This window comes from Oryctolagus cuniculus, chromosome X (genome assembly GCF_051225735.1).
Source record: "Oryctolagus cuniculus isolate XC-2025 breed Fujian yellow rabbit chromosome X, ASM5122573v1, whole genome shotgun sequence".
Lineage (NCBI taxonomy): Eukaryota > Metazoa > Chordata > Mammalia > Lagomorpha > Leporidae > Oryctolagus > Oryctolagus cuniculus.
This window is the reverse complement of record NC_142888.1, coordinates 58,311,919-58,384,007: the sequence shown is the minus strand read 5'-3', so window position 1 is coordinate 58,384,007 and position 72,089 is coordinate 58,311,919. Positions and strand designations below refer to the sequence as shown.

Below are 72,089 nucleotides of genomic sequence, written 5' to 3'. Positions count from 1 at the left end.
TTTTTGCACCGAAATGAACATCTCTAATTCAAATTTTCTTGAACATTTTGAAGTGCTCTTGTGTGTGTTCGTTTATGTGTTACATATACACAAAGAAAAGATGTGGTGAGAGTCTATATGCAGTTATAGAAGATGTAATTTAAGCTAAGTTAGAAACAGCATGTTAAGACAACATGTTCACATTGTAAAAGCCCTCATATTGCATTTCCTTTCATTTCAAATAAAACTTGAAATTAGGAAAAGTATTATCATTTCAAAAATTGAAATATGATAATGTGAACATGCCTGAAGCACTAATTACTCAAGAGGTTTAGTTTTAGAAAAAGAAAACTACTAAACTGTCTCTTTATTAACTTAAACATAACACACAGAAATTCACCTATGGTAGCCAACTCCAGGCAATTTTTCTGGCCACAATAAAGTGACAGTGTTTTACTTCTGTCATCTCAGATCCAGACAGCTCTTTCCAATCATTTCAGGAAACTGAAGAACTGAGACTTTTGAAATTCCACGGATTTCATTTGATGAGGAGCTGAGGTTTCAAGTTGGTTCTAAACTCCAATCTATTATGCCCTTTTCACTCCTGATGACCCTTGAACATGATTTAACTTTAGTGCCTGATCTGGCACTAAAATTGGTTGGTAAAATTGTGTGGAGAAAAAGATAAATCTAATAAAACAGGATTAGCCACATTATCATTTATTTTTGTTATAAATAAGCACTTAAAGTTTTTCTTTATGTACCTTAAATAACTGATTTATTAGCAATTATCAAGCAAGCATTCGTAAATGGTATTTTGTGAGAGGTAATTACAGTGCAAATTAAGCAAATAATGCCTGCCCTCAAGGAATTTATATGCAATAGGCATTGTCATAGAAACACACATGCACATCATGTGACTATAATTCTGTTTATATTTTAAGTATTAAGGTTAATAATAACACAGCAAAAACACAAATCAAACACTTTTTAAAAACGTATAAGGTACTAATTTTAATTTGTATAGTACCCATTTTGAATTTTCAGACAGAATTGTCATATAGTACTCAAGTACCACAATATTAATCTGAGGATAGAACCATGTTTCATACATTATACCCATATCTTAAATGTGCCTACATTTTAGCAAGTGCTTATAGTCATTTAAAAATTCATCTTCTTTTTCCAAGAAAGTATTTTTTGTAAAGCTCATCTCATAAAATGCATGCAAGAAAAGACATTCAATTTTTATGTACTTTTAAACTAAAATCATGCATTATAATAATGTCAAGTTAGCTGCAAACTAAATGTACAAGCAGGAGCTGGTATTGTGGAGCAGAGGGTTAAGCCACTTCTTGCCATGCGGGCATCCCATATTGGCTGAGTTCCAGCTGCTCTGCTTCCAAACCGTTTACCTGCTAATGAGCCTAGAAAGGCAATGGATGATGGTTTATGTACTTGAACCCCTGCCACTCACGTGGGATATTATGTGGCTCCTGGCTTTGACCTGGCCCAGCCCTGGGCTTTGCAGACATTGGGTTTGGTGTGGAGGTGGATGAACCTGTAGATGGAAAATTACTCTCTCTCTTTCCATCTCTGTGTCTCTTTCTCTTTCTCTTTCTCTTTCTCTTTCTCTCTCTTTCTCTTTCAATCTCTGTCACTCTGGCTTTCAAATAAATTAATCTTAAAATAAAAATACAAACAATATTATAAACCATTTAAGAAAACAAAAATATAATTTTTTTTTAACTTTTATTTAATGAATATACGTTTCCAAAGTACGAATAATGGATTACTATGGCTTCCCCCCCATACCGTCCCTCCCACCCACAACCCTCCCCTTTCCCACTCCCTCTCCCCTTCCATTCACATCAAGATTCATTTTCGATTATCTTAACATACAGAAGATCAGCTTAGTATACATTAAGTAAGGATTTCAACAGTTTGCTCTCACACAGAAACATAAAGTGAAAAATAATAGATGATTTTTTTTAATGATGATGAAATCAGATCAGACCTATTGTCATGTTTAATCCCAGTGAGAGTCAAGTTGGGAGTTGATAGTTTCTTTTCTTTTCTTTTCTTTTCTTTTCTTTTCTTTTCTTTTTTTTTTTTTTTTTTTTTTTACAGAGGATCAGTTTAGTATGCATTAAGTAAAGATTTCAACAGTTTGCACCCCCATAGAAACACAAAGTGAAATATATTATTTGAGTACTCGTTATAGCATTAAATCTCAATGCACAGCACATTAAGGACAGAGATCCTACATGAGGAGTAAGTGCACAGTGACTCCTGTTGTTGACTTTACCAATTGACACTCCTGTCTATGGCATCAGTAATCTCCCTATGCTCCAGTCATGAGTTTCCCAAAAATATAATTTCAAAGTTTATGTTTTTATTATGGTATCTGTTAGCAGGCCTAACTTGAATGGAACCTAACCTGTGATCATTACAAAAACAATGTCAATGATGTGTTGTCTATGTCCAAACTCTTTTTATCATCATTAGAATAAACTTGATATGATTAAAAGATTTCTTGCAGCCTGTGTATTATGCCCATACAAATTTTATGAAAAAGAGGAAGATGAAGAGTAGAGAGGAGGAGAAAAAGAAAAGAAATAAAAGGCATTCACATTTACAAGGAAGGAGTAAGTTTATTTCTCTGATTATGGTATAATATTATATGTAGATAAATCTTAAGATATCACCCAAATTTTTGAAACTAATAATCACAGTAAATTCACAAGATAAAGCATTAACCCACAAAAATAAGTTGCTATTCTATACCTAAAAATGAACAAGTTGTAAAGGAAATCAAGATAACACTTCCATTTACTTTAAAATGTAAAAAAATAAAATACTTAGGAATAAACTTCTCAAGAAATGTAAATAACTTGTCCATTCAAAATAAAATATCATGTGGTAGGCATTGTGGCACAGAGGATTAAGCTGCCACTTGTAATGCCTGTATGCCTGGGATAGAATTCTGCCTCTGTTTCCAATCCAGCTTCTTGCCAATGTACCTAGAAGGCAACAAATAATGGGCCAAGATTTTGGTCCCTGCCACCTACATGGAAGACCTAGATGAATTTTATAGCTCCTGGCTTCAGCATGGCCTAGCATTGGCTGTTTCAGGCATTTGAGGAGTGAACCAGTAAATGGAAAATCTTTCCCTCTATACCTTGCCCTCTCCTTCCATCATTCTGCCTTTTAAATAAGGAAATACACTTCAAAAACCTTTAAAAGCACAGCTAAATGATATGGAAGAAGACACCAATAAATGGAAATATGTCTTGTGCCCATGGACTAGAAGACTTAATATTTTTAATATGTCACATTACCACCCAAAGTGATCTAAGACTCAATGCAATCCTCATCAAAATCCCAATGACTGTTTTTGCAGAGACAGAAAAAGTTCATTCTAACATTAGTGTGTAATTTTAGGGGCCAGAAATACTTATATTAAAAGGAATAAAAGTGTTAGTATCTCAAACTTCCTTTGATCAAAGGAAAGCTACAACAATGAAAACAATGTGGAGCCAGCATGAAGACAGACATATAGCGGCAGGCATTTTACATAGTAGTTTCAACCCTGTTTGGGATGCTGCCATCTGATAGCAGAGTACCTGGATTGAAGACCCACTGTTGCTCACAATTATAGCTTTCTTCTTCTTTTTTTCTTTACAATACAACATTTTCCCCAGAAATTTTCTATTTAAGATATATAAGTTTCATGTATTTCATAAATACAACTTGAAGAACATAGTGATTCTTCCCACCCAACCCTCCCTCCCACCTGCACTCCCACCCTTCTTCCTCCTCCCTCTCCTATTCCCATTCTTATTTTTCATTAAGATCTATTTTCAATTAACTCTGTACACATTAGATTATGCTGAATAAAGAGTTCAACAAATGTTATGAAAAAAGAAACTGTTTCTCAACAGTCGAGACAAGGGTTGTTCAAAGTCATCACATCTCAAAGTGTCCATTTCACTTCCATATATTATCTTTTAGGTGCCATATTAGTTACCACAGATCAGTGAGAACATGTGGTATTTGTCCTTTTGGAGACTGGCTTATTTCACTAAGTATAATGTTTTCCAGTTGCATCCATTTTGTTGTAAACGACAAGATTTCATTTTTTTTACCTCTGTGTAGTACTCTATGGTGTACGTATCCCATAATTTCTTTATCCAGTATTCAATTGATGGGTATTTGGGTTGATTCCATATCTTGGCTATTGTGAATTGAGCTGCAATAAACATGGAGGTACAGATAACTCTTTCGTATGCTGATTTATTTACCCTTGGGTAAATTCCCAGGAGTGGGATGGCTTGGTCATATGGTAGGTCTATATTCAGATTTCTGAGGTATCTCCATACTGTCTTCCACAGTGACTGTAACAGTTTACATTCCCACCAACATGCACTTTGTGTGGCAGCTGGTAATGACTCAACTTGCTGGGTCCTACCATCCATGTGAGAGACTTAGATTGGGACCCTACCTCCTGGCTTCAACCTGTCCCAGACTCAGCCATTGTAGGCATTTGGGCAGTCAACCAGCAGATAGGAGCTCTCTCTGTGTCTCTCAAATAAATAAAATATATTTTGAAAAATTAAAGACAGATGTATCGACAAATTTAGTGAAACAGAGAGCCTGGAACAAAACCATTACATACATGGATGAATCATTTCTGACAAGAGTGTCAAGACCATTCGGTCGGAAAAGACAAGGTTTTCAACACTTGTATTGAGAAAACTGTATGTTCACATACAAAAGAGTGAAGTTGGACTCACCTTACATAATATGCACAAATTATCAAAAACACAACAAAAGCCTAAATGTAAGTAATAGAATTACAAAATCCGTAAGTGTGGAGAATTTTTTTCTGCCGAGGGTCATTTGGATGTTTATAACATCATTTATGGGCCATAAAAAATTATCAACTGCTATAGATTTATTGAATTTATGAATTTTTATTTCTGCATGGCCAGATCAAATTATTTTTCCTGCCATATATGGACACAGGCCAGAAGTTCCTCACACCCTGATAGGACCAAGATTCATGACATTGGTTTTGGAAATGATTTCTTAGATGTAATACCAAAAGCATAGTTCAGAGAGAGAGAGAGAGAGAGAGAGAGAGAGAGAATCTAGTATGTGACATCAAAAATTTAAAATTTGTGCATCAAGGGATATCATCAACAAAGTGAAAAGTCATCACAAGAAATGGGAAGGAAATATTTTTAAATCATATATTTTACAAGAGGTTAAAACCCAGAATATATGAGAACTCCTATAACTCAACAATATAAAAACAACAACCCTATTGAAGTTTTCAGACAACCTGAAAATATTTCTCCCCAGAAATGATAACTAATAATCCATCAGCACATAGAAAATGCTCATTATCATTAATAATTAGGGAAATGCACATCAAAACCACAATAAGATAACATTTCACACCTATTAGAATGATTGTTATCCCATCTAAAATAAAATTTAACAAATCAAAAAATAAATCAATAAAACAGAGAAAAGAAGTTTTCATGAGCATGTGAAGAAATTGGAACATTTGTGCATTGCCAACAGTAATATAAAATGATCTATACAAATGCCTTAATATATCTGACAAAATTCAAAATCATTGTGAACATATTCTAAAAAATTCTCAATAAAATATTAATTGGTTGATAATTCTTTTTTGTCTTCTTACACTTGTTTTTGTATTTTTTAAATTTATGTAAGGTAAACAAAATATGTATTTCATATATACAGATTTAGGATCATAGTGATACTTACCACCCTACTGTCCCTCCCCCCCATCTCACACCTTCCCTCCTCCTTCCTTATTCTTTCATTTAACTTTCACAAAGACATACTTTCAGTTTATTTTATAATTATGAGATTAACGCTCCACTAAGTAAAGAATTCAACAAATAAAAATAAGAAAAAAAAAAAAACACTGTTCCTCAACAGTAGAGACAAGGGCTGTAAACGATAATCAATTCTCAAAATGTCAATTTCACTCACATACATTACATTATTTCACACTCTATTAGTTACCACAAATCAAGGAAAATAAATGGTATTTGTCTTTTGGGGACTGGCTTATTTCACTATGTATTATGGTTTCCAGTTGCATCAATTTTGTTGCAAAAGACAGGATTTCATTCTTTTTTACACCTGAGTAGTATTTCCTAATGTATATATAGCGCATTTTCTTTGTCCAATGAAAGGATGATAGGCCTCTGGTTGATTCCATATCTTTCCTATTGTGAATTGAGCTGCAGTAAACATGGGGGACAGATAACTCTTTCATAGGCTGATTTCATTTCCTTTGAGTAAATTCCTGGGTGTGGGATGGCTGGGTCATGTGGTAGGTCTATTTTCAGATTTCTGAAGAATCTCCATACTGTCTTCCTTTGATTGTACTAGTTTGCATTCACACTAACAGTGGATTAGGGAACCTTTTTCCCCACATCCTCGCCTGTATTTGTTGTTTGTTGAATTCTTTATGAAAGCCATTCTAACTAGGATGAGGTAAAAGCTCATTATGGTTTTGATTTGCATTTCTCTGATGGCTAGTGATCTTGATCATTTTTAATATTTGAATTTCATCTTTTGAAAAATGCCTATTCAAGCCCTTTGCCCATTTCTTAACTGGATTGTTTGTTCTGTTTTTGTTGAGTTTCTTGAGCTCTCTATAGATTCTGGATATTAATCCTTTCTCAGTTGCATAGTTTATAAATATATTCTCTTATTCTGTTGGTTGCCTCTTCACTTTGTTGCATGTTTCCTTTTCAGTACAGAGGCTTCTTAGTTTAATCTGGTCCCATTTGTCTATTTTTGCTTTGATCACCTGTGCTTCTGGAGTTTTTTCCAAGAAGTCTTTGCTTATGCCAAAATCTTGCAAAGTTTTCCCAGTATTCTCCTCTAGTTATTTTATGGTATCAGGTGGTATATTTAGATCATTGATCCATTTTTAGTTGATTTTTGTAAAAGGTATTAAGGTAGGGGTCTTTTTTCATACTTCTGCACACAGAGATTCAATTTTCCCAGCATCGTTTGTTGAAGAGACTATCCTTTCTCCAGTGATTGATTTTAGCTACGTTTTCAAAGATTAGTTTGTAATGGATGTGTGGATAGATTTCTGCGGTTTCCATTCTGTTGCACCAGTCTCCATGTTTATTTTTGTGCCAGTACCAGGCTTTTTTGATTATAACTTCCCTGTAGTATGACTTGAAATTTGGTATCATAGTGCCTCTGGATTTGCTTTTGTTGTTTAAGGTTGCTTTAGATATTCAGGATCTCTTGTGTTTTCATTTGAATTCTAGTGTCTTTTTATACATCTGAGAATAATGTCAGTATTTTTTTTGGGATTTCATCTAATCTGTAAATTGTTTTCAGTAGTATAGATATTTTGATGACTTAATACTTCTAAACCATGAACATGGAAGATTTTTCCATTTTTTGTGTCCTCTTTTATTTATTTCTTTTTTTGACAGGCAGAGTTAGACAGTGAGAGAGAGAGAGAGAGAGAGAGAGAGAGAAAGGTCTCACTTTTCCGTTGATTTACCCCCCAAATGGCCGCTACGGCTGGCATGCAGCAGCCTATGTGCTGCGCCGATCTGAAGCCAGAAGCCAGGTGCTTCCTCCTGGTCTCCCATGTGGGTGCAGGGCCCAAGCACTTGGGCCATCCTCCACTGCCTTCCTGGGCCACAGCAGAGAGCTGGACTGGAAGAGGAGCAACTGGGATAGAATCCGGCACCCCAAACAGGACTAGAACCCGGGGTGCCGGCGCCACAGGCGGAGGATTAGCCAAGTGAGCCGCAGCACTGTCCTATTTATTTCTTTAATGGTATTTCTTTAAGAACTCTAGATATTAGCATAGCTATCCAGGCAAATACCCATATATCTTAAAACAAAAAAAAAAGTGTTTTTTTTTTTTAAATCATGTCTTTATTTGACAGTATTACAGAGAGAGGAAGAGACAGAGAATGGGAGAGACAGAGTGAGAGAGAGATCTTCCATCTTCTGTTTCACTACCCAAATATCTGAGACAATTAGGACTTGATGAGGCAAAAGCCAGGAGCCCAGAACTCCGCCCTGGTCTCCCAACCAAGTGTCATGGACCCGTGCACTTAGGCCATCACCTGCTACATCCCAGGATGTGTTAGCAGTGAGATGAATCAAAATTCAATCAGTCTGGACTTGAACATGGACTGATAAGGCATGAAGGCAATGAAGTGATGGCTTAATCCACTGTAATTCAAGTAAAATAATACTTGCTTGGGGTCCTGAGAAATTAATATTTAAATATATGTATAAACTATACAGAACATCTCAACAAAATAAAAATAATAGCTAGTCATATAAGCCCCACTTCCAAATTTTAAAATAACTTCTGGTAATTAAAAAGAGTTTGACATTCTTTCTTATGTAAACTAAAAATGTAATGCAACATACATTTCAGAAATGCACTCAAATATAAGATTAATTCAAAAATGTCATGGGATATTGAATTAAAGGATATATTAATTTTTGTGAAAAAATTGAAATCTGTGCATACATTTTTCATAATACAAATTTCCAGGAAGTTGTTGAAGAATCATTATATATACCAAACTTTAAATATGAATGAGTCCAGTTGAACAAGCTTTCTTATATTTTCTAGGATGAGTTATTCTTGGGAAGATCCCAGACTTACAAGACTACAAGAATAATCCTTCCACATTTATATCTTTGTTCAAACTGCAAATTTATTTTAGTACCAGAAGTGCTAGATGGACGTGAACATATGGGATTGTCTAAATAGTACCAATGAGGTGAAATATATTTCATCTGTTGAAACAGAAATGTTTAAAAAGTTTGATAATATCCACTGTTTGGTAGATTGTGGGGGATTCATATGCTAATATGAAGGTATGTTAGAAAGCTCATTGAAAATGAAGCATAAAGATAAGTTTATTTGGGTACACAAAGTTTTTGAAATCCATGCATAGCTCTTTCATCATATGCATTTACCATGAACATTTTGAAGTATCCTCATATTTATAGGTGGTAATATAAATTGGTCCTTATTTAGGGAGAAAGGAGACATTTAGGAATTTATTTTGAAGATATACTTAGGGTCCAGTATTATGGCACAGTGGGTTATGGGTGACGTTTCAAGTTGCAGCTGTTCTGCTTCTGAACCAGCTCCATGCTAATGTGCTGGGGAAAAGCAGCAGAGAATGGCCCAGGTCCTTGGTCCCCTGCACGCACGTGGGATACCAGAAGGAGTTCCAGTCTCCTGGCATTGGACAGGAGTTGCAACCATTTGAGGAGTGACCCGCAGATGAGAAGATCTCTCTCTCTCTCTCTCTCTCTCTCTGCCTCTCTTTCTTTGTAACTCAGCCTGGGATATATATATATATATATATATATACACTCATATATAAGCTCACAGCCCTATACATCATTTGTTGTAATATATGTATGTTTCTGTTTCATATAGCTACCTATATATGTATCCATCTATTTTTCATCTTCTCTCTCTCTCGCCCTCTCTCTCTTACCACTTATTATCAGTATAGATTGATATATCTAAAATCCATTTCTTGAAGGATACACACACACAAAATCTGTCAGTATTTTTGTAGAGTGGAATTATGTTATTCGGGATATAAACTTTTTTCACTCTGGATTTTTATACTTTTGAAATTTTACCATGAGGATGTGCTTTTAATAGTAAAACCTTTAATTAAAAATAAGCCGTCTATGCAAAAACTGTCACATGCAATTAAAAAATATGATCCAGATTTGCTTTTTTTTTATAATTTATTGTTCAATAATGCATATAAAACGTAATAAACAGGTTCATAAATTTGTACAAAAGCCATTTTCATCAGGGAAATAGTGGATTTCAGTAACTTCTCTTTTGTGCATATACCAAATATTGTGTATATATCCTAAAAATATCCTTAGCATATCCCAGTTACCAAGTAAATTTTATTCGAAGAAAATCCTTTCATTTCAAGCATCTAAATATTAAATAGATGTTCTAAATTTCAGACCTTGAACTGTTCAGACATACAGATGATGAACATGAGAAAATTAAATGTATTTACATATATTTACAAATAAACATACATTGTATCATATACATATGCAACACAATTCTTTTAAAAATTTTAAAAATTTCTGTCAAAAGCCTAAAAATACATCTGACTTGTGCTTTAGAAACTACAAATCTTTTAGTCAACATTATTTTCATGATCTATTAGAAAAATTCATATAGGATTGAAATAAAACTGTTATCCAAACAGCACACACAAGGGCACATTATTTGATATATGAATTGGCCCTTTCTTTAGGAAAGTGAATACAACCCATACGTGTTCCCTTGTAGTTTACCAAACTTCCACAACTTGAAAAATACCCCTATTCAAATACTGCTACAGGGAGCTGTTAGGAACGTTGCATGCTTCAGTAATTCACAGTTTTTGAATTAAATCCCAGTAAATAACATGCAAATATGATTTTATCAATACTGACCTTTCATTTGCTTAATGATTTTGGAAGCTTTTAGTCTGTATCTAGAAATACCTCAGAAATAGGCAAGTGCTTTTAGGGAGCAATCATTTTCATTCACAGGGAACCCAAACATTTACATAACGAACTTTCCCATCTGGAGAAACGACAGCTCTCCAAAGCCTTTCAGTCTACGCCAGTGCATGCCATTTATGATACAACAGAAGAGCTAGAGACAGACCAAAATTGTCTTAAGTAAATATTGCTTCAGAGTAGCATGGTAATCGCCAGCATCGAAGATAATTTTGAAAAATGATTACTATTTTCCAAGATCTCTACCGCTTGGAGAATGGAGAGTTAAATTCAGAATATATCCTCATGGTATGTGTGTGAGCATTTTACAGTCACATTATTAAATGAGCTAATTTTTTCGTATTGGCACTCCATAAAAAATGTCAAAGAAGAAATAAAGGGCTATTTGCAATCCCCTGAAACACTAACATTCATTTTAAAAAGTGGTAGAGGTACCTGCACAAGGAAGAGTAAAATGAAACAAAAGCAATTTGAAGTAATTTATAAGACACAAAGGTATCACAAACTTGATTTTTATAAGTTTAAAAGTCATAGATATATATCTGTCAAAATGAGTCTCCATTGTATGAATAGTTTGTTTATTCTCATCCTCTGAAATAAAAAACAACAATCAGAATGGTTCAGAAGGCAAATGGATCTTTCTGACGGGTAAGTAGTTGAAGAATTTTGCAAATGGGACAACTGACAAATGGATTAGTAGAAACACATTTTATCAAGTGTACATATGCATGAACCATTAATATTTGTACATATATGATAACATGAAAATCACAACTTTACAAAATTCTCTAGCTTGAAACAGGAAATCAGTCAATTAGATATGAGGGGAGGAGATAAGATTGCTGTGTGTTCATTTTTAAACTAGTGCTACAACAGATTGGAGAAAAGAATAGTCATATGATACATGCTTTAGAAAGAATAGTAGAGGGGCCGGTGCTGTGGCGTAGCAGGTAAAGCTGCTGCCTGCAATGCTGGCATCCCATATGGACACCGGTTTGAGACCCAGCTACTCTACTTCTGATCCAGCTCTCTGCTATGGCCTGGGAAAGCAGAAGATGGCCTAAGTCCTTGGGCCCCTGTACCCACATCAGAAGACCCAGAGGAAGCTCCTGGCTCCTGGCTCCAGATCGGCACAGCTCCGGCCATTTCGGCCAACTGGGGAGTGAATCAGTGGATGGAAGACCTCTCTCTCTTTCTCTCTCTCTCGCTCTCTCTCTCTCTGCCTCTCCTTCTCTCTCTGTGTAACTCTGACTTTCAAATAAATAAATAAATCTTAAAAAAAGAGTAGTAGAATATTGTATTTATAATATAAAATATGGTAATTCCATTAAAAAGAATCAGGAGGCAGAATGTTTTTTCTAGCAGCTAAGGATGCCAGTTAAAAGGTGTTGGCCCCGACAACCTGAGTTCCATTCCCGGCTCTGGCTCTTGACTCCAGCTTTTTGGTAACACAAATTATGGAAGACATTAGTGATGGCTCACGTAATTGGGTTCCTGACATTCACATGGGAGAGCTGACTAGAGCTGTTGGCCTTCGGCGAGTGAACCAGTGGATGGGAGTTTTCTTTCTCTCCCCTATCCCAAACTTCTCTCTCTCTGCCTTGTAACTCTATCCCTCTTTCTCTTTCTCTCTGTCTATCAAACTAAAACAAAACCCAGCAATTATGTCTCATGGTACTCATGCAGAGCTCTTGATAGACACAGCTTGCATATATTTTTAACAAGCAAGAAAAATAGATTTCAAAGAAATCAAATGAGTCAAACTGAGAACATATTTTAAAGCATACATGAATCTCTATTTTTCAAGATGTAAAAGGCTGCCAATTCACGTAATAAAGAGTATGGCAGATTAAGGCTGAGAGATAAAATAAGGGATGTCCAAATAAATTTGAATCTCTGTGTAACAAACAAGAAATTTCTAAATATTTTTTCTAATTTTTTTACTAAAATTATTCATTATTTATATAAAATTCAAATTTGGCTGAATGTGCTGTATTTTTGTATTCTAAGTATAACAAATTTGTCAGCTTGAAGGAATCACAAATACCTTGATTTTTCTTCAACTGCACTAAGCGTTCACTCTATTATGTGTACCATACTTTTTACATACTAATATTTAGTTGCTCATATCAATCATTGTATTTTTAGTTCTACAGTTTTCACTTGACTCGTTTGCTATAGATTGCATACTTTTAATGAAATTCTCTTTTATTTTCTTGAAGACATTAATTATAGGTTTTTAAGCCTGTGTCTTTGATAACTTTGATACCATCAATATTCTGTGATCCTTTCAATTTCTAGTCACCTTTTTCCACTGTTTTTCAATCATCTTGCCCTATTTCCTGGCATTTTTTTAATGCTAGAACACATTCCATGAAAAATCATACAGGTTTTATATGATGTTATTTTTCTCCTCAAAGATTTGTATCTCTTGGCCAGCAGATAGTATAAGGATAAATGACTTTGATTCATAAAATGTTGGTCTATATATAGTTTGACTTTATACCTAGGATAAAGTCCTTCCTGGATCTCAAATGAAAATAAAAGCCCTGAATTTCAATTCTTGTTTCCCTAGATCACAAGTATACTGAAATATTTCCTGCACATTTTGGCTTTGAAAAGCTAATTTCTCTGTTATCTTTCTGTTTCTAACCCAGGTTATGGATTCAAGACCAAAAGAAGAAGAAATTTAATAACCAGGGCCAATTCTTTGAAATTCTCTTTCAGCTGAGATTTTGGCTGTTCCCCACACTACCTGATAGCCCTGAACTTTGAACTCTTTTTGTCTCTTCAGCCCGATAGACTTCTGCAACCTATAAGCTGCTGCATTCTGTTAAACTTCTAGACATTGAGTGGGGAAATTGAAAAATGCACCACGGATAAAAGTGGCAATGCAAACCTTGTCTCAGTGTTTCCACATGTCTCTAAGATCTCTCGCTCCTTAATTGCTGGTTGCCTCGGCTGTTGTCTAATGTGTTCTGCCAACTTTTAAAAGGTGTATCTATTTTTGACAATGTTACAATTATTTAATTGGGAAATAATTTTTTTAACAAATGATCTTGGGACAACTGGAAAAGTGCATGAAGAAAACCTCATACTATATAGAAAAATTAACTCAAAATAGATCAAAGATGCAAATGTAACAGCAAGCTATATAACTCATTGACGAAAACAGATATAAATCTTCCTTATCACGAATAATTTGGCAAAGAATCCTTAGACATGACATGAAAAATATAGGAAGCAAATAAAAAATTCATTAGATTTCATCAAAATTAAAATCGTTTGTGTTTCAAATGACACTATCAACAGTGTGAAAGAAGAATTTACAGTATAAAAGAAAAAAATAAGATTTATTTATTTGAAAGTTAGAATTACAGAGAGAGAGATAAAGATATCTTCCATCCACTGGTTCATTACTCAAATAGCTGCAATGATCAGGGCTGGGGCAGGCCAGAGCCAGGACAGGAGCTTCATCTGCATCTCCCACATGGGTGCAGAGACTCAAGCACTTGAGCCATCTTCCATTGCTTTCCTCGGGTTCATTAGCAGGGAGATGGATAGGAAGTTGGGCAGCTGGGACTTGAACCAGTGCTCATATGAGATGTCAGCACTGGAGGGAGGCTTAACTTACTGCACCACAGTGCCAGTCCAGAGAAAATATTTTTAAGTCACACATCTGTTAAGGGACTTAGAAGTTTTATATATATATATATATGTGTGTGTGTGTGTGTGTATGTATGTACATATATATATATATATATATACATGCAATTGATATGAACAGTGATTTCTTCATAAAAATATACGAATGGCCAAGAAGGGCATGAAAAGTTGTTGAACATCAATATCAATCAGTGAAATGTAAATCAAAACATTAATGAGGAACTTTTTCACATGCACTATGATGGTATAATAAAAAACTCAGATAATAATAAATGTTGTTGAGGATGTAGAGAAATTGGAGCCATCATAAATTTTGTGAATGAAAAATGGTGTGACTGCACTAGAAAATCTGGCATTTCAGTTAGAGTAACACCACATTACCTAGCAATTATTCCATTCTTAGGTCTCCACCAAAATAGATATGAAAGCATGTGTCCAGACACAAACTTGTACATGAAAGTTTATAGTATTATTCACAATAGAAAAAAAGATGAGAACAATTTAAATGCCCGTCAACTGCTAAATGGAGAAACAAAATATAGTACATACATTATTCAGATACAAAAGATAATGAAGTGCTAAAAATGATATAGTGTGGGTGAATCATGAAAATATTACGTTAAATGAAAAAAGTCAATCACAAATACTACCAATTCTAGATTCAATTTGTATGAAATGTCAGGAATAGTCAATTCAGTCATGAAAGAAGGTAGATTATTGATTGCCCAGCATTGGGGAAATGGGAAAATAGGGGATTTTAGCTAAAAGGTACAGTTTTTTTTTTTTTTTCTTGAGATCAGGTAAATATTCTAACATTGACTGTGGTAAAGGATTCACATATCTGGGCATACACAAAAATTGATTTTCATTTATTTTTTATATTTTTATTTATTTTTAATGGAAAGGCTGAGAGAGAGAGAGATCAAGAGAAGAGAGAGAGCATCCATCTGCTGATTCTCTATCCCAACATCCAGGGCTGGGCTAGGACAGAGCCAGGAGTTCAGAACTCCATCTGACTCTAACATATGGCTGGCAGGGACCTAAGCACTTGACTCATCACCTGCTGCCTCCCAGGGTGCACATCAGTGGAAAGCTGGAATTGGGAGTAGAGTTGGGCCTTGAACCAGGCATTCTAAGCAGAATTTTAACCTGTACCAAATGTCTGCCTCTATTGACTTATGTACTTTAAATAGCTGAATCGTTTGGTATTTGGATTACTTTAAATAAGACATTTGTTTAAAAAAAAAAAACAATGAATCCAGATTTTCTCTGCAAGTGTTAGACTGATGCTAGCTGCTCTGCTATAGCGTAAATCAGAAATCATGTTCTATTGTGTTTGCTAGAAGAGAAAAGAAAGGCCATTAAGTGAAGGAGTTTCGTCCATATGATATGCAAAAAAAAAAAAAAATGCACACACTTTCTGTACTAAGTAGCTCTGTTTCCTTAATTCTTTTCTGGATTTTGGATCATAAACAAGCAGACTTTAACAATTGCATGGAAAGTGAGTATTGTGAATGAACTATGCCTGGATTTCAATTTTTTTTTCACCAAAATAAACTTATGTTTTAGTTATGCTTTTCCACAAACTTTTTGAAATACCCTCATGCATGCTGTTAATGGATTGAAACATAACAATCGTCATGTAAGTGACAATGTTAGTCATAGCTGAACTCAGTGACTCTGGCCACAAAGTTCAGGGCAGTCAAAGTGGTTCCAATCAGTGGGCCAGAGTATTGGAAAGGAGGAAGCTACACGGAAAGGCCCCAGACGTCTATATTTCCTATGAGTACTTGGCTAAAAGCTTTTACATTCTCCCGGTAAGATGACATGAGGCTTTTGAAAGAAAGACAGCTATAAAGTTAAGAATGGAACAGAGATAAGAGAGGTCAAGCACTCTCAGGGATATTGGTCAGCATGACCTGGTAGAGTACATGGGCTACTTTAAATCCTGACTAACTTCCAAGCATGCAATATCAGACAAGCCACAGCTGAGGAGTTAGAAAAATGTGCCAAGAGCTAACCTACATTCATCCTAACGAAGTCTAAAACCAAAAACTGATATGATCAAAAGAGATGAGACAATCCCTACACTGCAGAGGGGCTTGGGAAATATCTTCAGCTTTAAACAGGTTTCAAAACAGCTTGTGCAGGGAGCCAGCGCTGTGGCGTAGTGGGAAAAGCTGCTGCCTTCAGTGCTAGCATCCCATATGAGTGCCAGTTCAAGTCCTGGCTGCTCCACTTCCGATCAAGCTCTCTGCTATGGACTGGGATAGCAGTAGAAGATGGCCTAGGTCCTTGGGCTCCTGCACACATGTGGGAGACCTGGAAGAAACTCCTGGTTCCTGGCTTCAGATGGGCACAGTTCCAGCCATTGCAGCCATCTGAGGAGTAAACCAGTGGATGGACGACCTCTCTGCCTCTACCTATCTGTAACACTGCCCTTCAAATAAATAAATAAATCCTTAAAAAAAAAAAAACAGTTTGTGCAGGGTGATGCAGAAGAATAGTCTGGTACATAGAGTCAGAACTTGAATGCTGTGAGTAGCATACCTAGATAAAGGAGCAGGAAATAGTGATGATAGGAGAGAGGCTTAATATATAGGGGAAAAAACAAATAATTTAAAATATGTTAGACTACATTAAATATGAAGACAACAAAAGAACAAGGCCGGTAGGAGACTGAAACACTAAAACAAAGGGAACCTCATTTTTCTTCTGTCTCTGTTCTATTGGCCTTTGGTCCTGTATAAGGGCCCAATCACGGAGAGTAATCATATGAATAAAATAAGTCCTGGCTATATGGCCAGAGCATCAAAATGGGAACCCTTAGGAAAGTCCAAAACACTGGGCATATTTTAGATGAGTTGTAGTCAGGCAAGTGAACCCCAAAAGTTGATTTTGAATTCCTGGGCTTATGTCAAAGCTGTGCATCCACAGATCTGACTCTGAATACAAAGATCACTGTCATGATCCAAGACTTGTCACTGACTGACATTTATGTACAAGACAGCCACATAGCAATAAACTTTGGCTGTACATAAGTTTTTCAGTTTGAACAATCCATTTACTTGGTTTTCTCTTTTTGTGTGTTGTTCATGTCATATCTAAGTGATTATTGTCAAGAAGCTTATTCCTTGGTTTTCTTATAGGAATTTTACAGTTTCAGGTCTTATGTTTATGTTGTTAATTCATTTTTTAAAAGATTAAGATTTATTTACTTATTTATTTGAAAGACAGAGTTACAGAGAGGCAGAGAGAGAGAGAGAGAGAGAGAGAGAGGTCTTCCATCCGCTGGTTCACTCCCCAAATGGCAGCAACAGCTGGAGCGGAGCTGAACCGATCTGAAGCCAGGAGCCAGGGGCTTCCTCCGGGTCTCCCACATTGCTGCAGGGGCCCAAGGACTTGGGCCATCTTCCACTGCTTTCCCAGGCCATAGCAGAGAGCTGGATTGGAAGTGGAGCAGCCAGGACCCAAACCAGAGCCCATATGGGATGGCAGCACTGCAGGCGGTGGCTTTACCTGCTTGAGTTGATTTTTGTGCATGGTGTGGAATAAGTGGTCAATTTCATTCTTTTTAATGTGGATATCCAGTTTTCCTCAAAACCATTTATTGAAGGATATCCCAAGTGTTTGTGCCCTTGCCACCCATGTAGGGGACCTGGATGAAGATCCTGGCTCCTAACTTGGACCTGGCCCATCCCTGGCCATTGTGGCCATTTGAGGAGTAAACCAACAAATGCAAGATCTCTCTCTCTCTCTCTCTCTCTCTCTCTCTGTGTGTGTGTCGTGTGTGTGTGTGTGCGTGTGTGTGTGTGTGTGTCTTCTCTCTCTGTAACTATGCCTTTCAAATAAATAAATAAAACTTTAAAAGTAAATGTTTGGTAGAACTCGCCTATGAAGCCAGAATTTTCTTTGTTAGGAAGTTGTTGATTACTGAACAGAAACTTAAAAGGTAGATATATCAAGATGGCCGAATAATGGTGCTCAGCTTTTATGTAATCCTCTACAGAGAAGAACCAATGAAATAAGGAAATAGCTGCACTCCAAGGAAAGTTCATGAGGGTGAACAACGGAAGTAAGTAGGGGAGACATTGGTACTTTGTAAGACACTGAGGCCTGGGATGGCAGTATACAGAGAAGAACGGATAAATACTGGCAACCTCAACACTGGCCCCATACAAATCTCAGTGTCGGGGAAAGAATAAATGGGAGAGCCTCATCTCCATGTATGACAGATGCTTTCAGTCTTAGATAGAAGAGATATCCTTAGTCGTCAGTCTTGGAATCCAGTAATGTTACCTGGAGTATGCACATGGACTTCGCTTCAAAGAAGAAACTCTCATTGTTACCCTTCCAATCCAAGAACATAGGCTGTTACAGTGCAGTGTCATCTTGAGAAAGAAGCCACTGGCATAATTGGAACTACCATATGGGACAGAGTTCCTGTATATAAATAGTCCTGGGCCCTCCACAGTCATTTCACCACAGTAGTAAAAAGAATTGCATACTCATAAATGCAACTAGACCCAGGGGTGCTACTGTGGTTCCAGCACCCTAGCCTATACAGTGCCCTGATGGTTCATCACAGTAGTAAGGGTCTTGTCTCCAGGATCCTAGAAGTCGAGGGACTACCATTCTCAGATTTGGGATCCCACCTCACTCCTTGTCTTGGCCAGCCTACGCAGTGTTCACCACTGCTGGGACCTGAGCCCCCGATGGGATGAGGTTCTGCCCCCACCACCATAAGCTGCTGCAAGGAACCACAGTCTACACCAGCACGGCAGGTGGGAGCTTCTGCAGTCGTAGCCCTGACCCCACCACTGTGGACCAACAGCTGGACTGATAATGCCACTGCTGCCGTGGATTACAACAGAAGAAGCTGTAGGGAGACCACTAGAATGTCAAACTGAAACGGAAGCCAAGGTAGCCTATCCACTGAAACCTAAATACAACGCTTCAGGAAAGAGCCTTTTACCATGAAAGCCATCATTTAAAATGATGCAGATAAATGACCCATTACGGGCACAAGAAATATAAAAAAGCAAAGTCAAGACGCTACCATGTCATACACTAATTCTTTAGCAATAGACTTTTTAAAAAGGATAATGACAGAATGCCCGAGAAATAATTCAAAAGAATGATTATAGGGAATCTTAATGAAATAAAAGAAAATATAGACAGTTCGATGGAATTAGAAAAATAATTTGTGAAAGGAGTGAAAAATTTAACAAACAGATAGTAGTCTTGAAAATAAAAATGTCAGTACGTGAAACAAAAATACATTTCACAACAGACTACATCAAGCAGAACTAGTATTTGAACTTGAAGATAGGCCTTTTGGCTGGCGCCGCAGCTCACTAGGCTAATCCTCCGCCTTGCGGCGCCGGCACACCGGGTTCTAGTCCCAGTCAGGGCAACAGATTCTGTCCCGGTTGCCCTTCTTCCAGGCCAGCTCTCTGCTGTGGCCCGGGAGTCAGTGGAGGATGGCCCAAGTGCTTGGGCCCTGCACCCCATGGGATACCAGGATAAGCACCTGGCTCCTGGCTCCTGCTTCCGATAGGTGCAGCACGCCAGCCGCGGTGGCCATTGGAGGGTGAACCAACGGCAAAAGGAAGACCTTTCTCTCTGTCTCTCTCTTTCACTATCCACTCTGCCTGTAAAAAAAATAAAATAAAAAAAAATAAAAAAGGCCCTTTGAAATATTTCTATTGGGCAAAAGAAAAAGTTGGCAGGGAGAAGGAAAGCAGCCCCTGAAACCACTGGGACTCTAGTAAATGAAAAAAATAGTTGAATAGGGGGTGTCCTAGAGGAAAAAGAAAAGGTAAAAGACATAGAAACCTATTCAGTGAAATAACAGATAAAAATGTCCACAATCTTCGGAAAGATATAGGCATCGAGTGCAGATGACTGGAAAAAAAATCCTCATCACAGCATATCATAGTCAAACTGCCAAAAGTCATAGAGAAAATAGTCTAAAGATTGCAGTTGAGAGGCTGGCTTGGAGTTCGATGGGTTAAGCTTTTGCCTGAAATGCCCTTACAGAAACGATTTTTTCCAGGTTACTCCACTTCCAATCCAGCTCCCTGCTAATGCACCTGGGAAAGCAGTAGATGATGGCCAAAGTGCTTGGGCCCCTGCTCCCATGCACACATGTGAGAGATGTGGAAGAAGTCCCTAGTTCCTGGCTTTGGCCTGGCCCAACCCAGGCTGTTGCATCCATTTGGGGAGTGGACCAGTGGATGGAAAAATCTCTCTCTCTTTCTTTTCTTTTCTTTTTTTAAACTCGTGTATTTATTTGAAAGGCAGAGTTGCAGAGAAGGAGTTGCTGGTTCATTCCCCAAATGGCTACAACAACCCAGAACCGGGCCTGTCTGAAGCCAGGAGCCAGGAGCTTCCTCCAGTTCTCTCATATGGGTGCAGGGACTCAAGGACTTGGATCATCCTGTGCTGCCTGCTCAGGTGCACCATCAGGGAGCTGGATTGAAAGTGAAGCAGCCAGGACTCAAAGCAGAGACCATACTGGTGCTGGCAACACAGGCAGTGATTTTACCCATGATGCCACAGCGTTGGCCCCCTCTCTGTCTTTATTTCTATCTCTCCCCCTCTCTCTGCAATTCTGCCTTTCAAATAAATAAATAAATCTTGAAAAAAACATTGCAATTGAAAAGAACCAAATAACATTTAAGGAAAATCCTGTTAGACTAATGGCAAATTTCTCAGTAGAAAGCATGCAGTCCAGAAAGTTCTAGAATGACATTGTCCAAGTTTGACAAATTAAAAAAGAAAAACTGACAAAATACTATACACAGGAAAAGTATCCTTCAGAAATCAAGGAGAAAGAAAGACTTTCCAAGATAAGTAATAACAGCGAATTCATCACCACCATATTGGCCTTATAAAAGATGCTAGGGAAGTTCTGCATCCAGAAGCGAAAGAAAGATAACTACCATCATAAAACACGTGAAAGCAAAAAATCCACCTAGAAGAGCAAATGCCAAAAGAGAAATGGGAAGAAATCAAGCATTTTCTGTATAATAAATCATTAAACCCTAAAGACGAACAACAATAGTGGAAGAAAAGAACAAAGGACATTCAAAACAAATCTGAAATTTTCAAAAATTATAGGACTAAATCTTTACTTACCAATAATAATATTGAAGGTAAACAGACTATGTTCACAAACAAAACATAAAGACTGGCTGAATAAATAACCAAACAAGACCTAATGATATCCTTCCTATAAGAAATTTACTTCATCAGTAAAAATGCACAAAATGAAAATTAAAGTATGGAAAAAGATGTTCCACACCAACAGAAATAAAAGCAAGCTGAAGTACATATACTTATATGAGTCAACACAGACTTTAAGATGAAAACTGAACATGGACACAGAATGTCACTGTATAATTATTAAGAGATCCATTAAAAAGCTATAAAGATTGTAATATGTATGAACCTAATGCCAGAGACCCAATTTTAGGAAAACAAGCATTATTATATTTAAAGGAAAAGACAGACTCTAATATCATAACTGTTAGACACTCCACCATATATGTTTCACCAGTGGACAAATAATCTAGACAAAAAATTTACAAAGAAAATTACAGATAAATTATACTTCAAATTAAAGTGTTTTAGCAGACATGTACAAACATAGGATACACATTCTTTTCATCAACACGTGGAACATCCTCTAAGGATAGACTAAGTATTAGGCAGCAAAACAACTCTCAAAAATCTTAAAAATCAAGCTAATATGATGTATCTTTTCTGACAATGTAATAATACCAGAAATAACAATTATACAATATATAAGGATTGAATAATATGCAACTGATCAACCAATGGGTCATTGAAAAAAATCAGAATCGAAATTTAAAATTTTCCTCAAGAATATTAGAGTGAAAATAGTATATAAAACTTACAGGATACAGCAAAAGCTGTACAAAAAGGACAGTTTACAGCAGGAAGTGTCTATATAAAAATGGAAATACTTCAGACACACAACCTAACAATGCAACTCAAGGAACCAAAAAAAAGAATAAAAGTAGAAGGAAAGAAATCACAAAGTTCAGAACAAAAATAGATGAAATACAAAAGTGACAATACAAAAGATTAATGTAATTAAAATTTTTTTGAAAACCTTGGCTAGAAAAGATAGAAAGGGGAATACATAAAATTAGAGATGCCAGAGGAGATACTACTACTGATAACATAGAAATACAAAGGATTTAGTGCAGTTACTGTGGAAACCAGTATGGAGATTTCTTTTTTTTTTTTTTTTTTTTTTTTTTTTTGACAGGCAGAGTGGACAGTGAGAGAGAGAGACAGAGAGAAAGGTCTTCCTTTGCCGTTGGTTCACCCTCCAATGGCCGCCGCTGCAGCCGGCGCACCGCGCTGATCCGATGGCAGGAGCCAGGATCCAGGTGCTTTTCCTGGTCTCCCATGGGGTGCAGGGCCCAAGCACCTGGGCCATCCTCCACTGCACTCCCTGGCCATAGCAGAGAGCTGGCCTGGAAGAGGGGCAACCGGGACAGAATCCGGCGCCCCGACCGGGACTAGAACCCGGTGTGCCGGCGCCGCAAGGTGAGATTTCTTAAAAATCTATAGACTTGGAGGCTGGCATTGTGGCATAGCTGGTAAAACTGCTGCCTCCAATGATGGCATCCTATGTGGGCACAGGTTCCTGTCCTGGTTGCTCCACTTCCGATCCAGTTCCCTTCCATGACCTGGGAAAGCAGTGGAAGATGGCCCCTGCACCCACGTAGGAGACCCAGAAGCAGCTTCTGATTCCTGGCTTCGGATCGGCACAGCTCTGACAGTTGTGGCCATCTGGGGAGTGAACCAGTAGATAGAAGACTTTCTCTCTCTCTCTCTCTCTCTCTCTCTCTCTGTGTGTGTGTGTAACTCTGTCTTTCAAATAGATAAATAAATTTTAAAAATCTATAGACTTGCCCTATGAAGCAGCAATCCCACTGCTGAGTATATACTCAAAAGATATGAACACATTCTATCAAAGAAATACCTGCCACACTATGTTTCTAGCACTTGTGTTAAAAATAGACAAAATTCGGAATCAACCAATATGTCTAGCAGATGAAGAGATTAAGCAAATTTGGTATATATACACAACGAAATATTAATCACTATAAAAAATGAAATTCTACCATTTATATGAAAATGAATGGAACTGGAGGACATCATATTGAGTGAAATAAGCCATGCACAGAAAGACAAATACCACATGTTCTCTCTTATATGTAAAAGGTAAAGTTAAAATCAAAAACAAAAAAGAAAGAAATGCCTGAGCATATCAGTATTGTTACAAATATAGTTTTGTCAAGATTTGCTTTATATCTTTGTCAAACAAATGGTGAAGAATGATATACTACAATAGTTTTCATGATCTGTGATAATTTTAAAATTTACTGTATATGAGTGAAATGGACATTTTTATTTGAGTATTATTTATAGCCCTTACCTATATTCCTGATGAGCGATGGTCTGTCACGTTTTATTTGTTGAACCCTTATTTTTGAATCATTAAGCCTTTGATTATATGTTAATTAAAATGTTATCTGAATGTTTTTAGAAGAAATATAAAGTGTCATTTGGAATTTTGTGAACAGCTATATGCCACAGATTGGAAAACCTAGAAGTATGAAAAAAATTCTGAACAGAAACAACCTATCAAAATTGAATCACAGAGACAGAAAACTTGAAGACACAAATGATGAGTACTGAAATTGAATCAATAATAAAAGGTTCTCAACAAAGACATCCCCAAGACTGCATTACTCCACTGCTAAATTCTACCAAACTTTTAAGGAAGAATTAACACCAATTCCTAAAAAAAAATGAAAGGTCCTCTTCCAAATTTATTCTATGAGGTCAGCATTACCCTATAACCAAAACCAGACAAGGATACACAAAAAATAAAATAAAGCTATAACTCAAACTCTGATGATTATACATGCAAAATTCTCAACAAAATACTAGCAAATTGAATGCAATAGCACATCAAAAAATATTACTCCCCATGATCAAGTGTGATTTACCCTAGGGATGAGAAGATAGTTCAATATACGCAAATAAATATATCTCATTACTGAAATGAAGGATATAATTCACATGATCATCTCATCAGATACAGAAAATGCTGTCAATGAAATCCAATCATTCATGGTGAAAACCTTGAACTAATTTTATATAGGAGAAATACACCTGAGCACAATATAGAGCAAGTATGACAAACCCACAATCAACATCGTAGTGAATAGGGAAAAACTGAAAGCATTTCCTTTCTTATATGGAATTATATAAATATGGCCACATTCAATGGAAGCCTTAGCCAAGGAAATTAGGCAAGAGAAAGAAATAAAAAGAATACAAGAAAGAGAGGGGTTCAATATCCTTGTTTGCATATGATATTACCCTATACATCAAAAAACCTAAGGAATCCAACAAATACCTTTAGAGTGAGTTAAGCAAAGGTAGAGGATGAATTATCAATAGACAAAAATAATACGTATACATACATTTGATATATGTAAATATAAATATCAAATTCACTGAAAAAGGAGCATTAAAAATTACCATTAACAATGCCTATAAAATGTAAAATAGTTTAGAGTAAATTTAGTCAAGTATATGAAAAGACTGTTTGGGGCTGGCGCTGTGGTATAGTGGGTAAAGCTGCTGCCTGCAGTGCCAGCAGCCCATATGAGTGCCGGTTCGAGTCCCAGCTGCTCCACGTTTGATCCAGCTCCTGCTATGGCGTGGGAAAAGCAGTAGAAGGCCCAAGTGCTTGGGCCTCTGCACCTGTGTGGAAGACCCAGAATAAGCTCCTGGCTCCTGACTCCTTGCTTCGGATCTGTGCAGCTTCGGCTATTGCGGCCATCTGGGGAGTTAGTCAGTGGATGGGAGACACCTCTCTCTCTCTGCCTCTCCTTCTCTTTCTGTGTAACTCTAACTTTCAAATAAATAAATAAATCTTTAAAAGAGAAAGACTACCACAGTAAAAATCAGAAAACACTGATGAAATAATTTGAAGAAGACACGCAAAAAAAGAAAAGAACAGAATTGTCAGGGCCTATGCTGTTGTGTACAGGGTTAAGCCTCTGCCTGCAGTGCCAGAGTCCTATATGGGCTCCAGTTCTAGTCCCGGCTGCTCCACTTATAGTCTAGCTCCTTTCAAGTGCACCTAGGAAAACCAGTATAAAATGGCCCAAGTGTTTGGGCCTCTGCCCCCATGTGGGAGACCTGGAAGATGCTCCTGGTTGCTGGTTACTGTTTGGCCCAACCCTGGTCCTTATAGCCATTTGGGAAGTGAACCAGTAAAAAAGATCTCTCTCTCTCCTCCTCCTCCACCTCCTTCTCCTCCCCCCTTCTCTCTCTGTATCTCTGCCTTTCAAATAAATAAATTAATCTTAAAAAAAGAAAAGAACCCTCAGGATCAAGGATCAGAAAACTCCACAACAACAAAACAAACAACCAAGTTAAGAAATGGGCAAAGGACTTAAACAGACATCTTTCTAAAAAGGAAATCCAAACGTCCAACAGACACATGAAAAAATGTTCAGTTTCACTAGCCATCAGGAAAATGCAAATCAAAACCACAATGAGGTTTCACCTCACCCTAATTAGAATGGCTTTCATACAGAAATCAACAAACAACAGATACAGGCTAGGATGTGGGGAAAAAAGATACCCTAATTCACTGTTGGTGGAATGTAAACCAATGAAACCACTATTGAAGACATTTTTGAGATACCTCAGAAATCTGAATATAGACCTATCATATGACCCAGCCATCCCACTCCTAGGAATGTACCCAAGGAAAATGAAATCAGCAAATAAAAGTATGATCTGCACCCCCATGTTTCTTGCAGCTCAATTCACAATAACTAAGACATGGAATCAACCTAAATGCCTGTCAACTGAAGACTGAATAAAGAAATTATGGGATATGCACTCTATGGAATACTACACAGCAGTAAAAATTGAATTCTGGTCATTTGCAACAAATTGAATGAATCTGGAAAACATCATACTTAGTGAAATAAGCCAGTCCCAAATGGACAAATACCATATATTCTTCCTGATCTGTGATAACTAGTAGAGCACCTAAAAGGAAATCTGTAGAACTAAAATGATACTTTGAGAAGCAATGACTTGAGCAGCCCTTGTCATGACTGTCCTGGAACAGTATTTTTTTTTTTAATTTTCTCTTCTTCATAGTATGTGTTGAACTCTTTACTTAACATAGAGTTAATCATATGTGTATAAAGTCAATTGAAAATAGATCTCAGTAAAAAAACATAACAGTGGGAATAAGAGATGGAAGAGGAAGTTTGTAACTGAAGCTGTATTGTTCTGCATACTTTCCTACAGACTTACTTCTAAGGATACAGTTTAAAAATTTGCCATGGGACCCCAAATTCCATTAAAATGGTAAAAATGTCATCTTAAGTGTTAAAGCGACAATATTAAATGTTAAATTGATCATATAGATAGGATTAAGTGTTAAAGTGACCATATTAAATGTTAAAGTGATCATGTAGATAGGTTTAAATGTTAAAGTGATCATATAAATAAGACTAGTGTGTAGTAATAACAATAGATAGAATTAGAAGACTCATAGGATGACAATCACTTTAAATAGTGCTCTGATCTCAGAATCAGCCCTTAAGGCATTCTGATCTGGCTGAAAAGCCAGTGAGAGAATTTCAGGCATGGAAAGCCACATAGTGTGGCAAAAAATTGTCCTACATGAAGGATCTTTGTGAGTGAGACCCCACTGGAAAGAAGTAGCCATCAAAGAATGATGTACTTTTCTTAAGGGAAGAGAGAACTTCCACTTTGCTTATGGCATTATATAAATACTAACAGAGATTGTGTATTCAAAAGGCTTCCATAGCCTTGGCAGCTTATGTCAAGAGCCTCATGTGATCACTGACGTCATACTTAAGAGTGTTAATTGTTAAAGTAACAATAGGAGTCACTGTGCACTTACTTCACATGCAGAACCTCTGTCTTCAATGAATTGTATTATTAGAATTAACTGTAAAACTTGTTCTCAGTTTGTGTGTGTGTGTGTGTGTGTGCAAATTGTTAAAATCTTTAGTATACAGTGGGTCTTCTCTGTATAAAGTTAATTGAAAGTGAATCTTAATGGAGAATGGGACTGGAAATGAGAGAGGGAGGAGGAGGTGGGGTGGAAGTGGGTGTTGGAGTGCAGGTACGGTGGGAAGAATCACTATATTCCTAAATTTGTACTTATTAAATTTGCACTCTTTAAATAAAAGGTTTCTTTGGTAAAAAAATTTAAATGTGCATACTACCCAAAGCAATTTAGATTCAATGCAATAGTCATCAAAATATCAATGACATTCTTCACAGAACTGGAAAAGAAATTATTAAAATTCACTGAGAAACATAAGACCCTGAATATCCAAAAAAAGCTAACAAAAAGAACAAAGCTGGAGGCATCACAACGTTGGGGTATAGCTTTTTCATAATATGCACTTTCCATGAATTTTACAATGATGGAATAAGTTCTCATGCTCCACAGCACAGTTCTGTGGCTGCAGTTCACAGCAATATAACTTTTTTGTAGAACTAGAAGAGAAGAGCTTGAAGGCTCCAAATAAAGAACCTACCCCGTGCCCCATTAAAAATACACAAAGTATATATTTTAGTATTTTTAATTAAAAAATAAGAGAAAATAAAATGAAAAATGAAAAACAATCTATGGAATGGGAGAAAATAATTTCAAAGCATGTATCTGACAAAGGATTAATAGTCAACGTATATGTGGATACTTGAAAGAGTTCATGGTCAAGAGAATTAAAAGATAAGTTTATGGATATGGGGGCCTTCAAAAAGACTTAATAGGAAAGTAATTATTATGGAACATTATATATGGATCTCAAATATTTTTACACTAAAATATACTTAGCATTTAATTATGTTTTACATATAATTTGAAGTTCCCTCGTATAAATAACCTGATTGAAAAATGAACAAAGGACCTGAATAGATATTTCCCTAATGTCACAGAAATGGTCAACAGATATATAATAAGATTCTCAACATCACTAATCTTCAGGAAAATGCAAAGTCAAGTTACAGTAAGAAACTTCTTCAAACTTCTTAAGATAACTATTATCAAAAATGCAAGAGAGAGCAAGTGTTGAGAGTTTGGAATAAAGGGAGTCGTTACTAACTGTTGGTAGGAATATAAATTCATGAGGTCATTATGGAAAACAGAATGGTGATTTCTCAAAAAATTGAAAATTGAAGAGCACTCCTACTCTAGGGTGTGTATCCAAAGGAATTGAATTCAGGATTTTGAAGAAATATCTTCATTTCTATATTTATTACAGAATTATTTATAATAGTCAAGAAATAGAAACAACATAAATCTCCCAGATGGAATAAATGTATAAAGAAAATTTATGTATATACAATGGAATATTATTCACCATTAAAATGGAATGCATCTTGCCATTTTCAAGAACATGTATAAATCTGAAGGACATAATACTAAGTGAAATATACTAGATATGTCAGGACATGAACGTCATGACTCCACTTATAATGAAGAATCTAAAACAATAAAATTTGTTGAAATAGAGTAAAATCTCAGTTTCTAGGGGATTGGGAGAGGAGGAAACAGAATGTATTTCTCAAGGGTTATAGCATTCCATGCATTCAAGATGAATAAGTGCTTATAGATCTATACTACAGCATAGTCCTATAGTTAACAATACAAAATTGAGCATCCCAAATGGCAGATCACCTGGGGAAAGCCTTTGGTGCAGTGATTAAAATATTTGGGATGCTCGTATCTCATATCAGAGTGCCTAGGTTTGAGACCCGGCTCTGCTTCTAATTAGTTTTCTTCTCATCTACGCCCTGAGAGACAGCAGGTAATGATTCAAGTATTTGGATGCAGTTGGAAACTTGGATTGAGTTCTAGTTTCCTGGCTTTAGTGTGGCCCAGCTCCAGCTGTCATGGCATCTGGGGCGTGTGCCAGTGGATGAAAGATCATTCTCTTTGTCTGTCTGCCTCTGTGTGTGTGTGTGGGGGGGTGCCTTTCAAGTAAAATGAAAATAAAAAATATAAAAATATAAATAAATTGTATCCTGGCTTAAACAAAAGTAACTACATTCTCCATTGGACTAAAGAAGGCTTCAAATTCTCATAATATAATGCTTAAAATGTCCAAAATAGGAGCCAGTACTGTAGTGTACCAGGTTAAGCTGCTGCCTATGATGCTAGCATCTCATATGGTCAGTCACTTGTTGGAGTCTCGCCTGCTCCACTTCTGATCCAGCCCCCTGCTAATAACCTGGGAAAGCATCAGAAGGTGGCCCAGGTCACTGGGCCCTGCACCTTCATGGGAGACCTGGAAGAAGCTCTTGGATCCTGGTTTTGGCCTGGCCCTGCCCTGATAGTTGCAGTGTTTTGCTGAGTGAACCAACAGACGGAAGACATATCTCTCTCTAATTCTCTCTCACTCTGTTTTTCATATAAATAAGTAAATTTTTAAGAGAAGAGAGAAAAACTATAGTATATATAAAGAACAAACATATGCAAAATCAGACTTTATAATTAAGACGATCTACCAAAACTGACTGGGTATGCTACCTAGCAGGACATAACAGAACAGTTTGTAAACTTAAACAAAGATCAATGTCAATTACCTAATTTAAACAGAGTAACTGACTGACAAAAAATTGCAGAGCCGAAGCACTCTATGAGATAATACTAAAATTCCTAACCTTCATGTCATTGGGATTCTCTATATAGGAGAGAAAGAATGCAGTGCACCAAAAACATTCACATAAATAATGACTGAAAGTTAACAAAATTTAGCCAAAGAAAATCTACAAATTCAAGGAACTAACCGAATAGCTAAAAGAGTAAACCCCCTTTCATCATTCTTAACATCATACTGGAGTTTGATTACCACAAAAATATCAGAAAAAGAAATAAAAGGCATATTTATTAGAAAAAGAAGAAATAAAATTTCCCCTATTCATGGATAGCAAGATTATTTATAAAGCAAATAACAAGATATCTACAGAACACACTTAGAATTAATAAATGAGTTTAGTAAGGTCACAGGACATGAAACCAAAGCAAAAATAATTATATTTCTAATATACATTCCATGGATTATTGGAAAATGAAAATTTAAAAGAGCTTGTAGCATTAACAGCAACTTCCAAAGTAAAATACTTGGATATATATCTACCAAAACATGTATAAGACCTGTATGTTCAAAATTACAGAATTCTAATTGAAGAAATCAAAAACTAAATGATTGAAGTGGCAAGCTGTCTGTATGAACTTGAATACTCAGCACAGTTAAAATGTTATTTTGTCAAGATTAAACTACATATTTTCTGTCATTTCAAAGAAAAACCCCGCAATAGACAAGTTACTTCTCAAATTTATATGGACAAGCGAAAAACAGAACAGAAAAACCACTTTAGAAAAGAAACGTTTGGGATCGGTGTTTGGCCTAGTGGTTATGTTGCAGTTTAGGATGCCTGTGTCCCACTTCAGGGTATCTGGGTTTGCTACTTGGCTCCAGATCCTGACTCTAGCTTCCTGGTAATGCAGACCCTGGGAGCAAGTGGTGATTGCTCAAGAAATTGGGTTCCTGCCCAATATTATCTAATTTCTATAGATAGAAAATTGTTTTGGGTAATATTTTCTAAAGAGAATTTGTTTTACCCTTTATTGTCATTGATGTTTTTGAAATATAATTTACATACAGTAAAGAGGTACATGGTGGGGCAGTGGCTTGGCACAGTGCTTAAGATTTGGGAGATTTGGATTGAGTTCCTTGAGGGCTTTGGTCCCAGGTGGGTCACTGTAGGCATCTGGGGAGGGAATTAGCAGATGGGAGCTGTCTCTACCTCTGTCTTTTGATATTCATCTGTCTCTCTGTCTTTCTCCCTCTCAAATAACTAAACATTGACAGAAGAAAAAGAAAGGATTATATTTTGAAGAATCAGAATATCTGATTTTAAGGTCTAAATTAGAACTATAGATAGTATAGTGTTGGGTAAAATATAGTTATGTAGATCAATGGATACAATAGTCAAGAAACAGACTGACAGAAATAGAACTAATATATTTTTCACAGAGGTGCACTGTAACATTTAAAATTCATATGCAAATAAATAAGCTTTTACCTATACCCCATATCTTGTACATAAATTAACAACATACGTGTGCATCCATGTGAGAATGTCTAAACAGAATATGGTACATCTATACATTTGAATCCAGTTCAGAAATAAAAAAGAGCCAATGTTGACCCATGCAATGACTTGAATGAATTTCAAAGACATTAATACTGAATGAACAAAGTCAGTCTCAACAAAAGTATGTGGCATATGATTTCACTCTAATTATGTTGCACAGCTCGTAAAACACCCATTGTAATTTTAATCGTGTGATTATCCTTAAAGGGAACAGGAGGAAACTTTGTGTGGTGATGGAAATGTTCTGTAACATGACTTGGTTGGGAAGTTATCAAGTGTATGTATTTGTCAAAAATTATCAAATTGTTTAAACTATGTGCTTTAATTTTTTTTTGTTTATTCATTAGAAATATAGAGAAGGAGAGAGAGAGAGAGAGAGAGAGAGAGGAAACTCTCATCTGATTTGGAGCTAGAAACTCAATCCAGTTCTCCAATACCCATGGCACAGACCCATCCACTTGAGTCATCATTTGGGGCCCCCCAGGGTGCATATTATTAGCAGGAAGGTGGAACCAGGAATAGGCACTCTGATATAGAATGAGGGCATTCTTAAGCACTGTGCCAAACCACTGCCCCACCATGTACCTCTTTACTGTATGTAAATTATATTTCAAAAACATCAATGACAATAAAGGGTAAAACAAATTCTCTTTAGAAAATATTACCCAAAACAATTTTCTATCTATAGAAATTAGATAATATTGGGCTTTTTTTTCAAATAAAGAAAATTTGATCACAAATGGAAAAATAATAATACATTCAAGAATTAAAAGAACCAGTAAAATTAATAATCTATAAATGTAAAATATCAATTATTTAAAACAATACAAATATGGAACTTTAAATGTAGTTCAAATTAAAATAACATTACCAAAAAATACAGGAGGAAGTAAATGGTGTTAAAGTGCTTCAATGTCCTTGCATTGTCTGGAGTGGTAAATGTACTCAATTAAAGTAGGTGTTAATAGGTAAAGGCTTGTTTTAATTTTCAGGTAAACACTAAAAGGAATAGCAGAAAAAAATATATTTAAGGCCTAGAATGCTGTGGTGTACCTCCCAGATAACATTCCTTCAGGACCAAAGCACTAATCTCCACAGCTGATGAGATTGTTGGTTGCCGACAGCTTCAGGAATTGCTCTCAGCTGAGGGGAGCCACCTCATCCAAGGTCATACGCCCTTGCCTGAGGCGGCCAGCATCTAATGACTGATTAATGAGGGCATACATACGCAGAATTCCCTTGTCACAATTGGAAATGAGTCTGCAGGGTCGTCTCAGCCTTATTCTACAGCTTCTTGTGGAATTGACTAAGGCCTTTTTATCACTCTTCAACTTCTCTTATTACCTAATCTAGCTTCTTTCATTTCCCCACAGTTGTTGATCATCTACATCACATCCCAATAGAATTCGTGTATGCAAATCTCCTTTCCGAATCGCTTTTCTGGGTAACCAAACCTATGAGAGTCGGTTGCTTGAGGAAGCAGACAGTTAAACAGACATTTGCAGCTACCTCACTGGATGGCCAGCCGTCAATGGGAATGCCATCACCGGCAGTGTGCGAAGCACTGGTAGGTCCTACTCACGTGACTGTGGTGTAGTTGTTAAAATCTGCACTGGTACAAGAGCATGCCCTAGTGAGTTATGCTGTACACAGGGCCTAGTAATGATATAAATGGTGGTATTTGATGGCTAGTTCTCTGGCAACTGATGCATTGGAGACAGATAGTGAAAAGCTGGTTGTTGTGTAGGGACCAGAGAGCATCCTTTGCTGCATAAAATAAATCTTTTATCTTTGCAGCCATAAGAAAGAAAAGAAAGCAAGGATTATGCCAGGTACTTATAAAAATTATAATTGCAGAACTGTAGAGGAGGTTAATTCCCAGCAGCCATCGCAGGCCTGCTATGCTCAATTTAAAGAATTGATTAGGAAGATTGGAACCTTGCAGCATGGAATGGAGTTATCAAGGCTGATGTACTAGAAAATAATGCATCTCCAGTTTTCCCTGAACATATAGGCCTGTGTAATTTGCCTGCTCTTCCCTTTAAAAGGCTAATAGTTCCATCTTGCCTTAACATGGTGCAGAGTCCTCCACTTTGTAAGGCAATGCAGCAGCTCACCAGGATACAGCCCCATCTCTCCTTCTGACTAATAAGTAGATAATTAAGATTAATTAACAGCATAATCCTGCTATAGAATTCTTTGGTCAACTAAAAGATAAAGGGAATGTTTAGGAGCTGTAGGACTTTAGCAGTATATTTGAGAACCATGTATGTACTGAAGTACATGAGGTTGTTGGCTTAAAAGAGGTTTAACAAGGGAAAACCAGTTGCTATGAGAAACCTCTAGTTTGTTATAGGATTTAACACTCTTGTAAAGACCCCTAAGAGATAGTGTTAAAAACACAGCTCTTATAGCTTTTATAAACTTGGAGAAAGTAATAGCTCACAGTAGGTAAAATTGAAATGCCAGGATTGTAATGGCAGATGGTAGAAGAAAAGATCAAATGGCTCAGAAAAATGAGCTTACTACAGTGAATACATTATGCAGGATTGAAAATCCCACACTATTTCTGTAGCCCTTAGGGTCTTGGAGGGATGCTACCTCTACTAATGTAACAGGGATGCTCTGCTGAAGAGGACAGACAGGAGCATCACAGAGATGAGCAATGACCACTATCCTCTACAGGACAAAGCTGAAGGTAAGCAGTGCCCTTATAGAACTGGGTTCTCTGACAGCAATGGAGATGATATGATTCGCAAATAATAATAATAATAATGGTTCCTAACCATCAGATGCAAGATGGGAAAAATTATGATGATGATTAGCAACAGCCAGATGGTTCTGATGCTTAGAGCACTGAAGATTTTTAAGACAATATTGTATTGCTAATTGCAAGATGGATGAGCAACTAAAAAAATATTTTTAAATCTAGACAAATAAAAGAAATCAAGGCTGTGTGGTCAAAAGGCTGAAGAAAGCTGCTCCAAATTTACAATTCCTTGCAATGTTTCTGGACCTGAGTCAGTATGTAGACCTGGAAGCCAGTGAGTGAAGGAGAAGCCAGGGCCCTAGAAAAGGATGGACACTATAATATAATGGCAAGTGTATATGGTGACAATTCCCCTAATGCTTACTCAAAGAGATTTAGGGTCCCAACATTTCAAGGATAGTTTGATTAAAAACTCAAATTGATACCCAGATATCTGAAGCGTAGCAGTGGTCTTGATGTCACAGTTAAGTGTATAGGAGCCAAACAACAAATGGAGTTCTTCTCCAGGTCAGGTTTATAGTGAGCCCACTGGGTCCACTGACTCATTCAGTAGTAACTTGTCTTGTTGATTGTTATGTGTTTTAGAAAACATTCTAAAATTCCTTTTGGGAAAAAAAAAAGATTTAATTAAAAAAAAAAAAAAAACACAAGCAGTCATACCAAACAGATTGCAGGATCCCACCCCTAAGTTTCTGACTCAGAGAAGCTGGGGTGGAGTTTGAGAATCTGCATTTCTGTCAAGCTATGTGTAGCTAATGCTGCTGACCCAGGGAACATACTTTTGCTCTGTTCCTTAGAGCAAGTTCTCAGAACTAAGCCAACTCCCTTTTCATCTACTTCTCTCCACTAAGGCCCAAGAATTTTGCTAAAATAATCTTGGTACTTCCTTAATTGCTAGGCTAAATGCAAATTATTAGAGTGCTCCAACTCTTTTTCTACCTTGCTTCCTATCATTTTCAATAATTTATACTGCAGTTAAGCAAAAGGGAACAGGGAAGAAATAACCAAATGCAAAAATAATTTTGGACTTCACTCCATTTTTACGTTACGAATTCTTACTGGTATCAGAGCTAATTTCAATCATGAAAAGCAAAATGATCATCACAAGAATATCCATAACTGAAGTGCTATATGTAAGAAACCTGTATACAGTGACAGTAGAAGCAGAGAACAAATACCAACATTAACAGTAAAAAGAAAATTGGCACATTCGTAACATTGGTTCTTTGGTCTGCAGGGTAAAAAATAACATTGTAGGGAAGGGGGTGTAGAAATCTCTGAACTTAACCCCCTAAACACTACAGATACAATACCTAAAACAGAATTGTAGTCCGATGGGAATGATAGATCACTGCCACACTTACGGGCCTAAGGCATACAGATTTGGAGATTCTACCTTCTATAAACCCCAGACAAATCTTGAAGGATGACAGCAGAATACCAGAAACTCAACTCATTAGTAGTCCCATGTCCGGGTAGAATACATGTGGTTTCTTTGATAAAATAGATTAACATGTTTCAAGTACATGTTATGTGACAATGATCTCTAACATGTATTTTTTCCATATCATTTAGAAAGGTTAATCAAAAACTATATTCAACAGGGAAAAATGTATTACACATTTATGGTATTATCCTATGGCTATAACTCTCCTAAACTTTGTCATAATATAGTCTGAAAAGATGTTGACTTTCTAAATTTAATGCAGAATGTCATATTGTTTCCCTCTGCCATTGACTTCCTTTTTAAAAAAAGACATTTATTTATTTGAAAGGCAGAGTTACAGAGAGGCAGAGGCAGAGACACAGAAAAAAGTCTTCCAGCTGCTGGTTCACTCCCCAGATGGCTGCAATGGCTGGAGCTGAGCTGATCTGAAGTCAGGAGCTGGGAGCTTCTTCTGCATCTCCCATGCAGGTGCAGGGGCCCAAGGACTTAGGCCATCTTCCACTACTCTCCCAGGCCATAGCAGAGAGCTGGATCAGAACTGGAGTAGCCTGCAAGTGAACCAGCACCCATATGGGGCTCTGGCACCATAGGTGGCTGCTTTACCACTAACAATAATAATGTTTTTTAGATTTTATGTATTTATTTGAGAGGTAGAGTTACAGACAGTGAGAGGGAGAGACAAAGAGGTCTTCCATCTGCTGGTTCACTCCCCAGATGGCCACAATGGCTGGAGTTTCGCTGATCTGAAGCCAGGAGCCAGAAGCTTCTTCTGAGTCTCCCACGCAGGTGCCGGGGCCCAAGGACTTGGGCCATCTTCTACTGCTTTTGCAGGCCACAGCAGAGAGCTGGATTGGAAGTAGAGCAGCCGGGACTAGAATGGGCACCCATATGGGATGCCAGCACTGCAGGAGGAGGATTAATCAACTGCGCCACAGCGCCGACCCCCCACCAATGATATGAATTTCTCCAATGATTAAATATATTGAAACCATGAGTGAAAGCCCTTCTCACAAAGAAACCTTCAAGTAAAGAGAAAGTCATCAGTGGACTCTTCCTAATGTATATGAAGGAAATAGCATCAATTTTTCAAACTCTTCCACTGAATACCAATAGAGGGATTCAGTGACTTCATTTGTTTTGTGATGACAATGTAAGTTTGGTAAGAAAAAAAGTGAAATGCCTTTACTATCATAAACATAAATGCAAAACTCCGAAATACAATGTTACCAACGCATATAATGTGATGTACACATATAAAATATATAGAAAATGTGTGACTTCTTAGTTAGATTTATTTCAGGAAGATAGAGTTAATTTAACATTTGAATGTCATTCAAGCTAATCCAACAAGCTAAAAGAATAAAGGAGAATAAAAACAGATGAACATGTCAATAGGTTCTAGGGTAGGGTGGAAAGTATCGCTATGTTCCTAAATCTGTATATATGAAATACATGAAACTTGTATAACAAATAAAATTTAAAAAAAATAAAAAAACAATAAAAATCAACACCTTCATGTTAACAGCTTTTAGAAATCTGAAAATTCCTACAAAATTCTGCAGCAAATATGCTGCTTTGTAGTGAGATTGGGAGTTTTACTGTTAATATCAAGAATAAGACACAGATATTTCCTAATGTAATACTTCCTCAATGCTATAGTATAGTTTCTTGCTGATATAAGAGGGAAAAAATTAAATAAACAGCATAAAGTTTTGGAAGAAATAAATAGCACTGTCATTCACAGAGAACTGATGTGTCCACAGAATGTTCAAAAAATCTAAACTTAACTGGTAGAAATAGTGAGGTCAGTAAAATATTGGGATATTGAATCAATTTATGAAATCTTACAGTTCTCTATATCCCAGCAACAAGAATTAGAGAATAAAATTGTTTAAAATGTCATTTACATTAACATAAATCACTCCCCTTAACACCTGGGAACAAGTCTAACAAAACACAGGCAACATCTCTACCCAAAAGTCTAAAAACAATCATTGTTATAGAAATTAAATAGGAACTGAGTAAATTGGGTTCATGGACAGGGGAGTCAATATTATAAAGTTGTCAGTTATTTCTGAATTAAGATGTATGAGAATATTCAACTCAATCTCAATTAAAAACCCAAGAGATTTTTTTCCTTTGAGTAAATTATCATTATGATTCCAAATACATGGAAATGAAAAGATCCAAGAAGAATCATAACCATAATGAATAAGAAACCCATAAATATGTGCAACTGTTATGCATCACTTAAAAATGGAAATTAAATAAAAAATACAAGAACAAAAATAGAAAATGTAATATACCAATTATCCAGTTATAACATTATTTGTTATGGAAGTAACTCAATCTATATTTTATTAATGGTGTTATATATATAGATGGAAACTTGTAGCCATTAAAATGTATGAAGATCTATTTCATTAATTTTATATTGCACTTGTGAAGGTTCATTTCATTTAACTTATGGATATTACCAAATAAAAAACAATGGTTAAGGTGATATGATCCAATTTATTTAATGTAGGATGTTTCCAAAGCTGGACGCTTCCAGCTGTGAATTTGGAGTTAAGATTTACTTTTCTACAAATATTTCTGACTCTATAATCATAAAAAAGGACAAATATATTTCTATGTTTGAAAGAAAAAGCATGACAGAATGCCTCACTGAGATTACAGCAGAAGAAAATTTCCCCAATATGACCCCTTTGCTTATAAAACCACCATTTTAGGTTTAAATTTGGAGTCACAGCCAACAACTTTTCCCATCTGCATGTTTGAATATTTCCTTGCATGACAAAAAATGCATGGCAAGAGTAAATAAAATATTTAGAGGCCATCATTTCACTTTCCAAAAATACCTTTCAGTGAGAGGAAGAGGGAGAAGAATAGAGCGCAAGTACAGTTGGGAAAGAATATACATACATCACATACTCAGAAACATCCTATGCCATGTTTCTCATAACTCCCCCTTGCTCCCCAACATAGAATTGTTAAGTATGATAAGTTTTTGTGACTAGTAGCTGGGTTGTACCAAAATTATCAGCAGTTAAGACAAGCACATTATTTGAGAATAATTTAAATACTTTTCTGTTTCTCAATTTTTTCTTTCTCTTTCATCCCTTCCTCCTGCAATTTGAATGAGCTATTTTATTTGTGTTTGCCTGAAACTTCTACAAAAGCTACTTATTTTATGAGGTTTTTTTTTTATCAATATGCTTTTCAATTAATGGGATAATGATATCCAAAAATAAGGCAAATGCATAATACAGATAGTATTAGGGCAGGCGTTGCCATGAAGCAAGTTAAGCCGCCACTTAATAGTCCCATATCTCATATTGTAGTGTCTGAGTTCAAGTCCTGGCTATGCCACACTTCTAGCCCAGCATCCCACTAATACACCTAGGAGGCAGCTGATGATGGCCCAAGTGCTTGGATTCCCGTCACCCATATGGGAGACTGGAATAAAGTCCCTGGTTCCTGGCTTCAGCCTTGCCCAGTCCCAGCTTTTGCTGTCATTTGAAGGAGTGAACCAACAAACAGTAGATCTCTCTCTCTTTCTCTCTCTCTCTCTTTCTCTCTCTCTTTTCTGTCACTCTCTCCTTCTTTCTCTGGGTCTCTCCCTCTGTCACTCTGCCATTCAAATATATAAATAAGTTTTTAAAAATACAGAATACTTACACAAAAGAATTTATGAACAAAAGGAGACATTATAGCATTAAACCTTTCAATTGCAGCAGGATAGTATATTAATAGAAATGATGCTTAAAATTATAAGGTATTCATTTTTATTCTCTGTGTATAATTGATTTATTTTTGCATGTGAAATGTCTTGAAACTTATAACTAATATTTTCATAAAAGTTTATTATTCAATTTAATTTTAGATCATTGAACATTTATAGAGGGAATGAGAACTTTACATTGATGCAAAAATTTTGTTTTGAATTAAAAATACATGAGTTTGACAGTTTATGGAAGTGCATCATTAATGCAATTTAAAATTTAAGTGAAATATTGTATTGCACGCACATCTACAGTTTTTAGAAACAAATAGCCAAGCCTCTCTTATCTGAGTACTAAATGCAGCATTCATTCAAATTTTATTTATCTTTAGGATAATGGGTTAATATTTTTCTACAGCAATGTCTCAAAACACTGGAGGATTGCAATGACAGACAGAGAAGGTTTGTTTTCATTATGCTGGTGTTTGTAGGACCCATAGTTTTTAAGTATGAATTTCAAAGAGGCAGTTTTTTTGTAAGCTGTAGCCTGATTGAAAATTCTACATCTAGAATTTAGGAACATGTTCTTAACGGCTATCTGGTCTCTTAAGAAACTGAACTCAATTTCACTCATTTCTGAAGTGGGAGTAATACCACTTAGAATTCTCAGAAGACTGAAGAAAAAAATAATGAATCATAATTACTATAATGAATTGCAATTAATATAAAAATATATAGAAAACATTCCTGGGAATATGAAATGATTGAAAACACTATCACATCATCATTTTTTTAGATTTATTTATTTATTTGAAAGTCAGGGTTACACAGAGAGAGAAGGAGAGGCAGAGAAAGAAAGAGAGAGAGAGAGAGAGAGAGGTCTTCCATCCACTGGTTCACTCCCCAAATGGCTGCAACAGCCGGAGCTGTCCCAATCTGAAGCCAGGAGCCAGGAGCTTCTTCCGGGTCTTCCTATGTGGGTTCATGGGCCCAAGAACTTGGGCCATCTTTTACTGCTTTTGCAGGCTACAGCAGAGAGCTGGATAAGAAGTGAAGCAACTGGGATTTGAACCGGCACCCATATGGGGTGCTGGCACTGCAGGCTACAGTTTTACCCACTATGTCACAGCACCAGCCCCACGTCATCATTTTTGAAAAAAAAATATGAAAGTAAAATCAATATACGTTGAAACTCATAGCAACATAATCACAAGGGGAAAAGCTCCTAGGGAAAAATTTTCCCAAGAGCCTGAAGTTGAGTGAATATTGAAACAATATGTCTAAATCTCACTCTCTTTTGAATACGAGAATGTGCTTAATGACCATGCCAATTCCTTCCAAACACCACACACACACACACACACACACACAAACTTAATTCTTTGCCTAAGCTGCACCATATCAGTTGCCACCAATAGTTGAGACAGATGTAATACAGAAATGTAAACATAAATTGTTGATTTCTATTGAGATATATATATATATATAGCCATGCCAATGATTGCAAATGTTTCAAAATATTCACAATGCTATGCAAAATGTTCTTATCAAAGCTACTATTTTCACTGCCCCTTGGAACAGTTGGAAGTTTTCCTTCTTAATCTACTGGGAGAAGCACCTTTTACTTGTAGGGAAGGCAGAAACATTTTTAACAAAATTAGAGCATAAGTAACTTTTGTCATTAGTACCCCCAATCTTCTCTTCCAATTCCATTTATGCCTTGGTCTCATCCACCACTCTCTCCCATCCATGTTGTTTCTCTATCTCAGGCCCCTTCGGTTTCTTGTTTGCCAAGGATTTTCTTGTCAGGACAAAACAGGGTTTCATTATCATTAACAACTTCATTTGTATATGATGGGCTATCCTTCCCTGGAAGGAAATGAATCTAAATAAAGAATGTCTGAAGTTGGAATTTCAGAAAATGTGAAACAGGGGACTCTGAGACGCCTGCAGATTATGCCGCAGGTGCCATTGCTTGCTTTATTTATGCTTAGATCTGGCTTCCTGTGGTTGCAAAGTGAGGCAGGTGCCTCTGAGGCTCCTGTTTACTAAAACAAGTGGAGTGAGTTGGGGCAGAACTAAAGAATGGGGCAATAGCTTTAGCATATGCTGCTTCTGTTTGTACCCAGAGGGAATGACGAAGTCCTGTGGATGCAACCTGCAATAGCATAGTCTCAGAGTATTTGTCTCTTACTCTCTCTGGGAACCAAGTCTTGTCACTCCTGCTAGCAGCCACAGGGCCAGCAATATGCAAAGACTTCTAGCTGTGTTCCCCCCCTGCCAGCCCCTTTGGTGCTAAAGGCAGTGAACTGACAGACTGCTTTTTATTTTCTTATGACAGCCAGCAAATGTTTTGGTTGGAAACCTTCCCTGAATGACAGAATACCAGGTTTGAAAGAAACATTTTCATGAAATATGTCCCCCAGTGGGATGGATCTTGTTTGCACATTAAGACACTGCTGCATTCACCCATAAGCACTAGCTCATTCCAGCCTCCAAATACTCACTTTCCATCATATAGATGTGTGGCCTTAATATTAGGGAATATAAATGTGTTTTCCATACCCTTGAGTTACTATTCCCCTTTTTTTTTTGTATCTTTCCACTTGTTGGTATGGTACAGATTAGGAAAATAGACCTCAAATGCAGAACAATGAGAACAATGAAGTAAGATAGTGACATTAGGTGGAAAGGGCAATTATCGCCTTATAGCTTTTTATATAGAATTGGCTATCATTTCTGCTCTGATACATTCCACTTTCATCCTGTAACAGGATCTACAGCACCCAGCATAATTTTTATATTAAACAAGAGATTGTTGACATTTACAACTAGTGATATGACTTAAACAGCTGCAGTTCAAGTGATATAATTTACTTTAAAGCAATATAAGTTTTTTTTTCTTCTGTCAGTACATTCCTGACTTAATTCAGTGTATGAGCAAGTAAGTTGGTCTCTTTGGTTTGGTTTCCCAATTTGTGAAGTCACAACAGTTTCTTTCTAAGAGATGCAGTGGACATTCTCTGCCATTTATCAAGAGGGCCTCCACAGTCCACTGTATCTAACACAAGACCCCATTGTCAGCATGCTCTCCTTGGGAAGTCTAGTATTTGATACAGTACAAATTCCTGCTACTATTGTGAATCTTCCGAAAGTTTACGGAAAATACATGTATAATACAAAGTATATTTTCACCAAAATAAACCTAACCTTTAATTCCATTTTCCGTGACATTTTTGGAGTACCTACATATTTTCCACTCTTTGTACCAATTTGGGACAGCATTAAAATGTTGATTTTTGGGTGGTGAATTTTCAACAATGTTACGAATAGTCTTCAGAGCATGTGGGCTTGAAAAGTCAATTTATTAAAGCGTATTTCTCCCAATTCAAGGAAAAGAGAGATAAAATGATGCTGCAAAGAGGAAGATAGGCTGCTAAACCTCAGCCGTCTAACTCTCTCACGCATGTGTTATAACTTTTCCTTTTTTCCCTTCTTTTCTGCATACACAATACAGTAAGTATGTCAGATTCAAACATTGAGGAAAACATGGTCGATGGTTCTAATGAATCCATAACTGGCATTTTTATGGGAACTTAAAGTTTGAATTCCTGTTCCTGAAACACATATGAGTGATTTCATTACTTCCATTTTACATATGAAGGGACTGATGCTCAGAAAATCCATGTAATTGCCCATGGTCATCTAGTAACTAAATTGGATAACTGGCCTATAAACTACTGTCTGTGTTAACTATGCCGCAGTGCATCGCTCAGTGTCAGATCAGTCAGTACCCTTGATTTCACTTGTGCTTATTTTCTTAATCCTTAGAGTCATTGTCAGAAACAAGGTGATGCTCAGGATGGACCATGTGTCCGCGGTGGCATGGTAAATTGTCTGTTCTTTTAATGTATGAGGCAAGGGATACTGGTAATTAGGAAAAGAAATAACAGGAACAAAACACAAAAACAATAAGCAAAAAATTTCTGTGCTTCAGTGTTATTCAACTCTTTGCTTAATTAGCCATACGTTATTCATTATTCTCAATTAAATATACAATTTTAGAAGTGCATAGTAGAATTATAACTAAACCTAGATCCCAAGAATCCTGATTATGGTAGAGTGACCATGTTTAAGGATGCTCCAAGCCTTAAAACACAGATTAGTACCCATGATTGTTGGCTTAAAAAATTACGCCCTACTTTTGCTGTGATCAACATAAACCAAGCATGGGGATTTCATTAGGAAAATGGAATTTTTTATGTACCTACCTTTTTCTTGATTTAGAGATTATAAACATTTACCTTCAAGTTACATATTTTAGATAGACTACTTTCTCTGATAAAGATTTGAAACTAGTGAGTTTTTTATACAAGCAAATTTAATAGTAATAGATTTAAAAGTAATATTGTGTTTAATGTATATTAATAAGGCATTATTAATTTTATTCTACTACAGAACTCAAGTTTGGATTATCAAATTTTGTTATTCAAAGGTTTCATCACTTTACTTCATACCATGTAACAAGGATCTTTATATGTTAAATTGAATACATTAATACTTATATGTTTAAAAGTACCAGAGAGACTATCAATATTCATTGTGATAGGATTTCAAATACAGCATTTTAGTAACATGACAACTGCAGCATTAGCTAATGGCACTAGAATTGGAATTTGTTTTGTTAAGTAATCTACTTCAATAACAGAGGAATTTTGCCTGCATTGATATTCGACTGTGCTTCCTTAAGCAGCAGAGGTAAAATTAGACTTTTCTGACTAAGCACAATCCTAGCTAAAATAATTATTTGATTGCCATATTCCATGCTTCAGAAAGAATAAGATTTACATAGCAAATCAACATTCATGTGGCTCAATATGCCATCATTTCCCTTTAAATTAATGAAGAACAGACATTTAAAAATGTGTCTTCACCACAATGCTTAGCTAGGAAATTTTCTTCACATCAAAAGTTGAAATGTAGGCTGAAATAATTATGAATCAAAATGTCCTCTTCCAAGAATATTTATATCTGATTAAAATACAAATAGGAAAGCTCCTAAATTTACTGAAATTTTGAAAAATAAGATTTTTCCAATGTATCACATCAGTAAGATATCTTTGTTCTTTCTTTTTGTAGAAGAACAGAGATTATGGTTTCCATTTTTTATATGAAATAAATATCTTAATATCCTTAACGTATTTATTACCCCTTGAAGCAGTGGTCATAAATTTACTTGAAAGCTAAGGCCACATACAGAAAAATAAATAAACAAAAGAATCTGAATCCGACTAGTGTAAAACACTGAAGGGGCTGGTGCTGTGGTGTAGTAGGTAAAAGGCACCCCCTGCAGAGCCTGCATCCCAAATAGGGACCAGTTCAAGTCCCAGATGCTCCACTTCTGATCCAGCTCCCTGCTAATAGGCCTGTGAAAGCAGTGGAAGATAGACCAAGTCCTTGGGACCCTGGACCCACGTGGGAGACCCAGAAGAAGCTCCTGGCTCCTCATTTCTCCCTGGCTTAGTCCTGTCTGTTGTGGCCACTTGGGGATGAACCAGAGGATGGAAGATTCTCTCTCTCTCTCACTCTCTCTCTCTCTCTATCCTTCCTTCCCTCCCTCCCTCTGTTTCTCTGTAACTCTGCCTTTCAAAATAAATATTTTTTAAAGAAAATACTGATTAATAGTAAGGATTGGTGAAAGCATTTGGACTAAATATCAAGATGTCACTTGGAATGGCCACATCCTATATTGAAATGCCTGGGTTTGAGTCCCGGCTCTGCTTCGGAGTCTAGCTTCTTGTTAATGCACACCCTGGGAAGGTAGCAGGTAATGGCTCAAGTAGTTGGATCATTGCTACACACATGGATGGAGTTCTAAACTCCCAGCTTCAGCCCCTGGCCCTCAGATTGTTTTAGGCATTTGAGGATTGAATAGCAGCTAGGCTTACACTCTCCCTATCTCTCTCTCTCTCTCATCAATAAACATTAAAAAAAACAATAAAATAACCATTGTGAAAAATTCCAGTTGTAACACATATTATCTTTGAGACCCTTAAGTGATGTTGAGAACATTCCTGAACCTCAGTTTTTTTTAATTTGTTAAAATGTTAATAATAATAAACACATTATATAATTACTATGACGATTTGAATATATATTGCATTTAGTGACTTAGCACCAATGAAAGGCATAGAGAAAGGGTCTAGTACATCGTGGAACCATATGTCCTGGTTTGACTATGTTGGTCTCAGTTTTTTATTCTCAAAAGTGTTCAGAATTTAAGTAAAACCAATACATTGTATTATGATTAAGTTTTAATATTAATGATGCCATAGAATCAGATACAGGGCAGTTATTGAACATTCCCCACTTATACTACCAAGCACTTATTTTCCCATTTTTTTCTATATGCATATTCCTCAAGATTCAAGGATGATCTCTGTTCACCAATGGAGTGTTTGTATCTATATGAGCTAGTCTTTAGAACACACGCTCTGAGCCAAAGTCTCCCCAGGATTTCTGTGTAGAGAGAATCCAAAGGATACATTAATAGTTCTCTCTTGGGAAACTTTGACTATCCTCCCACCTACTTCATGCAATTCTTTATTTTGGTAAGCCTGAAAAATCTAAATCAAACCAGTATTTGAAAGAGAAAACTAGAAACTTCTCTCACCTTGAGCTAGACATTTTTCTAAAGGTCTTTTGGACAAGAAGTCTGAAATCAAACAACATTTCAGTGGAAGATACCACTGAAAGATCTTTGATTCCCCGAGATATACCCAAATTCCAACAAAATGATAAAAATAAATAGACATTTCATGGCTAGCTCTATTTTAGAAAATTAATATAAACATGTACACAAATAAGATGCAACTTGGAAATAGTATGCACTACCGTAATTAGAAATTGTCAGTGTATGCCAAATTCCCTTGGCTATGCATACAAAGTCAATGCTCAAATTAGAAATTACTTCTAATATTCTTGTCTCCCATTTCTAATATAGTTTTGACAAAAAGGTTGACAATATTGATTACTACTAAATATTGACCAATAGGGGGCCGGTGCCGTGGCTCACTTGGTTAATCCTCTGCCTGCCGCGCCAGCATCCATATGGGCGCCAGGTTCTAGTCCCGGTTGCGCCTCTTCCAGTCCAGCTCTCTGCTGTGGCCCGGGAAGGCAGTGGAGGATGGCCCAAGTGCTTGGGCCCTGTACCCTCATGGGAGACCAGGAGGAAGCACCTGGCTCCTGGCTTCAGACCAGCGCATCGCCGGCCATGGTGGCCATTTAGGAAGTGAACCAACGGAAGGAAGACCTTTGTCTCTGTCTGTGTCTCTCTCTCTCACTATTTATAACTCTACCTGTCAAATAAAAAAATCATAAATATTGACCAATAAATACTACTGAGTATGCTAATTCATTTCTCTCTTTTATAGACATCTGTTATATGCTGCTGTGGTAATAATCTTGAAATAATAGGAATCGGGAGCAGACTACCCATTACCAGGATCTATATCCTTTGGTAATTATCTTCCAAAATTATGGTAATTTAGGCCAGCGCCGTGGCTCAATAGGCTAATCCTCCACCTGAGACACCGGCACACCGGGTTCTAGTCCTGGTCGGGCACTGGATTCTGTCCCAGTTGCCCCTCTTCCAGGCCAGCTCTCTGCTGTGGCCAGGGAGTGCAGTGGAGGATGGCCCAAGTGCTTAGGCCCTGCACCTGCATGGGAGACCAGGAAAAGCACCTGGCTCCTGGCTTCGGATCAGCGTGGTGCACCGGCCACAGCGGCCATTGGAGGGTGAACCGATGGCAAAGGAAGATCTTTCTCCCTCTCTCTCTCTCTCTCACTGTCCACTCTGTCTGTCAAAAAAAAACCAAAATTATGGTAATTTATGTCATGAAATTATATATTTTTGAAAGAATTTAACATAGTAATTTAAATTCAAATAATTTCATTGTGATAGAATCTAAAATGGAGTTTGCTGGAGTCTTGGTCACATGCCATGGTGTTTTAGTACACTTATTATTTTATTAGGTTGATTTAAATACATTTAAGCATATTTTGACAAAATAAATCTCCAAAAATATAGAGTATGCCAGTGAAATCTGTAAAATATGAGTTGAAGCTATGTGTTTAAACAGAGCATGGCACTCTTTACCTAGGTTTCTATTTGTCTAAAATTCAGGTTTGTGCTATATGAGCACATGTCCTTGGGGAGACTTGGGAAGTCCAGGGCTCCGAGTCCACACATCGGCGCTGGAAGGGGAGCAGACCTGCGTGGAGAGCGTGGGAGCCCACAGTTCGGGACATCAGCGGCAGACTCAACACACCAGTGCTGGAACGCGAGGTGAGCCGAACCTCAATAACCCGAGACACCGGCAGGCAAGCGGAGAGAGGAGACTAGAGGGAACGACCCCTGGGGCGGGGGGGACTTCACCAAGCTAACTGGAAGAGAGAGAGGGGGAAAAAAAAAAGGTGACTGGTATGGACACGGGTTTCTCTCTCTCCGCTCACCTCTCAAGGGCGAGCAAGACAAAGAGCAGGCGCCATCTTGGACATACGTCATAAGCAGAGCGACCTCAGGTCTGCACCGGCCCTGAGCCTAGCAGTAAAACCTGACTCTGGGTGGGGCGAATTAACAGGAGAATTCACAATTATACACACAGTAAAGCATACATCATATTTGTTAAAATTTAAGAGCATGAAAACAAAGTTTCATTTCACCACTAATGTAATGAAATGGCATCACTACTATTATTAAACTACTACTAATGTAATGACATTACTAACGCAATGCTCTTCATCAGAATAATGATAAACTGGCAAATCTCATAGACACTGATTTTCTTTTTCCTAAAATTTGGCATAATGTTTTGCCAAACAATTCCCAAGGGATAATTTTTAAATAAGCAGGGCTTGAATTAGTATATATTTAAAGGAATGGGACAGGACTAAATAGATGATAACCAAGAAATAGTTAAGTTCTCCCCCTTCCTCTAGATTCCAGATATTTCTCGTCAATATTTTCAGTAGTGTCCACCTGTGAATGATACGTAGTATGATGGGAATTTTTTGATCAGTATGATTGCCCAAAAAGGCTTAGATGGAGTAACAGAAAAGGACTTTAGGAAGTGGAATTTGTTGATAAGCTAGTGCATCGACTTTTAAATAACTCTCTTGGTTGTTTCATTTGAAGCAGGATATCGTGTAGTGAGTAGTTCTTGTCAAAAATTTGAAAATGTTGACCTTTTGTAAGAAAACCTACAAGAAATACATAAATACCCTTCTCTGAGCCAGTTCTGCCTCCTTTTGTCACCAACTTCAGCTCCCAGGTTAAATGTTGGAAGTCTCTGACATATGCTAACTCAGAAAAACAGAGAGGCATCCCACAGTATCTGCTATTCTGTAAACACTGCACTAGCTACATTAGCTTTTAGTTTTTCAAAATCCTAAGATTCTTTCTGAAAAAAAAAAAAAACACTGTCATGCCTCTATGGTTCAATGCACTCTTCCCCTTGCCTTTGCAGTATTCTAGCTGGTATAAAGATGCTTGAGATGCCCCTACCTGACCGCACCTGTGTGCCTACTGGCCAACCAGGCTAATTAACCACTCCCCTTTGGAAGTGGATTAAAGGCCTGGGACACGGACACGGTGGGCCGAGCCCTTTTATTTGGCCTTTTGCTATTGTGGGCCCATGGTGCCCTGCACCTTCATGCCACGTGGTCTTCAGGCCACTTGCTCCATGCTTCCTGGCCTGCATGCTCCTCCACATGGCTGGCTCCTGGTGCTTGATATGAATCCAGACTCCCCTCTCTCTTATAGGTAGAGCTCTCATTCTCCTATGCATTCCTCTCACTGAATAAAAAGCTTAAAAACTTATAAAAAAAAAAAAGATGCATGAGAATCTCTGATAATTTCATTATGTTGTCTTCCAGGGCCTTCTGTAAATCATGGAAAGATGCTGTACCTCCAGAAAGATGCAGAAGTAACTGCAAAAGGCTTCATGTTTTGTTTTTAAATTAAAATTTACAAGAACAATATCCTCTAGTTGCAATTCCCATTGGAAAACTGAGTTTCTGTGCCAATGTTAATTTGTGTTTTTATAACTTTTCATTTTCAAAAATTCTTACTTATGTATTAGATTCCCTATTTGTTTTTTTAATATTTATTTATTTGAAAGACAAAGTTACAGAGAGGCAGAGGCAGAGAGAGAGAGAGAGAGAGAGAGTGAAGTCTTCCATCCGATGGTTCACTCCCCAGTTGGCTGCAACGGCCAGAGATGCACCAATCAGAAGCCAGGAGCCAGGAGCTTCTTCCAGGTCTCCCATGCAGATGCAGGGTCCTAAGCACTTGGGCCATCTTCTACTGCTTTTCCAGGCCATAGTAGAGAGCTGGATCAGAAGTGGAACAGCTGAGACTTGAACCAGCGCCCATATGGAATGCAGGCACTACAGGTGGCAGCTTCACCAACTACGCCACAGTGCCGGCCCCTAGATTCCCTATTTGTAAATATTTCCCTGTTTTCTTTATATTCTCTCTTTACACACACACACACACACACACACACACTCATTATTTTCAGAACTATTTTAATAGACATTTATTTATTTGAAAGGCAGAGTTACAGAGAGAGAGAGAGAGTCTTCCATCTGCTTATTCACTCCCCAAATGACTAAAATGGCTGGAGCTGGGCCGATTTGTAGCCAGGAACCACAAGCTTCTTCAGGGTCTCCCATGTGGGTGCAACGGCCTAAGTTCTTGGGCCATCCTCACTGCCTTCATAGGTGCATTCGCAGGGAGCTGGATTGGAAGTGGAGCAGCCAGGACTAAACCTGGTGCCCATTTGGGATGTCCGTGCCACAAGCAGCAGCTTTACTCACTACACCACACCGCTGGCCCTTATTTTCAGAACCATTTGAAAGTAAGTGGTAGAGCTGCTGTTTTGGTGCAGTGGATTTGCCCGCTGCCTGCAACACCAGCATTCCATAGGCACACTGGTTCATGTCCCAGCTACTCCACTTAGGATCCAGCCCCCCGCTAATCTGCCTGGAAAAGCAGCAGAAGATGGCCCCAAGTACTTGGGCCTCTGCCGCCAATGTGGGAGACCAGGATGGAGTTCCAGGCTCCTGGCTTAAGTCTGGCTTAGCCCTGGTAGTTGCAACTATTTAGGGAGTGAATTGTCAGATGGAAGATCTCTCTCCTCTCTCTCTCTCTCTCTCTTTCTCTCCCCTCCTCTCGGTTTCTCCCTCTTTCTCTGTAACTCAGCCTTTCAAGTAAATAAATCTTTAAAAAAAGAAAGTAACTTGCAAAGCGGATGCCTCTTTGATCCTAAGTACTTTATCATTTATTTCTTAGGACTTAAGGAATTATTTTACATTAGTGTAATTAACAGGTCATTTTTCAGATTTTGCCAAGTGTCTTCATCATATACTTTAAGAAAAAGAAAAAGAAAACCTGATCCAGTATTGCCTTCAGTTTATCTGTTTATTCTAATTCAATATGGAACAATTGTTCACTTATTTTTTATCATGTGGTTGGGGGGGTCAGGAGATATGATGCTTTTATAATCTTGATATTTTTGAAGACTATAAGTTATTTATTTTATAGACATTCTTTGTATTTATATTAGATGTTTCTTAGTGATCAAATTTGGGTTATGTATTTTTAGCACGAATTTTAGAAAAAATTTTACATTCTTTCCCATGTATGGTATCTGGAAGCAAATAAATTTGTTTGGTCCCAGTATGGGAGATGATAAACATGATTGCTTAGTAAAGGCATTATCTTTTATGTGTTTTCACTGTAAAATTATATGGCATTGTTAAGCCAGCGTTTTGGAACAGTAGGCAGTGCCAACCACAAATCCACTCTTCCAATACTGAGGTGTTCACATCAAGGAGCCAGGTCCTTAAGAGAGCAGGGAAAAAAAAGTTGCCACTTTTGTGACTTTCATTTCCTAGAAATTTATTTAATTCTTCAAATTAAAATTCAAAATTAGATTGCAAATTAATGAGTATAGAAAACTCTCCCCAACTAACTAAGATTCACAAATATTTGTCTATACGATCTGCACTGACTGCTTTATTGTAGGCTTAGATTTAAATGAACTGTAAGCAGACCAGAAAAGCCTTTCCTTGGGTTTCAAAGATTTCTGTAGACAGCATCTGGATAACGGGATTCCTTTGGAAACAAGCATATTTTAAAAACTGATATATTGGCAAGCATTAGCACAGCAGTTAACCAGCTTCTTGGGATGCCCACACCTTATATCTGAGTGCCTGGATTGGAGTCTCAGCTCCACTTCTGATGCAAGCTTCCTGCTGATGCCCACCCTAGAAGGCGGCAGATGATGGCTCAAGTATTTGGGTCCCTGCCACTTATATGAGAGATTAAGTTACTGTCTCCCTGCTTCAGCCTAGTCCAACCCTGGATGTTACAGGTTTTTAGGAGACATTCCTGGGTGTTGTGAGCATTTGGGGAGTGAACCAGCATGTAGGAAATCAATCTCTCTCTCTGCTCCCTCGACTTTAAAATAAATAATAAAAATGCAAAAATATTTTAAAGATTTATTTATTTATTCGAAAGGCAGAGTTACAAAGGTGGGGGGAAGGGAGAGAGAGAGAGGGAGAGAGGGAGGAAGAGAGAGAGGTCTTCCATCCACTGGTTCACTCCCCAGATGGCTACAACAGCCAGAGCTAGACCGATCTGAAGCCAGGAGCCTAGAGCTTCTTCCAGGTCTCCCACGTGGGTGCAGGGGCCTAAGGACTTGGGCCATCTTCTTCTGCTTTCCCAGGCCATTAACAGGGAGCTTGATTGGAAGTGGAGTTGCTGGGACTCAAACCAGCATCCATATGGGATGGCAGCACAGCAGGTGGCAGCTTTACCTGCCACACAATAATGCTGATGTTAAAAAATGATTTTTTTTTTAAAAAGTCAATACATAGGTAATGTAGTGGTAGTATTTTGAGACAAAAAATTACGTCTTACTTGGTTCAAGATGATACTTGGTATTGTCTCTCACCTTCCAGACTTCTCTGTACATTATTTACTACTTCAAGTCTTTCACATAGCTTCAAATAATTCTTTTATAACATGTACTTTCTTTTTTTAGTTGTTTATCTTTTTATTTTGATTTTGAGCATTTTTACAGATACTGCAAAAATTTGATAAACATAAAAGTATGTTTGCAAGTATTTATTTTTCTATCACTGGCTATGAGCATAAATTCTGGTAATGTTTGGTTTTATCAAATCCTCTCATAATTATTTCTCATAAAGGAAGAAAAGACAAAAGGTCTTTTAAAAAGTGAAAAACTGGACTATTTTGATCTTAATATTAGAAAAGTAGAAAAGGAAGAGAGCATTAAAGTGTCTCTTTATTCAGACAGAATAAAAGATGCCAAACAGAGTTAGATTAAGTTGGCTGTGGCATTGCCAAAATGTGTAATTCTGTGCAAATGTGAAAATGAAAAATTGTTTTAGAGTTATAGGCCACAGTGGCAAAATTTAACCATAATCTCTGGAAAATTTTCCTCTTCCAACTTGAGCTTTTTTGTGGAAAAGAAGTCTGCAGGAGATCCCCAGATGACTTGTAAGCTGTTTGAAACATGCTCAACAGCCTTTAAAGTCTTCCATCTTCTTACTTTGTTTTGTCTTCTTCATTATTTTTAGCATGAATCTATTTCTTTTTCCCAGACAATTACATGTGTTTATTTTATTTTGATTTAATTAATTGCACATCAAGTTATGGTATCCCAAATAGAGCATGTCATTAAAAAACACTTCTCAGGATCTAATATTATGGTGTAGTGGGTGAACCTGCCACCTGGGCACTGGTTCATATCTCAGCTGCTCCACTTCTTTTTTTTTTAATATTATTTTCTAGAATTGCTACATCATTCCAAATTTCCTCCTTTTCCTAAGTGAACCCAACTCACACATACATATGTATACACAAACATTTTATATACATATAAAATATATTTATATATTTATAAATATATTATATGATATAAAATATTTTTATATATAACTTAGGAGACTGAGACAGAAATAGCTCCCATCTGCTGGTTCACTCTACAATCGTCTGATACGTTCAGGGCTGGGCTGGGCCAAAGCCAAGATGTATGAAATCAATCCAATTCAATCCAGTTGGTATCAAAAACTCAACTACTTCAGCCATCACCTGCCTTCTTCCCTGGTCTGCATTAGCAGAAATCTGGAATCAGGAACTGAAGCCAGTACTCAAACCCTGGACCCTGATAAGAGACATGCACATCTTAATGAGCATCCCAACCATTAGGATGAATATCCACCACCAAAATAGCTTTTTACCATAACATTGTACGAAGTGTATGTTATGCTCCACCCTAAAATTCTTTTTTCAGACCTCATCTTGAAATAGTCACCATCTCCACTCAATGCCCAATATCCTCACATACTATTATTTGTCCTGTTTCCAGAGCATTCCATGCCTGTACTTTTTCACTTCTGCTCGTCATTTTCTCAATAAAATACCTCATCTAAGAACAACGCCCTCTTCTGAAATTACTAACATTTAACTTTTTTTCCCAAAGAAACCTTTTCTTTAATGAATATAAATTTCACAAGTACAACTTTAGGAATATAGTTATTCTTCCCACCATACCCACTCTCCCAGCCACACTCCCACCCCTCCTCCTCCTCTCTCTCCCCTTCCCAGTCCCATTCCCCATTAAGATTCATTTTCAATTAACTTTGTACACAGAAGAAAAACTCTGCACTAAGTAAAGATTTCAACAATTTGCACGCACGCGCGCACACACACACACACACAAAACCTGTTTGAGAGCAAATTTTACAGTTAATTCTTATAATACAACTCATTGAGGACAGAGGTCCTGCATGGGAAGTAAGTGCACAGTTACTCCTGTTGCTAACGACACTCATGTATGACGTCAGTGCCCACCTGAGGCTCTTGACAGGAGCTACCAAGGCTATGGAAGCCTTTTGAGTCCACAGTCTCTGTCAGTATTTAGATAGGGCCATAGCAAAGTGGAAGTTCTTTCCTCCTTTCAGAGAAAAGAACTTCCTTCTTTGATAGCCACTTCTTTCCACTGGGGTCTCTCTCACAGAGGTTCTTCGTGTAGGTTTGTTGTTGTTGTTGTTTTTTTTTTTTTTTTTTTTTTTTTTTTTTTGCCACAGTGTCTTGGCTTTCCATGCCTGAAATGCTGTAATGGGCTTTTCAGCCAGACCAGGATGCCTTAAGGACTAATTCTGATGTCAGAATTTCACTCATTCTTAAAGGCTCTATTTAATTGGTACCTCTTTGATGATGAGTTTTTTTTTTCATTATTCTTATGATTGGAATGAATTTACTCTGCTCCTTATGTTTTACACACTTTTTAAAGAGATACCCTCATATTTTGCCTCATATTATAGATCACTTCCATGCAAATTTCTTATTCAATAAAGTGGATGCTCCCTAAAAACACAAAAAATATCTTTGCTGTCTTTGTATCTTCATCATTAATCCGTTGAATAAAGTTGATGTTTCAGATACTTTGTAAGATGGGAAACACAGTTCAGGACTTGTCAACAAATAACAAGTAGCACACGTTAGCGTTTGTCAGGCAGCAATGCAGTACACTGCACGTTATTATGCAGTATACATTGTCCCAGTGTACTATTTATAAGATTGCTATTTTTGAACAGTGATAATTTGAAAAAAGTGTTTTCTTTTAAATAAAATGAAAATGTACTTCTAGAAAATCCTTTCATTAATGTACTTCTTATTTATGTTATGCATGCAATCTTTTGTTCAGTTGAACATTTAGTAAACGTAATTTTGCAGTAAAGCTTATGTCGTTTTCACAATTTAAAAACACCTTCAACTGTTCTACTAATTCACCTATCATTCTTACCAATAGAACTCTAAAAACAAAACATTTATTTCAAAGTTATGATAAGTGTCCTATACATGGGACAATGTGATATAATGAGTTAAATATCACTCCTCCAGGAAATCTGGTCTTGAATAAGGTAACTGTCTTAAGATAATCTATATCTTCTTTGTAGACTGGAGTGGGGTATAACCAAAAAAGGAAATTTAGCATCTCTCTTCAAAAGGATGTTTGAAACTCTTCCAGTAAGTGAATTCTGCTGAACACCTGGAGCAACTCTGCAGCCAGTTTAAATAGACTACTGAGTCAGTAATGATTCACAAGAACTGTATTTGGTTTTTATATGTGAGCATGTGCTTTAAATAGGTATGTAAGTGCTGGATAAATATTACTTTGTGTTAACCTCCATTTCAGGGTTTTATGGAAATATTTATGGACAAAATTGCAGACTTAAACTTCTTTATGAAGAGAATTTTTGGAATCCATTAGTACATTTTAATGGATTTAAGAAAGAACCCTCCATGGCTCAGGAGGTCCAAAGTCACCACTGAAATTAATGGAAAAAAAGATCCATCACTATGTTTTTCATTAAATGTAATTTTAAAAGAGATTTCTAGAAAAGAAAATCTTATAAAGGTTTTGAAAAATAATCCTAATAATGAAATATATTAATTTTATTGAAGGAGAGCCACTACTTGAAGATTTTCTCTGAGAAATGCTGGAAGCTCATTCTATGCTTCAGCAGTAAAGAGCTTTTGATCAAGAATCAATGGCCATCATCAGTTTGGGAAGGTAAGAGTACTTCATACTTTGTCAAAGCTTTACTCACCAACCTATTTGCTCTACTTTTCAGATGACTGGAATTCCAATAGAAATGAAAAACACACTCTTTTTAAGTTATCATCATGAGATCTGGACTTCATTTAGGATGGACTTGACAGAAGCTCTAAACTAAATCATTTTTTAAGCATAGATAATAATGAATGGGCGGCACATTGTGGAAGTTAGGAGCTGAGTCTTACTCATCTTTCCAAATTCAACAGTCAAATACACTCACATGCATCAAGCAATAAGTAATGGACACCCATCCATATAAAGGATCAGAAGGGAAGAGTAGGGAAGGGAGATTTTTTTTTAACTTTTATTTAATGAATATAAATTTCCAAAGTACAGAATATTGATTACAATGACTTCCCCCCCATAACATCCCTCCAACCCGCAACCCTCCCCTTATCCACTCCCTCTCCCCTTCCATTCATGTCAAGATTCATTTTCGATTCTCTTTATATACAGAAGATCAGTTTAGCATACATTAAGTAAAGATTTCAACAGTTTGCTCCCACATAGAAACACAAAGTGAAAAATACTGTTTGAATACTCGTTATAGCATTAAATCTCAATGTACAGCACACTAAGGACAAAGATCCTACATGAGGAGTAAGTGCACAGTGACTCCTGTTGTTGACTTAACAAATTGACACTCTTGTTTATGGCCTCAGTAATCACCCTAGGCTCTTGTCATGAGCTGCCAAGGCTATGGAAGCCCCCTGGGTTCACTGACTCTGATCATTTTTAGACAAGGCCATGGTCAAAGTGGAAGTTCTCTCCTCCCTTCAGAGAAAGGTACCTCCTTCTTTGATGACCCATTCTTTCCACTGGGATCTCACTCGTGGAGATCTTTCATTTAGTTCCCCCCCCCCCCCAGAGTGTCTTGGCTTTCCATGCCTGAAATACTCTCATGGGCATTTCAGCCGGATCCGCATGCCTTAAGGGCTGATTATGAGGCCAGAGTGCTGCTAGGACATTTGCCATTCTATGGGTCTGCTGTGTATCTCACTTCCCATATTGGATCATTCTCTCCCTTTTTGATTCTATCAGCCAGCTAGTATTTGCAGACACTATTCTTGTTTATGTGATCCCTTTGGTTCTTAGTCCTATCATTACAATCAATTGTGAACAGAAATTGATCACTGGGACTAGTGAGATGGCATTGGTACATGCCACCTTGATGGGATTGAATTGGAATCCCCTGGTATGTCTCTAACTCTACCGTTTGAGGTAAGTCAGCTTGAACATGTCCCGAATTGCACATCTCTTCCCTCTCTTATTCCCACTCTTACATTTAACAGCAATCACTTTTCAGTTAAGTTTCAGCACTTAAGAAGAATTGTGTATTGATTACAGTATTCAACCAAAAGTATTAAGTAGAACAAACAAAAAAAATACTAAGAGGGATAACATATTAAGTTGCTCATCAACAGTCAGGGTGAGGGCTGATCAAGTCACTGTGACTTGATCAGGGAAGGGAGATTTTAATAATGGCACCTATCATTTGTCAATAGATCGTTGCTTTAGAAACTATGCTATTGACTTCACTTTTATTCTCTTACGTATTCTTGCAACAATTTTGAGGAGGAAAGGAAGAAGACTGTACTAGAGAATAGAACATTTTTTATGAGACCAAATAATACATCTATTAACCGGAATATACATCAGATATTACGTAATTATTAGTAATGTTGTGTAAGTGAGTAATGAGAAGAAAATCAAAATCAGAATGCTGAGGAAAGAAAAGCTTGTGAAATGGCCTCTTCTTTTCAACCAAGATTATGCATCTATTTGATTTTAAACACTTACAATTTTTGGTTTACTTTATTTGTGAGTTAATACTTGTGTACAGCAGGTCAAATTTACATCTGTGTGTATAAACTATGAAGTGCGGAATTTAATAAGCCATTCATTTTCCTCACACACTTAATTTTTAAAGAATCTATTTTTGAGCACAATACATTACATGGAATAATTGGACTATGCAGTAAAATCATTCTAAAGAATAGAGCTGTAATAGCACCAAAGCAAGAGTAACATGAGTTCTCTTGCCCACACACACCCTCCATGGATGCACATATGACTTTTTCACATACAGTAACACTTATAACTTATGCCAATGGAGTCTCCATTCTATACAATTTTGATAGCAAATTTCAATGTCCTTTGAAACTTGTAGGGATGATTTAGCTTTCATATAATTCATTCTGGCACAAATTAAATCGCACTAATGTTGAGATTCAGAAAACTGGCAGAGTTTCCTATAAAACATTTTTCTCTTCTTCAAAGAATTCAATAAATTCCTGGGAGTTTGACCATCATATCCCAATGCAAGGCCCACATGTTGAAATAAAAATGTACTTGATTAATACTTTCAAATAATCTAGTTAGATCATTGGACTACACCTGGAATACTAACCTTGACATCACATGTTCTGGTTAGAACTTAGTTTTGTGGTATATGCAAATGAATGTATTAATATATTTTTTGATTTTACTAACTATTCTACTTCTGTATTTTAATCAAGTTAAAAGTTGACACAAATATTGTGTTTAATTTCACTTGCACCCTAGCATTACAATTGCAATAACACATTTCATGTATCTACCAAGTAAAAGTCTTGATTTAAAAAAAGGGAATATATACAGTTTCAAATTAGCTTTATCATATGAAGAAATTAAATTTGATAATTAACAATATTGTACTCACATATTCCAAATGAATCCAAAAGTTTTGACAGAAAAATCTTTTATTTCTTTAAATTTAATATTAGTTTTGCATAAATCTATTCAATAAGACACAATGTAAGTAGATGTTTTAGTCTTGTAAACCTAAAATTCATTTTTTGAGAAACTAAGAATCCATTTCAGCATATTTTAAAATCCAATTCTCTATAAAACTGGGTGAAAATTTAGAACTGATAACGTTTGAATGATCATGAAATCAGTTATTATATGGCTATTTAACAGGGATAATAGAGAATGTTTTCTCTGCCAAACATATCAGAGGATTAAACTTTCTCCTCTTGTACATAGCTTCCACAGTTTGCATTATTTTCAAATATTTGATCAAGGAGGCTTCCATCCTCTCAAACTATTCTACGTATAGGGAGTTGAAAATGGCTGCATTTAAACATGATATATGGGGTCTGCATAGGGGTGTAGCAGGTTAAGCTGCCACCTGCAACACTGGCATCCCACATTGAAGTATTGCTTCGATTTCTAGCTGCTCTGCTTCCAATCCAGCTTCCTGATGCTGTACCTGGGAAAGCAGCAGGTAATGACCCAGGTGCTTGGACTCCTGCCACCCACGTGGGAGATAAGGTGTGTTCCAGGCTCCTGCCTTCAGTCTGGCACATTTCTGGCTATTGCAGCCATTTGGGGAATGAACCAGCTGATTGAAAAGTTCGTTCTCTCTTTCTTTCCCTCTCTCTCTCTCTCACTATGCCTTTCAAATAAGTCAAGACATAAATCTTAAAAAAAACCCTGACATATTAGCAATCATTAGGAGAATTCTACTCACTATATATAAGCTGTATGTATAGCATAAACATATATTTACATATTATATATATTTATACATATTTCAGAGGTCACAATTAAACTGGGAGGGCATGTATATCATAAAAATGCACTCAAAGTTTTTAATTTTGTAAGGTAAAGGGTTAGTGGAAATGTAATGGAACAGTAGAACATATTCACTGGATAGTATTGGAAAGCAATAATATGTTTGCATGTATTTTTATCCACCTTATATCTTTCTAAGATAAATATGAAGCAACTTATGATAAAATATTAAAATAAAATAATATATTACAATTTCTTGATTTCAACTCAGTAAGAATAAATTTTACTACTAGATACTTCAAAATGTTGCAAAACATTATTTTTCCAGGACATTTATAATGTTTTATAATGCACTCTTAAAGTTGAAGAATACATTGTTAATCTTACTTGTTTTTATTACTAAGTGATGAATTAAATAGCTTGTTCACTTTAATGCTGATTTTAATTTAACATTTTTGTATCTGACATTTGATTTTAGGTATTTGTCTCCTAATATTTTAGCATGAAGTGAATTCTTTTCTGAATCACGAAACATGTTAACCTATGAAAATATAGCTGATTCTGTTTAAAAAAGGACCCATGTTTGTTGCATTTTTTTTTCCTGTTAGAAAGTTTATTGATGGATTCCCAGCACATAGAAAAGTGCCTGGTGAGCCAGTGTTTCTATCATTCCTATTACTGTTATATAATTAGTCTGGCAGTCAGAGTGATCCTTCTAAAGTATCAGTCAGACCATGTACCAGAAACCTCGAAGGGTGTTTCATTTCACTCCCAGTAAAATACAAGACTTTTTAAATTGGCTGTGACACTTCACAGTTTGTTCCTCTCACCCCTCACCTTGCTCACCTCCTGTTCTACTAGTCTTCCTCTTGCTTACTCTTTTCCAGCTCTGCCGACCTCTTTATTGTTTCCTAGCTTGCAATAGGCACACTTCTTCCTTGGGGATTTGCACTCACTGTTTCAGCTGTCCAGAACACTCTTCCCCTAATAGCTACATATCTTCCCCTCTCAACTTTTCAAAATATTTGCTTCAATGTCCCCTTGTCAATAAGGCATTACCTTTGACTTTATTTTTTAAATAAACTAAAATCCAGAGTAGTTTTAAATTTAAAAAACAAAAATCATCAATATACACAGTTCCCATATACTCCACACCCAGCTTTCCTTATTATTAACATCTCATATTCTATTTGTCACAATTAATAAATCACACCCAGTTTCCTCTACTTTTTTTTAAATATTTACTTAATTTGTTTGAAAGACAGAGTTACAGGGAGAGATAGAGCCGGAGAGAGAAAGAGAGATCTTTCATCCACTGGTTCACTCCCCAAATGACCACAATGGCCAGAGCTGAGCTGATCCGAAGCCAAGAGCCAGAAGCTTCTCTGGTTCTCCCACGTGGATGCAGGGGCCCAAGCGCTTGGGCCATCTTCTACTGCTTTCCCAGTCCACAGCAGAGAGCTGGAACGGAAGTGGAGCAGCCAGGACTTGAACCGGTGACCATATGGGATGCCAACACTGCAGGCTGGGGCTGTAACTTGATGCACCTCCTCTACTTTTTAAATCCTAACTCTATATATCTCTCACCCCTCCCATGCTCTAGTAATCAACATTCTGTATTCAGATTGAGTTTTTATTTTTTATCCCCCATATAAAGGAGAACATGTAATATTTGTCTTTCTGTGTCTAGCTCATCTCCCTTAACATGATGTCCTCCAATCCCATCCATTTTGCTGCAAATGACAGTATTTTATTCATTTTTATGGTTGAACACCATTTCCTTATACGCACCTACACCCACCCACCCCCCCCACACACCACATCTTCTTTATCAAAGACATTGAAGGAAATTATTTTTTTGGATAAGACCCCGATAACATGGCAACCAACACAAAACCTGATGACTATTTGAAATCGCAGGGCTTCTGGGCAGGCACTGTGGCACAGTGGGTTAAAGTCCTGGCGTGAAGCGCCAGCATCCCATATGAGTGCCGGTTCTAGTCCCGGCTGCTCCACTTCGGATCCAGCTCTCTGCTATGGCCTGGGAAAGCAGTAGAAGATGGACCAGGTCCTTGGGCCCCTGCACCCACGTGAGAGACCCAGAAGAAGATCCTGGCTCCTGGCTTCAGATGGGTGCAGCTCCGGCCATTGTGCCATCTGGGGAGTGAACCAGCAGATGGAAGACCTCTCTCTCTCTGTCTCTACCTCTCTCTGTAACTCTTTCTTTCCAATAAATAAAATAAATCTTAAATAAAAAGATCACAGGGCTCCATAATCCCCAATCCCCCACCTTCTACTGGCACTTTCTGTGTCTTCCTTCCCTGCTTTATTTTTTATAGCACTGATACATTTATTTATTTATTTATTGTATTTGTCTTTCTTTCCCCAATATAATGTAAATTCTGTATAACAGAGATTTTCTTTCATTTGACCACTGGGATGTGTCACATCTTTAACTGTCCATGGCACCCATGAGGCCTGCAATATTGTATCTTCTGGATCAATAAAATTTTCTAAATTTGTACATCCACTAGACTCATAATAAGACTAGTTTTCAAGTGTTGCATTTTCCTTTGGGAAAAGACTTTGAAGTAATAACTGGGTCAGTAAAAATGCCAAATTTACCTAATTAAGAGCCACACAATGTCAGAAAAGTCGCATAACCTATTTGTTCTTCAGTTTGTCCAGAGATAGAGCATGAATAAGTATAATATCTACTTCAAAGATTGATACGAGATTTATATAATGTGTGTGTGTGTGTGTGTGTGTGCAAGGCTTGGCATTTTTTCTCAATCCCTATATCCTATTCGTAGTAATTATCATTCTTATCTTTTAAGACAGCTTTTCAGATCATGGTCCAGCACAGATCTACCCCCTTGTCAGCTGTCTCTGTTTTGTTCTTTATCATCTGTCAAGCAATGCCACTGTTTTTGGATAGAATCAAGACTGAAGAATGACAGAGAAAGCTGTGTCTCTGTGAACAATTTCTCAAAGAACAAAATCCTCAGTAATTCTAACTCTGATAAATTGTGTTCTTATTGTCAATCCCAATTATTAATGAAACTTATGGATGTGGTGGGCTTCCCTCCAATGGGCATTCTGAAATAAAGTAGTCACTGCAGCTATTTGAAAATCCTAATTCTTTTGCTGTTCCATACTGAATTCATGCTATTGTAATTAAAATTAAATGGAGAGTGGTAGTAGCTGATCACTATAGAGATTACTAAAGGTAGAAATAGGTATTTATACACATATTAACAACAATAAAGAGAGAGAGAGAGAGAGAGAGCGCAATAATCAGCATCATACAAAGCCCATGAGAAAATATATGCAATTTGGCTTGGAAAATTTTCATTTCGAAAATGAATACCATCCATTAACTCTATAGATTTTGATTTTGTTTTCTATTGGTATCACAAAAAAAGGTGACAAGTTGAGGGTGCTTTTTTCTTCCTTTTTTTAATGCAGTTTAAACCATGCTCCTATAAAGATAGTAAGTGAAGTAATACCATTTGTCCCTAAAGTAACTCAGCATCATATAACAATCACAAATTTCAATATTAATAAAGTTAAACTTGGAATTATTTTCCAACCACTTAAATAATGAAGAGAAATTCTCTTAATGATAACCAGCAAAGAAAAGTCTGTGTTCAGAAAGGTGATCTCATGTCTGGTGTTGTGGTGCAGTGGGTTAAGCTGCCACCTGTGATGTCGGCACCCCATGTGAACATAGGTTCCAGTCCCAGCTATTCCATTTCCAATCCAGCTCCCTGCTAATATTTCTGGGAAAGCAGCAGATGATTATTCAACTAGTTAGGACTCTGCCTAACTGGTGTTCCAGGCTCCTGGCTTCAGTGTGGCCCAGCCCTAGCCATAGCAGCCATGTGGGGAGTGAAGCTCCAAGCTGAAGACTCTATCTCTCTCCTCTCTCTCTCTCTCTCTATAACACTCAAATGATCTTTTTAAGAAAGAAATGTGATCTTCATGTTCACCTTGCTTCCTTCTGGACCAGCCTCCAACATTGTAGCCATTAGAGAGTGAACCAGCAGATGAAAGATCTCTCTCTCTCTGTCTTCACTCTGCCTTTCAAATAAATAAATAAATTGCCTTTTAAAAAGAAAATATATGCCTAAAATTAACTAACATACATCAAACAATTTTCAAAGGCTTAGTGTTTGATTTAATGACATGACACCATTTTTAATATTTATTTATTTGAAAGGCAGAGTTACAGAGAGGCAGAGGGAGAGAGAGAGACAGGTCTTTCATCCTCTGGTTCACTCCATAAATGGCAGCAATGGCTGGAGGTGGGCCAATCCAAAGCCAGGACCCTGGAGCTTCTTCCAGGTCTCCCACATGAGTACAGAGGCCCAAGGACTTGGGCCATCTTCTACTGCTTTCCCAGGCTATAGCAGAGAGCCAGATCAGAAGTAGCAGCCAGGACGTGAACTGCTGCCCATATGGGATGCCAGTGCTGCAGGCAGAGGTTTTACCCACTATGCCATAGCACTGGCCCCCAACATGACAACTTAGAGAAGTACACATGGAACACACATTATGTAGAATGTTGATAAAATTTAATTACCATAAGTAAAGTTAGTCTCAGTTCATGCTACGGGAAAATGAAATTTAAGCACAAGTCAGTAAAATTTTGCTCTAATACAGAAGTTTGCATTATTTATTAATAAAAAGGCCTTATTTCAAATAAGCACATCTTCCCATTTCACTCATAAAATTGTGTGTGAATTTACTGTTTTCAATTGGTTCCTAGAACCAATTAAAATCATTTTAGTTATAATTAAATTGAGACTATAGAAATATCATCTGAAATTATAAGCCATAGTCATGTTTGTTCTAAAATTTATTCAGAAAGTCATTTCACAAAGAAAAAGAAAATGTGTTGTTTTGTGTAAATGAGATGCACCCTTCAACATCAGTTCAATTCAAGAAAACAATCCAAACAACTACAGGCAATAATTAGCTCTGGAAGCAACTAAAATTATTTTTAACATGTGGACTTGAGGGAGTGCTCTCTCTCAGGAATAATACTGCCTCTGAGTAAAGAATTGCAGCATAAAAATTTCTGATTGTTTTCATTCTATCCACTCCAATAATTTGACTTGGATTGTCAGATAATATGAAGTTCTACACACCAGTTTAAAAAAAATTGGGTCAGAGCTCATGTTTGCACTATGCTTAAAGTAGGAACCTTCATTTAATTACCAATTTCCTTATAGAATCCTTAGAAGTATTCGTATCTCTTGGTGAATTAAAAAATGTGCTTTAAGGGAAAATTTCCCATTCAACATTTTAGGAATATTTCTTTTTCTACATCTTTTTAAAGTTGTTACTCACTAAGGTTTTAAAACAGTTAAGATCATTTTATACTGTAGGCAAAGAATTACTATTTATAAGAGGATCTTTTCTTCTCTTTTGCTTCATGATTCATAATTTCTCCTACCTGTCCAGCATAGTAACATAGAGTACATTACATAAATAACTGATGTGAATGACATTGCTGATGCTATCCTCATTCAGAGTATGCACCTTTTTGTTTAGCATTTTTTCTTACAACTTTCCTTAAGAATGAATTTTAAAATTTCAACATCTTGCTATTATTAATAAAGAGATATTTCCAGTTGATAAAACAGATCAGTGTTTCCAGGTTCCAGCAAGGAAACTAAGCCCAAGAGATTAGGCATCCAAAATCCCAATAGACAACTCCTATCTTCTCCTTTCTCCTAAAGAAATGACAATATACAACACAGAAAAATACTATTTAATACCAAAAAGTGAAAGAAAGCACACAGACTGCGGCAGGGAGATCATATTTGCTATGGGATGCTAAGAAAAGTAGCTAGCCGGGGAATTAGACCTTTCTGTGTTTTTAATCTTAACATGTAATGGAGAACACAGAGAAAAAAGATACAATCTTTTGGTTTATAGTCAGAAAACTGAATCTTGCAAATAGTTTACACTGGAGAGGATTGGGACTCCTGGACCGTTAAAAGTCAAAAAAAGGAACCCTTCAGTGTCCATATATGTCTCTGATTGCATTTCAATTATGCATGAATAAAACACACTCTATACTGCTCAACAACAACAACAACAAAACAGTAAGATCTAAACACAACTTAGGCTGCTGTACAAGAAAGTGAGTTTCTAGTTCCACTCTGTTTAGGAAATTGCCTATTAAAATAGGAAAAAAAAACACTCACTGGAGAAAAATAATAGAATCCAAAATGTTCACAAATTACTACTGTTATTGGATATGATACAAGGCAGAATTATCCAACATGTGAAGAACAAGGGAAATAGAACACATTCTGAGATACAACAGATGCTTAATCTACAGACCAGGAATTTTGTCTTCCTGGGAGACTGATTATTTTACTACTATGTAATGCTCCTTTTTGTTTCTAATGTTTTTTCTCTTTGCCCCAAACTCTACATATACCCATCTTTTTTCTTATTTTCATTATGATTGATGTTTTCATGGTATGTCATTTCCATTCTTTCACTTTCAACCTACCTATGTCATTGAATTCCAAATGAGTTTCTTGTAGAGAGTCTATTATTGGTCAAGTTTGTTTCTACACTTCTCTGTTTTTTAATTGCAGTAATTAGACTATTTATATTTAATAGAATTATTGATAAGTCAGAACTTAAATATGCAAGTTTATTTTTGCTGTTTTTATTTCCTCTGTTTTTGTTTTATTGGATTCCTTGGTTTCTTGAATATATTTTGCAATTACATCTTTATTTAATACAGCTTTTGATAAATAAAACTTTCTATTTTCTTAGAACTTGTTTTCAGTATTATGGTATGCATATGCAACTTATTAAGAATAACACCCTTGATATTTTACCACTTCAAGTGTTTTATTAAAACCTTACTTCCAAGACATTTGGCACAATGGTGAAAAGTCTGTTTGGATTCTACTTATATCATAGTGCTTGAGCTTTAGTCCCAGATACACTCCTAATTCCAGCTTCCTGGACACACTGGGGGCAACAGGTGATGGCTCAAGCACTACAGTACCAGCTATCCACATGGGAAACCCAAATTGATTTCTGGGATCCTGATTTCAGCCTGGGTGAGTCCTAATGATTGTAGGCTTTTGGAGACTGAACCACAAAATGGAAGACAGCTTTATCTGTGTCTATTTGTTTCTCTTTAAAAAAAAAAAACAACAACATTCATTTATTTATAGAGAAAGAAAGTGAGAGCAAGAGTGAGATTGAGAGAGAGAGAGAGAATCTTCCATCTTCTGGTTCACTCCTCAGTCAGCTCCAACTGTGGAGGCTGGGTCAAGCTAAAGTCATGAATTTCATTCAGATCTCCCACGTAGATGCAAGTACTTGGGCCATCTTCTTCTGCTTTGCAAGGCATATTGACAGGGAGCTGGTTAGGAAGTGGAGCAGCCGGGACTTGAATCGGCACCCATATGGGATGCCAGCAGCATAGGCAGCACTTTAACCTGCTGTACCACAACACCAGATAGTGTCTCTCTGCCTTTCAAACAAAATGAAAACAATTTTTAAATAATTTTGCTTCCATTTAGTTTAACGTTCCACCCCAAATTTCAAATACGTAATTGCTTTATGTATTTGCCATTCATACATTAAGTGCAAACTTAGATGATAATATGAATTTGCTTCTACCTTCAAATATTATTTAGGAAACATGTCAAGAACTGCATATATGAGAATAAACTTTATTATATAAGCTCTTATTCTTACCACTTTTGATACTCTTGCTGTATTCTTGAATTCCCAATATTTCTTTGTTTTTACTTTGATTTAGAAAACTTCCACTTAACTTATTTACTTACATACTTATTTAATTTATTTATGTTTATAGCACAAAGACAGAAAAAGAAACAGAGAGAAAAATTTTATGTATTTGTTCACTCCTCAAATGCCAGCCATAGCTAGAGTTGGAGCCAAGCCAAAGCCAGGAGCCTAGTACTCAATCCAGGTCTCCATATGGGTGTCAGGGACCCAAGTACTTGAACCATCACTTGCTGCCTCCAGGGTGCCCATTAGCAAGAAATTGAACTGGGAACTTGAGTTGGAACTAGAACACAGGCACTCTGATGTGGGATACAAGCATCCCAGTTGGTGTCTTGACTGCTGCATCAAATGCATACCCCTACCAGCCATCCCACTCCTGGGAATTTACCCAAACTAAAAGAAAACACTATATGAAAGAGTTATCTGTACCCCCATGTTCACTGAAGCACAATTCACACTAGCTAAGATATGGAATCAACCTAGATGGCCATCAACTGACGACTGGATATAGAAACTTTGGTGTATATACACCATAAAGTACTGTAAAAAATGAAATTCTGTCTTTTGCAACAAGATGGTCACAATTGGAAATCATTATACTTAGTGAAACAAGCCAGTCCCAAAAAGACAGATATCATATGTTCTCCCTGATCCCAGATAACTAATAGAGTAGCTGAAATAAAATGTATTGGAATGAAATAAACATCTTTAGAGTCAATTATTGTTTATAGCCCTTGTATCTTTCATTGAAGAACAGTGCTTTGCTTTGTTTTATTTTATTTCATTTTCTCTTTATACTACTTGTTCAACTCTTGTACTCAGGGTAGGGTTATCTATAGGACCATTAAGTTTACTGAACAAAGGCCATCGTAAAAATTAAGAGTGGGAATCCGAGAAGGAGGGGAGGGAAGAGTTGGAGCATGGGGGAGAGGGGAAGTGCCACTATGTTCCTAAAATGTTATAAAAGAAATATATGAAACTTGTATAACTTAAATAAAATAAATAAACAAAAATGGTTCATGGAGAATGCTTATTATGAAGAAATTATCTATGAATTTCAAAAAAAGCACCAAAATAAATTTATCTTTTAATTGCAAATGTTCACAAACTTTTTGAAGTACTCTAATAAGAAATACAATTAAAAGACAAAAATTATCAAAATTAATAACAGTTATGACTGAACTATATATGTGGTCAAGAAAAGAAACTAATACACTTTAAAGTATGTAAACATATATATTTAATTAAAATACTGACAGCACATGGATAAAAAGTGATTCATCATGCAAGCCATAGTAATATAATGCTGCATTGCATGTTTTCATATAAAATAAAAGATTTTTAGAAACCTGTCCTATAGTGGATTCAACAGGAACACATGATCATAAATGTGATACAACTGGAGAGCTTAAAATATATGAAGCAAAACTGCTGAATTGAAGGAAGAAATATAATTCAAAAATCATCATTGGAAAAGAGTATTCTTCTGAAGTAACTAACAGAACAACTAGAAAAAAGTCAGATAAGTTGCAATGATACTATTTTTTAAAAATTTTATTTATTTAGTTAAAAGAGTTAGAGAGAGAGAGAGAGTCTTCCATCTGCTGGTTCACTCCCCAGATTGCCACAATGGCCAAGGCTGGGCCAGGCCGAAGCCAAAATCCAAGAGCTTCTTCTGGCCCAAACACTTAGGCCATCTTTCTCTGCTTTTCCCAGTCAGGTACAACTAAAATAGTGCTTAGAGGGATAATTTTAACTTTTTAAAATTTTATTTGATTTTATTTATTTCAAAGGCAGAGCGACAGAGAGAGAGAGAAAGTAAGAAATTTTCAATCCTCAGACTCACTTCCTGAATGGCTACAAGAGGCCGGTCTAGGCCATGTAGAAATAAGGAGTCTTGATCCATATTGGACTCAAATATTTGGGCCATCTTTTTTGCCTTCCCAGACACATTAGCAGAAAGCTGAATCAGAAATAGAGCGTAGTAGGCTAAGCCTCCACCTGCGGCACCATCATCCCATATGGGTGCTGGTTTCTGTCCCAGATGCCTCTCTTCTGATCCAGCTCTCTGCTGTGGCCTGGGAAAGCAGTAGAAGATGACGCAAGTGCTTGGGCCCTTGATCCCATGTGGGAGACCAGGAAAGGCTCCTGACTTCTGGCTTCAGATCAGACCAGCTCTGGCTGTTGGAGAATGAATCAATGGATGGAAGACCTTTCTGTCCATCTCTCCCTCTTCCCGTCTGTAGCTCTAGCTCTCAAATAAACAAAATCATAAAGAAATAGAGCAGCTGGAACTTTATTTGTCACTGTGATATTAGATGCCAATGTCCCAAGTGGAGGCTTAATTGCTGTGCTAGCACTCCTTCCCCAATATTTTCAGGTTTTAGTGCCTGTATTCGTAAAGAATAAATCTCTTAGACATTGTGGAGAATCCCACAGGAAGTCCCAAAAGAGTCACAGATTTCCGCTTACCTGACTAGCAGAAGGAGATGAACTGTGGAAACTCCACAGGAAAACATCTAGAGTCAAAAACTACCACTAGCCACAAAGTGAAAGCAACAGAAAATGGAGTCACTCATGCTAAGCCAGGAGCTGATGACATCACTCATGTCAAGCTCAGCGCTTGCTAGAAAAATGCCCCTCATCAGACTGGACAGACATCTCTGGACAGTCCGATAAGCATGTGCTATGGGCTATAACTGGAGTTACCAAACCAACATGCATGAGGATTGGACATGAGCAGGAGACACCCGGGCCCAGACAATGGATTGGTGACACCTCTGGGAACTCCGAGCGGATTGGACTGAATCAAGCGTGGACAGCACGTGAACAGCACGTGAACGGCAGGAAAAAATAGGATAAAAAGGGAGGCTTTTTGCACTGATCTTCATCCTCTTGGGGATCATGGCCTGGTGTGTGTGAACCTCTGGATCTCCACACATCTGGAGCTGAAGAGGCAGCCCGTTATTCTGCATGGACCAGATAGTACCTCTGGATCTCCTCGCACTTGGAGCTGAAGCGCCAGCTCACTAGCCCCCTTGCTAAGTGACACAAGGTGACTACGGGATCAAAACTCCAGCCAAGATACAGCTTCACCGCCTGGCCTGGAGTCCTTATCAGCCTGCTGCCAGACCTGACCACAAAGCCAGACCAGGCCTCTCAGCAGGGGACCTCTCCAACTTCTCGCCTGGCCGTCTGCCTGGGAACTTTGAGCCTACTGCCCAGAGTGACAACCTTCAATAAAATATAACTATGCTTTGACCCTATGTTTGACCCTATGCAAAGTATCTGCAAATAATGCTGGAGACCTTGATGTACATATACTATTATAATTAGATAACCCTCAAAATTACTTTAACACTGTATACTATGATCTGTGGATTAATGAATAAGTTCAAGTAGTATTCTTGATATTGATATTAATAGTATTGATTCCAGTAGTCCTCTAGTCTTTTAGGAAATAGTGTTACTCTGATAGTTAAGTGTTATTATATAAGTTAAGTAGAAGATAAGTCGTTATGTTAAGCTAAGTAGTTATATTAAGCTAAGTAGCTAAGTTAAGTAGTTAAGTCACGTTTAAGTAGTGGTGTTAAGTTTATTGATAGGTGTGTTAAATAGTATAGATTATAAGTATATTGATACTGATAAGTGTATTGACCTCAATGAGCATGCTGATGAGTAGTTGTGATAAAAAACCCCCAGTGTGTAAGCAATAAAATCTCTCATTGGAAAGACAGTCTTGTGTCTTGTGTTCCTTTCTTCCCCATGCTCTGACACATCGCTCTTAGCCTCTGTCGAGCTTCGTGACAGCAGGCACTCCTGACAGACATATAGCCTAAGGTGCTCTTTTAAGAAACTGGATAGAATAATAAATTAATTCCAAATGATGCAGAAGAAAGCAAATAATAAATAGAATGGATCAATGTAATAAAAAACAGAAAATATTAATAAAACCAAAAACAGATTCTTTGAAAAATCAGTAAATGTGATTAGAAAACCCTTGCCAGTGTTGTCAAGAAAAACAGGGAAATCTAATATTTAGAGAAGAATTCTAAATACCAGCACAGATAAACGAGGCAGCATGGTACATTTTAAGCTTTTATTTAGTGTGAAAGATGCATAGGAGAGTGAGAGCTTTATTAAGAGAGAGAGGTAAACCTGGGTTCATACCGAGCACCAGGAACCAGCCACGTGGAGGAGCATCTAGGCCAGGAAGCCTAGGGTGGGTGGCCCAAAGGCCACGTGTCCTGGAGGCACAGGGCTACAGCCAGCCCCTGCCTGGCTAGAAGCCAGGGAAAAGAAGAGAGCGAGCCAGACATGCCATGTCCCAGGCTTTTAACCCACTTCCAAAGGGGAGTGGTTAATTAACCTGATTGGCTGGTGGGCACCCAGGTGTGGCCAGGTAGGGTGTGAGGTCACACAGGGGCTCACAAACCTAATCTATTTTAACCTGTATGCCTGCCTACTTCAATAACATGTATTACTATGGAGAAAAAAAATCAAAATGTAACAATACACAACATTAATAATCACAAA

The 72,089-nt window shown here is 37.0% G+C and overlaps 1 long non-coding RNA gene across 1 annotated transcript; it reads left to right on the top strand.

Moving 5' to 3' along the window:
- Positions 1–32,741: 32,741 nt before the first annotated feature.
- On the top strand, positions 32,742–62,814 carry LOC149119656 (uncharacterized). The gene is made up of 4 exons (XR_016227961.1): positions 32,742–33,106; positions 34,115–34,237; positions 56,045–56,153; positions 62,594–62,814. It is a non-coding gene; the product is annotated as an uncharacterized LOC149119656 (long non-coding RNA).
- Positions 62,815–72,089: the final 9,275 nt, after the last annotated feature.